This window comes from Vanacampus margaritifer, chromosome 7, assembly GCF_051991255.1.
Source record: "Vanacampus margaritifer isolate UIUO_Vmar chromosome 7, RoL_Vmar_1.0, whole genome shotgun sequence".
Taxonomy (NCBI): domain Eukaryota; kingdom Metazoa; phylum Chordata; class Actinopteri; order Syngnathiformes; family Syngnathidae; genus Vanacampus; species Vanacampus margaritifer.
Genome location: NC_135438.1, coordinates 25225739 through 25297827, shown reverse-complemented (window position 1 = coordinate 25297827; position 72089 = coordinate 25225739). Strand labels below are relative to the sequence as shown.

General features: G+C 40.7%; 3 protein-coding genes across 11 annotated transcripts in view; 2 read left to right on the top strand and 1 right to left on the bottom strand.

The window, feature by feature from the left end:
- Positions 1-14742, top strand: part of glra3 (glycine receptor, alpha 3) — a 118449-nt gene extending 103707 nt beyond the window's left edge. For 3 of the 4 annotated variants that reach the window (XM_077570637.1, XM_077570638.1, XM_077570639.1), the window contains exons 7-10: positions 6764-6978; positions 9612-9758; positions 11408-11536; positions 13760-14742. In XM_077570637.1, coding sequence (XP_077426763.1) covers positions 6764-6978; positions 9612-9758; positions 11408-11536; positions 13760-14080 — 812 coding nt within the window. In that variant the 3' untranslated portion in view covers positions 14081-14742. The remainder of the gene's footprint in view (positions 1-6763; positions 6979-9611; positions 9759-11407; positions 11537-13759) is intronic. The other variant, XM_077570640.1, reaches the window with a different exon arrangement.
- Positions 14743-34628: 19886 nt separating this feature from the next.
- Positions 34629-59773, top strand: hpgd (15-hydroxyprostaglandin dehydrogenase). 6 transcript variants are annotated; one of them, XM_077571647.1, is made up of 8 exons: positions 34629-34936; positions 36228-36351; positions 38883-38989; positions 47837-47933; positions 52370-52446; positions 52578-52741; positions 56075-56130; positions 56209-59773. In XM_077571647.1, the coding sequence occupies exons 1-8, from the start codon at positions 34844-34846 to the stop codon at positions 56247-56249; spliced, it is 759 nt and encodes a 252-aa protein (XP_077427773.1). In that variant the 5' UTR covers positions 34629-34843; the 3' UTR covers positions 56250-59773. The 6 variants fall into 6 exon arrangements, with proteins under 6 accessions (XP_077427773.1, XP_077427774.1, XP_077427772.1 ...); XM_077571646.1 differs by having other exon boundaries at positions 34632-34936; positions 56075-59773; XM_077571648.1 differs by lacking the exons at positions 52370-52446; positions 52578-52741; positions 56075-56130; positions 56209-59773 and adding an exon at positions 51636-52325.
- A 2308-nt stretch (positions 59774-62081) lies between these two features.
- The window catches only part of wdr17 (WD repeat domain 17), a 41671-nt gene continuing 31663 nt past the window's right edge, over positions 62082-72089 (bottom strand). Inside the window, exons 24-32 of the mRNA XM_077571645.1 lie at positions 71765-71904; positions 69589-69700; positions 69070-69211; positions 65722-65824; positions 65542-65643; positions 64080-64178; positions 63201-63268; positions 63029-63117; positions 62082-62857 (exon numbers count right to left, since the gene is read on the bottom strand). Of these exons, the coding sequence (XP_077427771.1) occupies positions 62738-62857; positions 63029-63117; positions 63201-63268; positions 64080-64178; positions 65542-65643; positions 65722-65824; positions 69070-69211; positions 69589-69700; positions 71765-71904 (975 nt within the window). The 3' untranslated portion in view covers positions 62082-62737. The remainder of the gene's footprint in view (positions 62858-63028; positions 63118-63200; positions 63269-64079; positions 64179-65541; positions 65644-65721; positions 65825-69069; positions 69212-69588; positions 69701-71764; positions 71905-72089) is intronic.

Here is a 72089-nt window from a genome sequence, read left to right as displayed (position 1 = left end):
AGGAGTGGCAGGCGGACTCGGGCACCAGGATATGGGAGATAATGGAACGGTCACGCCAGCTTCAAGAAAAGCTAACTGATTTAGAAAGCAGGTTGCGGAGGAATAATCTCTGTATTTACCGGGTCCCTGAGGACGCTGGAAAAGACTTTTACTCAGTGGCGACTACGTGGGGCGGCTGCTCAAAACCGCACTCGAATTACAGGAAAGCACGGAGCTTCATATCCAGTGCTGCCATTGAGCATTGACAAAAAAGTCTGGCCCAGAGGCAACTCCAAGATCTATTGCCGCTAACTTTCTGCAAATTGACACCTAAAAAAAATTCTTACAAAAGGTGTGGGGCAAGGAAAAAAAGCCAATAAAGATAGGAAATAAACAAGACTTCTTTGATCATGATTATGCGACCAAATTCCTTCCAAAACAAAGAATTAGGTGAATGTCAAAAAGGACTGAAGGGACAGTGGGAACAAATTGGCGGCAAGCTGGTGGTGGGAAACATCGAATAGAGGCAACACAGCAAATGAAGGGCAAACTACAACAACGATTTAAGAGAAAATAAGACTTTCCTTGCCCAGAATCATAGGTACACAGTAGACGGGTGGAATAATCACAACTCGAGTAAATTATTATTTATTTTTTTGATGAAAATAGAAGATAAGAAGAGTAAATAGAAGGGGCCATTCCATATTTCTTTATTCTGGATATGTAATGTTATGTTGTGAACTTAATTGCCTTAAGCAAATTCACTGGCTGGGGGAGAGAGAGGTTAATGGACCATTCACAAAAGCCCCGCCCCCTTCATTTGATGCTTTCGGGTCTGACATCCTTCTGGATATTCACAATGGAAATAAATGTGCCAGAGCATGTCAGTGAGTGTTTTTGCAGCATACAAGCGTGATATTGTCCCGATGGAGGCAAAAGTGTCTACAGTATGCATAATATTAAAATATGCAGAAAATCTATACTAAATCATACAGGTTTTAAGATAAATCCAAAACAACAACAGTGTGTCTCTCTCTCTGCATGGAAATTGTAATCCCTTAAAATACTTAAACTACTTATACTTATAAATATACCAGTAAACTCATTATGTGTGTTTTTCCCCCTGTCTGTAACAGAACGGTTGTTTTCTCTGAGGTCACACAATGCTATGTGAAAGATGAAAACAAAATGGGTTCAAAGTGTCTGTTATGATGCAATGTTCACTTTGTATAAATCGATGAAACATCACAGAGCTCCCCAGTATGAGACCCAGCGTAAACTACTTATTAGGACGCCAAGTTACCCAACTAACATTAATAATGATGAAGATAAACCGTATATATTTACGAGGCGTCACCTCATAAGGAACTCGCTGAAAATGTGGACGTGCTTGCTGAGTGAGGTAATGAATGGCCAATTACAATGATATTCTAATAATATACAATATAAGTATAACTTTTATGTCCAGTTTTGTGGATGAAAAGTGAGTTTGACAACAGAGCTAAAAGCTGTCTTTTTCGCTTGCTAGTTAACTTTAGCCAAGCTCATTATAGTCTAACCTTGGAGCAAACGTAGGAAATGCTTGTTTTGGAGACATTTAGCTGGGGGTGAGGCCATCCACATTGTGTAATCCACTGATTGCACTACGATTTACACAATCTATGGGCACATCGCTTCATTAATTTGCTTGTCGTAGGTCCACAGCTTGTTGGAACATTATTTGGTCTAGTTTTATTGAAGCTGACAAAAGTTTTGTTGATCGATTTTACAATAGAGGTCAAGGGAGCTTCGAGCCGAATGTCGGGGCTGTGTGGGTTTGGGAGCATGGTTTACGAAAGGACAATAAGCGAAGTGCAAATCAAGTTACGTTAAAGGGGCATGATATAAGTTTGAGTGTTGAAAAAAACTTATTTTTCACCCACGTTTTTAAAATTGTATATGTATATGGCCTACCCATAATGCACCACAGAGCCGAGAGACGCATTTCGTGCTTGATATGTCTACACTAATGGAGAGTCTAGTGTTAGGTCTGGGGAGAGGTCCTCAGGCCAGAGGACTTCCTCTTCATACAGTTTTAGGGGCACTGGGATAAGTAGGAATTTGCCCCAGAGTTTGAAATCACCCCCGTTTTGGATTTTTAACTTTTCAAGTGTGTGTTGGGGAGCACATGTGAGGAGGAAACAAAAGGTTAAAAATGGACAATAGTATCAAGATAATATTGCTAAATGTGAAAAGAGGGAAGGTTATGTGTAATTGAAAAAAAAAAACACATTGTAATGTTGCAAGAGACTCATTTATACCAAGAAGAACATGAAAAACTGAGGAAGTTTGGCTATCGGTACTTATTCTATAGCACATACAAAGGACGCCGCAAGAGAGGAGTAGTAACTTTGTTGGCAAACTCAACCCATTTTGAATTTGTAAAGGAATTCAAGATAAGGAGTCGCGTCAAAAAATGTTGAAAAACTCAAGGGGTATATGAATACTTTTTCAAGTTGCTGTACAGTATATGCACCTCCTGAAAAAGATTTTCTTTAAGCGTATATTTGATGCCGTTGTAGTGGAATCTGAAGGATTATCATGTGGGGGGGATATATAAATGTTGCCCTGTATTAGCTGGCAACCACTTCAAGGCGTATCCCGCCTATTGCTCAAAGCCGACTGGGATAGGTTCCAGCACCCCCGCCACCCTTGTGAGGAATAAGCGGTCACGAAAATGGATGGATAGATATAAATGTAGCTCTGACCCACAGAAATGACGCAAATAGAAATAGAAAATAGAGAACAACTGTCAAGATATATTAATATGTCATTGAAAGAGATGACTGATAGATGTGTGGAGATACATGCAACCATTAGAGCGGGAATATACACATTACTCAGCTGCTCACAGAGAACGTTCAAGGATAGATTGTTTCTTTATGAGTGTAAGAAGCGTTGAGGCCTGGAACATTGGAGCTTAATCCCCTGTATTTGTGTGTCATGGCCATGGTGGCCATGGCTCAGGAGGTAGAGCCGGTCGTCCAGTAACCGAAAAAATCTGCTCGATTCTCGCTCTCTCCAAGTCATGAGTCGTTGTGTCCTTGGGCAAGACACTTAACACACATTGCCTCCAGTGCCACTCACACTGGTAAATGAATGGTGTGAATGTTTGGTTGTGGTTGGAGGGGCGTAGGCGGACAGTGGCACCAGGCATCCATCAGCCTGCCCCAAGCCAGGTGTGGCTACTTACTTAGTTTATCACCACCGGAGTGTGAATTTGTGAATGCATGAATAATGTATCCATTGTAAAATTGGCCTGAAAAGCAGAAGACGGCACACAATATGGAATACATGTTTATTTAAAGTCTATTCGCCATAGATAGCTCAGCCATGCAAATGAATGCTGATTCGGACCCCTGGTAGCCCGCCCATAGAAATGAATGAGGGATTTGGACCCCTGGTAGCCTAGCCATTAAAATGAATGGGGGTTTCTGACCCCTGGTAGACTGATCATTAATAATGAACAGAGAAAGACGGAAATGAAAAAGAACATTTACTTACATATGTGACAGAAAACGACAATGGTGAAGTGGACCCAACAGTACTCTGGGATGCTATCGTTATTAGTGGTAAACTAATAGCGCATGCATCACAAATAATAATAAAAAAAAGAACAAATTAGAATCCTATAGAAAATACATTCAAACAATAAAGGAAATCAGAGGAAAAAATCATAATACAAAAGACAAATATTTAAGAGGAGATAAGGTTAAAAAACAAAATAAATAAGATAAATAATAAATAAATAACAAACTATAATGTGGGATGAGCTGAAATATCCAGCGAAATCAAGCATTCCACCCAAGAATAAGCAAAGTGCGCATCTCTGCAGTGCGGTGCATTATGGGTAGATCGGCTAGTAGCCGACTACCAACTTTTCATTGAATCTAACGGAGGAAGCTCTGATTTGGACCATTTCAACGATGTTTTCTATTTAATCAATTACCGAATGAACAATACTGAGCTCTCCAGGAAAATAAATAAATAAATAAATAAAAAGTTGTACAGTTACGCAAACACTTTCAGTACTCCAATCTCACGCATTCAAATGACGGCTATTTTGGTAGCAAATTTTTATTTTTTTTACCTGATGTTCACGCATGCGCACTTCGTTTATTTTGGCATTGAGATTTGATCCAAATCTCAGATCAGTGAGGCAGTCATGCTAACCTAAGCACTGAAGCTAAGCTATTCACTTAATAGAAAATGTGTTGGAGAGAGCATTGACACCAGAGCTAATGTTTGTAGCAAGTGATCTAGTACAAGGCTAGGCAAGGCTAGTTAGTTTCAATTACTGGATGAAAAAAAAAAACATTATTTGACAATGTTTAAAACACTGTAATGGTCAGTATTATAATTGTGACTTTTTCTCGGTACAAAGTCATTCAGTTCCCAAATTATTTAAAACTTTGAATAAAGCCAACTCGAGGCACAAAAATTTCTGCTGCTTTGAAGGTCCCAATGACAGTGGCCTCAATCATCAATAAATGTAAGATATTCAGAACCACTGGGATTCTTCCAAGAGCTGGTCACCACTTCTAAACTGAGTGGTCTGAGGAGACAAGGGTCTTGGTCAGGGATGGTTGAACTCTTAGGTGTGAATGCCAAATGGTATATTTGGAGAAAAACAGCCCTTGCTCATCACCTGGCCAGTACAATGAAGCATGTCAGTGGCAGCATCATGGCCCTGGGGATGTTTTTCAGTGTCACAAACTCAAGACTAGTCAGGATTGGGGGGGAAATAAATGCACCAATGTTCAGAGATTATATGAGATGAGAGACTACACACCTCAGACAGGTGTGACAGTTCATCTACATTCAAAATATCAAAATATTCAAGCCGGTTCTGAATGCCCCTGAGTGCCAGAGCGCAAACTTAAATCTCAATGAACATCTCTAAACAGATCTGAAAATGACCAATGGGTGCCAAATTGCCCAAAGAAACTGTAGGTATGTACATTTTGTGACATAAAAAAAAAACGAGGCTGCCAGGTTTTCAACGTCATCAAAATAAAGAAACAGCTCTTATTAAAGTCCGAAATTATATAAGATGTGTCGGTGATAGTCTTATTGGATCTCAGTGCAGCATTCAATACAGTTCATCATAATATACTATTGAACAGGCTAGATTCTAGCCGCTAGAAACTTGGGTGGGATTAAACTGAACAGTCCTAAAATAGCACAGGTCCTACTTTAAGCCCAGTCAGCTGTAGAGCGGATTTCAGAATTCTGCTACTAGTCTATAAATCACTGAATGGTTTAGGTCCTGAATACATTAAAGAAATGCTGATTGAATATAAACTCAGTAGGTCTGCAGACTCTGGTCAATTAATAGAGCCCAGAATTCAAAGCAAACATGGTGCATCTGCGTTAAGCTGTTATGCAGCATGTGTGGTTGTGGTGTGGTGCTGTTTTGGGGCTAATGGAAAAGCGGCAATAGATGGACGGTTGGAGGTGCAGGGCGGTCAATTGCCCACATCAAATGTGCGGCAGACTACATCATCTACAAGGGGAGAACTTGCAGTTTGCCCATATAAACGCAAACGTCTCATCTCTCTGAACCTAGCGAGTCAATTTCTGCTTCCTCAATGTCAAGTATGTGTGCGCTTCCACCACCCTAGTTTTAATCAATTTTGCACACAGAAAAGGTTTTTAAGGTTGAAATAATTTACAGAATTTTGGAATGAGACTAACATGAAAAAAGGTGAAGCCCGGTGAATACTTTTACTGCTGGTGAATACTCCAGATGCACTATTGGTTGGCAAAAAGGTTACTGTATTGAAAAATATTGCATATTTAAAAAAATATACATATATTAAATGAGATTTAATAGGATTCCTTGCAATCTACCTTACCATGACATCTGGGAGTTGGACTTGGGGGGTTGCTAATGGCAACTAGCAGCAGCCTAAGTCTGAAGAATGAGCAAAACCATAAGTACCTAACAATAGTGAATGGCAATTGTGAAACAGTGACAATGGTGACAAGCAAGGTAATATTGCAGTGCTATCCTTCCACTGAAGTTACATCTAAATACTAGCAGCAGTAAACTCCCCGCAGGTGTACCAAGGAAGTTTCTACCCATCAGCACTCCCTAGTGGAACTGTGTAAAAAGGAAAATGATGGCACAAGCAGGCATTAAAAAAGGAAGCCGACATTTCCAGATGCAGCGCATAAAAAAGTACTTGGTTGTGTTAAACTCATTGAAACCCAAAAACATATAAATATGTATTTTAATACTTTGTCCTTCACTCCCACTCCAATGTATGTTTTTTTGCTAGAGCATACAGAAGGCTTTGATACAGCTTCTGTCATGAAGAGGTCACTTAAAGCAATGATAGTTATTACAAAAAATGGCCAACAGGTGGCAGCAGAGTATATGAGATCAGCCAGGGCCATGTTGCAACAAGCTCTTTTTCCCCAGTGTTTTCAACAAGTTTGTGAATAATGATGAAACTTAGCTATATTCTAATGCTAATTGCTGCAAAACAGCAACAGACACAAGTATATTTTTTTCCTGATAAGAGAAGAGACTCTAATCTTTCTTTTGGTAGGTTCCATGTTTTTATACCAAAAGAACACAATATTTTGTGGGCTTTGCAAAATCAGTCAAAATCCAGTAAAACAGCCGAGGGCAAAGAGGGTTGCTTCAGTGAAAATGGCTGGGAGTGAATGAGTTAATTGTGTTCGTTAAACAAAAATGTTTATCAGAATGCTGTGTTGTGTATGTACTGTGTTGCAGGTAAATTTACTTGTATTGAAGTGCGGTTCCACTTGGAACGTCAGATGGGTTACTACCTGATCCAAATGTACATCCCGTCTCTGCTGATTGTTATTCTATCCTGGGTGTCCTTTTGGATTAACATGGATGCGGCCCCGGCCAGAGTGGCGCTTGGCATCACTACTGTCCTCACAATGACAACACAAAGCTCAGGCTCCAGAACTTCACTGCCAAAGGTCAGTTTTGAATTTTTGTTGTTGTTGTTTAGCTTGTGTTTGGTTGGCTTTCATTCAGGTGCTTCACACTCCTTTTAACATCCAAAAACAATATGACAGTGAGAGTGGTCCCTAACGTGAAGCATGCATGACATGCTAATATACTGGCAGTCCAAACACATGTACTGGAATCAATTATTAAAGACAATAATTTCATAATTTGGTGTGTTTTGTTTTTTTATTGTGTTTTTTCTATCAAGTACGAACTGTCAGTGACTCGAGTTACCATATTTGCAAAATGTTTTATCGTAAATAGGAATAGTTTGTTTTGTAATTGCAATTTGCAAGTCGGTACATCAAATTCTAGATATAAGACTACAATTCTTTTTAGAGCATTTTTCAATGTCGTTATCTACACACTATATAACACACTACCTTCATTTTCATCTTTCATTCACAATATGTGGGCACTGGCAATCTTGCACTCCTATTTGGAGATGCCTGTGTATCCATAGATAATAAATGATGTGGAGGGTGAGAGCGATGATTTTATCACTACTAGTGATTCACTAGTCTTCTGACTGCGCGGACTGAACACAACCACACGTGCCAGAGCATCGAACACAAACAACAATGGACACCTGCTTCAAGGAGCACATATGTGAGGAGATTTTCCAACATTACAAAAAACACAGAACCTGTTTGTTTGTTTTTTCTTTCGCGAGGTCACTAGATTATTATTATTATTAAGCGTTTTTACCAACGTCCTGAAATGTTTTACGAATGAAACCACGTGCAAACCCAAAACAACTGGCATAAACACAATACAGAAACTCTAGAAGACTGAAGAAGTGGGTTAACTTTAACCATAATGTCTAATGCAGTGTCTGTGTTGGAGGGACCATAAAAACATATGCACTCGCACCAATGCACACTCATTTGTGACCATTTTGCTGGCAGTCTAATGACAGTGGACCTTGGTCTCCCACTTGTATGTGTCGTTTTGTTTTGTTTTTTGTGCGACTTTCAGCCACATGCATTCTCCTGGTCAGATTGTGAAATGTGGTTTAACTTACTTATGTGACCTGTTAAAGACTGCGTTTTGCTGAGACTTGTGGATGCCATTGAAATATATCTGTACAGTTTAAAGATGTAAAAATGCCTTCCATAGCATATATTTTGTTGCCAAATAGACATGTGCACTGCAATGTCTAACACGCTGCACTTTGAAGCATATGTTTTGTTTTGATTCTGCATGATATAAAGTCAATAAAAGTAATTTAATCTGAATACTGTTGTTAGAGTTTGAGGCAAGGTTGAGGACCCAGGTGCAGGGAAGCAGAGACAAGGAGGCAGAGGTGAAATCCCCCCCCCCAAAAAAAAAGTAAAAAGGGCTTTCTTTTATTAAACAAAAACTAGGTGGTGAACTAGGTACTGATCACCAAATGATCCCAGAGCGCAAGCCCCTGCTGTTGCTCACTGCTCCATCAGTGGATGGGTTGAATGCGGAAGGATGGGCGTGACAACCAGGGGTACTTTAACCTTTAACTGGATGTAAGCAAAAACAACAAAGTCCAAAAAATCAAGAGTTGTGGCAAGACGTGGGGGAACAAGGCATGACATCAACAGCAACTCTGACAGCAACAAACAAACAAAAAGACCGACGAGGACTGAACAAAAGACAAGAAGCTAAATACACTAACACTAATTGACATGATGAGACACACCTGGGTAAGACACAAGTAGCTGAGAGTACTGATTGGTTGGCACATGTTGACACAGGTGGACCACATAAAGCTTGACGAGACAAGGGAAGGACACAGGGACAAAACACAGATCACATAAACGAACAACAAGAAAACTTCAAATTAAACAAAAACCCAACCGCACAAAACAAAAACATGACAACTGTGCTTATGACTGAACACATGTTAGAGGTATTTCTGTAGAAAAATAAAATAACAATAAAGAAAGGCAGTGAGCCTGCTGTTCAATAGATCAGCGGTGTCCTGCAACCTCCCTTACGCCACAGACCAGGTGAGTCACTTTAGCGTATTTGATGACCGACATGAATGATATTAATCAAAACAAATGATTCCGTAAATAACTTACTTTTACACGATTACGATGAATATAGTTGTTGCAGTTGCTGTTGTCGTTTCAAAGAATATAGTCAGATTTCAAGGATGTGTTGATTAAACACGCTGTGCATCTGTTGTGTGTGTGAGAACGAGCCCTTCAGTCTTCTTCTGGTATCTTGTATGCATGAGAAAAAATCAGACATGGAGCACTTTGTTACGTAAGCCTTATTAGCACGGCCATTTCTCTCACACGTATTGTACGCATACACCACATAAAAGTATGCGTGTGTGTTTAGGAGCAAGGAGGTTTATCGTGTTCCTAGTGCCAAACAGAGCTTTGCACTCCACTATGTTACGCATGTCTGAATATGGTATAATTTTATTAAAAAATCAGGTCACGTCCTCTGACACTAGAGGCATCAGTTGCACAACAAGTAGCTCCTAGCCTAAAATAATGTCTGAAATGGTTTGAGGAGAATTTGCTGGAAAACGACAATTACCACAGTAACGGTCACATGGGCTTTTGAGTGAATTAATTGCATATCAACAAGTTCCTTGATTCATGTCTCACAGGTCTCCTATGTGAAGGCCATAGACATCTGGATGGCAGTGTGCCTTCTGTTTGTCTTCTCTGCATTGTTGGAGTATGCTGCAGTTAATTTTGTTTCAAGACAGCATAAAGAGCTGCTACGATTCAGGCGACATCCCAAGAAGAGCAAGGTACCGAAAAAGCATACTCCTGTATTAGTTTCTTTTTCTGTAGACGGACAATAAAATAGTTAAATTAGGTTCTCTTTGCAATGTGTCATCTTAAAGACATCAGGATTTAGGCTACCTCCCAGTGGTAGCATGCTAGTATTATGTTTACATGCAGCAACAAGAAATGAGAAGGGAGTTTTCTGAATAAGCATGATTGAGTTTCCTCACCTCATCGCTATGTTAGTGCATGGCTCTGCATGGCAGCATCACTGTAGTTGTGTTGTTGTTGTTGTTTTTTGACAGGCCATCGAAACAATATGAGCCTAATGTTGGTGCATGATATGAATCTTTGAGAATCAACATTCAGTCAACTGCAGATAACATCTTCAATCTAATGGAAAAGTGGTGGAAAATTTTCATAAGATACTTTGCTTAGAAAGCAATTCCATATTATATTAAACCACTTCTTCCTGCTGGAAAAAAAACAAAGCTTGGAAAAAATACAAAAAATCTGACAGCAAAATGTTTGTGAGATACAGTAATTATATTTCTCAAGCAAGTTTCTTCTTCTGGCTTCTGTCTAGTATTTCTTTGTGAAAATATAGCTTAAAACTATGCAATACAAGAAAATTATGTAAACAACAAATCTACTGTGTTACATAGAATGTTAGTAGATATGCAGGGGAACTGGAAGAAACCTTTTTTTTTATATATATATAAAAAAGGAAGAACACATGCACAAGATCTTGTTTAGAGGAAATAAATTATACCCAGTAAAAATGAAGCACAGGGAGAACATGCAAACTCCACCCAGGAAGGCCGAAGCCCGGACTCGATCTCACGTCCTCTGCACTGGGAGGCGGACGTGCTAACCAGTCACCCACCGTGCCGCCCGAGCAAAATGTGGGGGAAATAATCTATTTCGTTCATTTGTGCTGTTACGGTTTAATAGATATTACACAGTTGAATTTAATAACTGACCAAAGCCATAAAGAAGACTTTTTACGGCATAAATGACGGCGGCTGCGGCCAAATTAGCAGCTGCTAAGTTGCTAATGTAGTTGAATTACATAATACTTGCATGAAACTGCTAACTTCGATGGCATTTTGACCACACATGAAGGGGAAATAAATAAGCATTTTACAAACTTGTAAAGCCTTTGTATGATCAGATTTGAAAGCACTCACCGGTGTAAGAGAGGGGGTAATTCCACATAGTAGCGTCGCCGAGTTGAAAAAAAAAAGCACTCTGACACTTCATCGGCAACCCAACCTGTCCACCTCGCACATGTATATCATGTCCTTTTCATCAAAGTGTCAATTCTCTTGGGGGGAAAGATGACAGATAAACGTTTTTTATTCCTCCTCGTCATTGTAGTCTATTAACGCTGCGCCACGGGGTGCGTGCTCAGAGAAATAGTCACTTGACATCTCAATCTTGATTGTCTATGTCCTAAAAATGTAGCAGGTTGTTTAGAATTAGACCTACAACAATAAAATGTAACTATAAAACGTATTGACTTGAAAAAATGTAACGATAATCTATTACTACATTGACTGAATGAATGAGTTCCCCAAACTTGGTGTTAGATGTTTTGTTTTGTTTTGTCCCCCCCTCCCCTTTTGGTTTCTCTCCGTTGATTATTGTTGTGCATGCTGTCAACTGGTAGAACAGTGGAGGTGCAGTTGATGCAGATGAGCTAGCTGAATCCCTCCACCGTGTTAACATTGACAACGGCCTCAAGGCATCAGACCCTTTCTATGGATCTATGACCAACATCGACAGCACCAACTACAGGGTAATGAGTGGCACAATACATGGAGTGTGTTGGCATGTACCTGAATGTGCATGAAGCATAATGCAACCGGTGTATTGTGTGCCTTCACCGGCATTCTACCAGTAAATATAGCTGGTTAAGAGGAGATGTGGACATAATCATAAGGAGGGTGTCAGTAACAGAAACATATAAAGACAGTAAAATAGTCTACAGTATATTAAAATTATTTAAATGCTGCGCCAAACGTTTTTTTTGTCATGTAATTCTATAAACAAGTGCTTGCTATTGTAAGCAAATATTACACATATAGTCAAATCCAAACACTTCGGCCTGATTTACTATAGTGTGTGCTAAATTGCATGTTCACAATAACATTCAATGTACTGATGGTGGGTGTGTTACACGTAAGCTAATGAGATCGCTATATTTTATTTAGATACCAAATAGCAGATGCTAAATTGCGTGTTCACTTATGCCAGCAAGTTTAGAGCACTGTTGTCAATAGGTGTAAAAACTGTGTAAGCATTTAAAATAGGGTTTTTCACTTTAAGGTAGCTCATATGGTTTTCACCATGGTAAATTTGGGCACAATATTAAGTGATGGAAATTGAAGTGTTAGTAGAAGAGGCAAAAAAAAAAAACACATCATATTGAGATACAGAAAAAATATCACTCCTGTAAATTTGGGGAAGCCAGCAACCGGATAAAAGGCATGTTTCATTTGATTTAACTTGTCCCGAGTGCATGGAAAATTAACGTATGTGCCCATCCTGCATAACAATGCATTTCAAGCTGAAAAAGCACACCGAAAGACGTCCAGCTGTCACCATAAAATGCTGAGTTGAAAGGAAGCTAGTCACAGGCGATACAGCATGACTCCTTCTTGTGACTGCCTCCAAAGCATCACTTAGATCAAACATAAGCTCAAAAACTGCATTGTCTCGATAATTTTGGCATGCAAAATTGTTTACACAAGCTTTAAAGTCTCATCTCATGCGCACCAGTTTGTACCTGCTTATCAGACATACTATATGCAAAATTGTTTACACAAGCTTTAAAGTCTCATCTCATGCGCACCAGTTTGTACCTGCTTATCAGACATACTATTTAAGAAGCAAAGTCAACAATCGCAATTCGTCTTCAAGACAAATTGCATTGTGCATACTAAATGAATCAATTTTCTTGTACGTTTCCCATAACCTGCTAAATTTGGCTGACGCAATCGTGTGTGTGTGTGTGTGTGTGTGTGTGTGTGTGTGTGTGTGTGTGTGCGTGTGTGTGTGTGTGTGTGTGTGTGTGTGTGTGTGTGTGCGTGTGTGTGTGTGTGTGTGTGTGTGTGTGTGTGTGTGTGTGCGTGTGTGTGTGTGTGTGTGTGTGTGTGTTTGCCTGGTTAGCAGATCAGCTTCCACATCTGTTCGTTATCAACATTCAAATTTATGCTTGATTTTGCTCATGCAAACACAGTAAATCAAGCCCATAGTGAGCAATAATCAACACAGACTACTGTTTAAGACGCAAGAAATCAGACAGTTGGTTCTTGCCATATTGTAAGCACCCACTCTATTATAATAAAGCTGGGATTCCCAAAATGTTTACACACGCTGCTTAATTCTTTAGAAATGTGTTTTGCCAGTTAAGCTGGCATCGTGATATTGAGCATGTTAGACACTCTACGGTCTACTTATACTGAAGAAGACAAGCATGTTCCCTCAACAAGAATGCAAGCACAGTATTTATTTATTTATTTATTGTATTTATTTATTTATTTTACACAGGCAGAGCACAATCTGTTTTGGGAAGCTGGCCGACTGTCAATTTGATTGGAATGAGGGGGGGAAATTGAATCATAGGAAATGTTGAAAATGTAATTATTATTTTGGAGGTCAAACTATTATCACAAAATTAACTGTATGTTTTAAGTAACATATTTAAGTTGTTTAGCTGTCATTCAAATGTAAAATGTTCTGTTATCAGGAGGGAGGAAATATGGAATAAGTTGTGGACCTGTGATGAAAATAGTGGAACAAATTAATGTACTATTTATTATTTATTTCCTAAAGCAAACTGTCTTTGAAATGAAAATGGAAGTTCATCTTTTTAGAAAAATGATTGTATAAACTTATTCAATTATTTTTTCAACAGTATATTAAGTTTGTGCAATATCTTGCTTGATTACTGGTTCATGCCGCACACACACACGAAGATCATCAAATGAGATCTCTGCTTCTCCCTTCTGTCCAACAGGAAGGGGAAGTACATGAGACCAGACTGACCTCTGCGGCTGCTGTAACCTCCACTCCCAGCAACACCAAGGACTCCAAGGCCACCACGAACAATACTGTCACTGCACCGAACACTCAAGGAGCCACGGCAAACACTGCTGTGAATCCGCTGGGAGCTGGTTCAGGAGGAGGGAAAAGCACTGAGGAAATGCGAAAGTTATTTATCGACCGAGCCAAAAAGATTGACACAGTGTCGAGGGCCGGTTTCCCCCTGGCCTTCCTTTTTTTCAATATATTCTACTGGGTTCTTTATAAGATACTTCGCCATGAAGATTTCCATTAGAGAAAGAAAGACACTGTGTACAGTATATCCAGTATGCACACATAAATCCAAATGCACTTGTACAGTAGCTCAAGTGAGGACATGCTTTCTTCCTTTATCTCCTGGTCACATTACCTTAACTCCCCTTTATTATGACCTGCAACCTGTGAACTCACATTGCTCCAAAGTTGCCGCAAACATGCATATACGGGAAGAAATAAGCGTAAACAGATGTCAAATAATCATGATTTGGTCGTGTTGAAGACAATTCAACATGACTCGGACGACACGGGGAAACTCAACTTAGAGAGACTGTTGGGATACTTATGGGTGACTGGGTTTGAGATCTGTGGTAGGATTTTCACTGCCGCTACTAATGCCCAATTCCAATTTAGTGCCTACATCATTTTTGGGGTATGTATTGTTACATCTCCAGTATGTTCAAATAACCATATCCATTATCACTGTGCTTGTATGAAGTAAACACCTAAAAAAAAATGCACATGCCAAAAGGCAGGCAAGCAAGCGACTGCATGGCAGTGAAAAGGTGGAAGCGTCAATAAACATACACTGTAATGTTAAATATTAAATAGCTTTTAGTTTGGCCCTCACAGGGATTTTTGCCTAAGGTGAAGTTCGAATGGCACATTATTAAACTGGCATCCATTGCTTTTCTCTCCGAATTTTCGGATTTTGCCTGCTGTTTGAGTATTTGCAATGACATCAGGCACACAATGGCATTATACTGCACATCTATATGGACTGCTTTTTATATAGCGCTTTTAACTACACCATATGGTGCCCAAAGCGTATTTACAATGCCTCACACTCACACAACAATGGTCGGCCGCTGCCACACAGGGCGTTGCCAGGTCTACTCGGAGCAAATCGGGATTCAGTGTCTTGCTCAAGGACACTTGGACACAACATGGTCACCAGGGGTGAGGATCGAACCCACAACCTCTCGGATGGGAGACGGCCACTCTACCACTGAGCCCTGCCACCCCTGACCTGTTTGCTTAAACTGCAGTCACATACAGTTCACAACTGATATAATTCAGGCCTGATTTGGTTCGAGTATGTCCTATTGTGATTTGGTTCTAGCTTATACTGCCATTAGACAAGACTGAATCACATTGGAGAAAAGCAATCAGAATTGTCCCACTTGAACCATTTTGTGTAAATATAGCCGGTGTCTTTCACAATGGTTTGAACACTGCCCACTTTTTTGCTAATTACAACTAAAAGGCATTTTGATAAAAGAAGTGTAAGACAAGAATAAGGATGGACATTTACTTTTATACAAATCATGGCACAGAATTTCAACTGACTGTGTTTGTTTATTTATTTATTTATTTATTGGGGAGGGGCAGTTTTGAAAGTCATGTTGTATAGCTTGAGTGTGTGAAGTTGCAGTTGTTGAATTCAATATGGAGGATCTTGAGTTCCTGAATCCATCCATGCTACAGTCAACAACAATGTTCATTCTTTGTACTGTATGTTATTTCTGTGGTATCCTACATTTTACACATCAGTTAAGATGAGAAATCTCCCAGTGAGTCAGGGCCACAAGATGTAGACCACGTATTAGAACTCACGTGCAGAGGCAGAGACCTCTTGCCTGCTTTTAATTTCTTCACTGTAGCAGTGATAATCTACGTCCAACTTGTCACAGTCACTAACACTGACATTTAGTGTCACATTTACTATAATAACTTAGATTGACCAAGGCTCACTCGACCCTGTGATTATTTACATATAGAAAATCAGAACGCAAATGGAATGCCATCCATCCATTTTCTTAACCGCTTTTTCCTCAAGGGTCACGGAAGTACTGGGGCCTATCCCAGCTGGCTTTGGGCAGTAGGCATGGTACATCCTGAACTGGTTACAAATGAAATGGATAGATAAAAACATTATCCATTCATACATATGCTATTGCACTTATCCTAATTACAGGCACTGGAGCCTGCAGTGTCGAAGTTCACCCTGGTCTGGCCGACTGTCAATTGCAGTGCACATACTACATAGAGCAGGAGTCACCCTCACCTCAAGGGCACCAATCAAGCATCTTTTGAATATTTCCCTCTTTTGACACACCAGATTCATAATCAGCTCATCAGCAAGCGCTGCAGAAGACTGATAATGATCCTGATCTTTGAATCAGGTGGTCATCTTTTACCAGGAACCAAATAGCCCCTAACTTTAAAATTTTAGGGATACTAAAGGAAAATTTAGGGGCGCACATGCTAAATTGACTTGCACATTAAATATTCACTTTTCCCTCCAAAGTGACTGTCCGCCCCATCCATCTATTTTCTTCCGCTTATCCGGGGTCAGGTCGCAAGGGCAGCAGCTTTAGCAGGAAAGCCCAGACTTCCCTCTCCTTAGCCACTTTGTCCAGCTCTTCCAGGGGATTCCCAAGGAGTTCTCTGCCCAGTCGGAAGACTTGGGGCGCACATGCTCCTCGCGTAAAAGCAGGCTTATCTCAATTTTCATGGTGGCACAAGACAGGGCAGACTAGCCTTGTTAGGGGCCGTATTGCACCTTTCTGGGCGTTCCAGCAGACACAGCTGATGTGCCCTCAGCGCTTCAGGTAATTCAGTAACAGAAAGTAGACTGCACTCTGCCTTAAGACACGTTCGTGAATTTGGTAGATCCGCTACACCTCCCTGTGTGTTCCAGTGCAATGAGCTGCCGGTATCCCAGCGTACCTTGCAATTTGTTGACCAATAGTATATTACATTCTAGACAACCCAAAAGGAGGTCTATTGTGTGGCGCAGAGAGTAAATTTGATCCAGGCGCAGGCAGACACATCGCCATGCTGCGGTCATGTGTGGTAGATGTCATAGTATTTCATTCATAAATGCCTAAAAACAGTGTGGGACAATCCCTCTGAATCACTGTAATAATAAGTGAACAAATTATCATTATCTTAAAACCAGAACAGACAGAGTCTGCATTACTGTAGACTGCACTGATCTGCCTGTCGAAGATACTTAAACTCCTCCACTTGTGGAAAGATCACTTCCCCAAACTGGAGCGGCACTTCATTCTTGTCCGACTCAGGACCTTTGGGTCAGATTTGGAGGTGCTGATTTTTACCCGACCACTTCACACTCGGCTGTGAGAGGTGGAGATGGACAGTACCACATCTGCAAAAAGCGTGATACTGAAGCCATCAAAACAGCACACCCTCAACACCTTGACTGAACCTAAAATTTAGATCATAAAGGTTATGAAAGAAATCAGTCACAAAGGGCAGCCTTAATGGACACCAACCCTTGCTGGAAATGAATCCGACTTCTACCGACAATGCAGACCAACCTCAGACGAACGGCCTGTAACAGGGTGTTCGGTTAAAAAAATAAACAAAAAAAATAAAACAACTCTCGCAGAATTCCTTGAGGTACATGGTCAAACACATTCTCCAAGTCCACAAAACACATGTAGACTGATTGGGAAACTCCCATGCACCCTCGAGGGCCCTGGTGAGGGTGTAGAGCTAATTCACGCATGGGACAAAACACTGAACTCCCCCTGAATCTGAGATTTGACTTCCCGATGGACCCTCCTCTTTAGCACTACTGAATAGACTCCACCGGGGGGGCTGAGGAGTGTGATCCCCCTGCAGTGGGAACACACCCACCATCAGAGCCAACCCCCGGGTGGTGATCAATTGACAACGCCATCTTCTCTTCTCCTGACTGTCCAAGACACTCGGCCGCAAATTCAATGAAACAACTACAAAGTTGATCATCGAACTGCTTGCCTAGGGTGTTCTGGTGCCCCTTATGTTTGAACATGGTGCTCATTATGGACAATCCGTGACAAGCACAGAAGTCTAAGAACAGAACACCGATTGGGTTCTGATTGATGATTGTTCTCCCAATCATGCCCCTCGAGGTCTCATTGTCATTGCCCACTTGAACATTGAAGTTCCTTTTCAGAACGATGGAGTGTCCAGTGGGAATGCTCTCCAGCACTCCTTCCAATGACTAAAAAGGGTGGATAAACTGAACTGTTGTTTGGTGCATGAGCACAAACAACAGTCAGGACCTGCTGCCTCACCGTAAGGTGGAGGGAGACTACCCTCTCGTCCACCGGGGTGGACCCCAATGTACAGGCGTCACTTGGGGGCAATAAGTATGCCCACATCTGCTCAGTGTCTTTCACCGTGGGCAACTCCAGAGGGGAAAATAATCCAATCCCTCTCGAAAGGACTGGTACCAGAGCCCAAGCTGTGTGAAGGCCTGTCCGACTATACATAGTCAGAACTTCTCTGCCTCACACAGGGTGGATATACTGAACTGTTGTTTTGTGCATGAGCACAAACAACAGTCAGGACCTGCCGCCCCACCGGAAGGTGGAGGGAAGCTACCCTCTCGTCCACAGGGGTGAACCCCAATTTACAAGTGTCAGCTGGGGGCAATCAGTTTGCCCACACCTGATCGGTGTCTCTCACCGTGGGGAACTCCAGAGGGGAAGAGAATCCAATCCCTCTCGAAAGGACTGGTATCAGAGTCCAAGCTGTGTGTGGAGGTGAGTCAGACTATATGTAGTTGGAACTTCTCTGCCTCACACACCAACGTGGGCTCCTTTCCTGCCGCAGAGGTGACATTCTGCGTCCCTAGAGCCAGTTTCTCTATCCAGGGATGGGACCCACAGGGTCCCCGCCTTTGGCCGCCGCTCAGCTCACAGGGCACCTGACCCCAGGAGATAAGCCTCAAAGGACAACACGACCAGGCAAGGGAATCATCACATGGGAAAGGATCATCAATCATCACAAGGAATCATCATCACCACAAGGGAAAACTTAATCTATTGTTTTTTATTCGTCACAAGGGGTCTCTGAGTCTTAGCCTTAGTCTGGTCCCCTACTTAGGACCTGTTAGCCATGGACATAAAGCCCCAGACAAGTTAGCTCCTAGAATCAATGGGACATACAAACCCCTCCACCATGATAACGTGACAACTCTCAGAGGGGCCTTTTTCACTGTTTTACTGATAAATACTTGCAGAAATGACAATGTTTTCAATTCACATTATACTGTGCAAGTTTCGACACAACAAAAACACTGACTAAGTTATAACGTTTAAATACAAAAAATGTGTAGTCAACATTAAGGGCAGTGCAAGTCAGTAAATTACGTCCTCTGCGCACATTGGTTCGAGACCGTCCTCCAATACGACCACATATGTTGTTTCGAAATGTACCAAATTACGACCAAGTGTTATGTTTTGTAGTTCAGCCACCCCTATCGGCCATGTAAATAGCAAAGTAAAGTGAACAATAAGTGTAGTTACTAGGACTCGAACCCGGGTTGTGTGATCGGAAGACGAGTGTCTATCCAAATGTGCTAACAGGTTCAGTAATTATTTAGATGTTGACTATGTGTTTTGTCAACCACAGTCAAGTCAAGACCAAGTCAACCATACTACACGCACTGAGCCTCTTACACTAACCCCAACCATTAGTGTCCCATGTAAAGACGTAACGGTGTACAACCTCACTGAAAGCCTAATACTAACCCATTAGTCCCGGTCATTACATTACGACCAGAAGATCGGGATGAAGTGCCTGTAATCCCACTTATGCTTCACTTTATTATTTTTTCGTTATTTACAATACGTACACTTGGTCGTATTTTGGTCCATGGTAAAACGACCAATATGATCGTATTGTTGGGGGACTTGTTGATTGGTTCAGTTGCCAGTCAACGACTGAGAGTGAACGGTTTTCTGTCTGTCTGTATATGTGCTCTGCGACTGGCAACCAGTCCAGGATTTGTCTCTGGTACAATTAAACACTGAAGCTTGTTGGGGAGAAAGTAGGCACCATTGTTTGGGTTTTCCTTTTTGGGTGGTGGCCCTGTCAGAAGCGGCACGGGCCCCATATATTCATTTAAGCATGAGTGGTTGTTTTGTAGTGTCTTTACTGTACATTCATGGCTGTGACTAACTTCAGTAAAATCATGGAATTTAAATTCTACACTATTAATGCTTCAAAGGATAAATCAATCAAAAATCATTAGAATATTTATTTTGCACTGACATTCCAATGCACCAGCATTATTATTTTTTCTTTACATCAGTCTCCAAACTTCAAATTCTTTTTGCCACCAAACGTTTGAAGACAGAGTTTGTAGGCTGGTCAGAAACAAATTAAAAATATCACTCACTATTAGCAAAGCTTCAATGTGACCGTGTGCCGTAAGTGAAGTGTTATGACAGTAACGACACTGTGGTGTAAAGTGTCTTGGTACGCATTGTTTTAAAACATCTACGATGAATAAAGTAATATTTACACACAGTTGTTGTCCGTGTATTGTTGGACATAATAATCTGGTGATGACGCGTTACTTTGCATCATTGCCCTTGCCATTGTTCCATTCTGTGGTCCCGCTGCCATGAGTGTGAAACTAGAGGCAACCAGACTAGCTGAAGCTAGCGACAAGAAGCTAACCCCCATTCATGCCCCTTTGAGGTTGAGTCTTTCATCCCCAGTGTGTGCCGATCATGTTTTCTTTTTGGGTCATCACAACAATCTTTCCGCCAGCGTTTTTACAATGAGTCTGCTCCGCAGTGTGGAGCAGAAGTGTGTCACCAAAACAAAACAATTTTTTTTTTGCAAATGTAGGGGCAGTATGGAGACCTGGAACCTGTGGTGCAGGGTGGATGCTATAACAAATGTGTATACACACATACACACACACCAACCAGGCATTCATTGCTATCATGAAACATGCCATTCTTATCATAAATCATTGGATTTTCTTTCCATCAACCAAGGCTCATGCGCCCACCAAGTTATGCAGCTTTACCATCTTTGCCTGCTCCACTTGTGGCCAAAGCTGCAGCCTCACAGTCCTCCGGAGTGAGATCTTCCTTAAACTTCCGCTTCTACGCCATCAGAAGCTCTGAACACTTCTCCGCCCTCCTAAAAGCATCCTAAAAATGTCTCATGAGCCGCGTTTCCACTGCAGGAACTTCGGGGTAAATTTACGGGGCCAGCCCCGTATGTGCGCATCTCCACTGCAGGAGCCTTCCCAACTGGGCCACGTTTACAGGAACTTACGGGGACGAGCGGAGGTTCTACTCGAGGGTAGGTACTCCGCCTGTCGTGCTGATTGACTAAAAATTATTTAGTATAAAAAATTATCTTACCTTCATGCGCGACGATGTATTCTCGGCTTAAGTCTCCAAAAGAATTCTCGTAATAATCATCTCGCTACACTGAGAGGAGTGCGATAAACAATTTCTAGCGAGGGGTGGAAGCAATACTAATACTTTTCACCGTCTAAACAGTGCCACAAACTTAAGTATAAAGTGTGTGAAGCTGCGCGCCACAGAAGCCTCAGTTGTAAAACCATCGACAAGTTAGGGTTTGTCATGTTTTTTTCTTTTGTAATGATCTGTCAAGAGGGTAAAGTTTGGTGGAGGACCCAGTCGCAGGGATGCAGGGCACTTGAGGCTGCGGCAGACGTGGTTCGGGGACTTGAGGCTGCGGCAGACGTGGTTCGGGGACTTGAGGCTGCGGCAGACGTGGTTCGGGGACTTGAGGCTGCGGCAGACGTGGTTCGGGGACTTGAGGCTTGCTACCCAGAGCACCACCAGCCGAAGCCAGGAGCCGCAGGGCTTCGTCCAACAGGGCTATTAATAGGGCTAATAGAGGCAAGTATTTGTTCCTGGCATGACAGAGCTCCCGCTGGGTCCTTCTGTGATCGGTTCATTCTCTCAAGAGGGTAAAGTTTGGTGGAGGACCCAGTCGCAGGGCATGGAGGCGAAGGTGATGTACAAAAAAGTAGTGATGGGTCAAATGACACGGAAGCGCCGGCGCGTGTATAGCGCACAGAGGGGAAACCCCGTGTCGGCGCGCGTATCCCTTTAAGAAAAATCACGTGACCGATACAGTTCCTGTATCGCTTGGCTGCAAAGCGCCAAATTGTGTTTATAAACAAGCAAATGTGTCAAGTCGTTTGCGGGTTTTGTTGTATGGAGAGAATACTTTGGTTTGAGCTTTGCGTTGTGGTTTGTGTTTCGTTGGTTTTTGATATGGCATCATCTACTGAGAACATGGATCAACCGAGAAAGCGAAAGTTTTCTCCCGTATGGGATCATTTTGATCTTATTACGGAGAATAAGGTGAGTGACTTTACTGTTCCTGTTCCTACTTTTGATCCGTTTTCATTCAAATGATCTGTATTCCAAAATTTGTCTGAAGGACATTTAAATTATTTTTACATCAAGTAACGTTTATTTGTATTTTAGGTGAAATGTAGGATCTGCTCCCAGGAGCTGTCTTACATTAACAGGAGCACGTCTTCAATGCTGAGGCATTATCGTGCACGGCATGAGAAGGACGAAACGGAAACACCAGTCAATTCTCCTGTGATGAACTCTGGTGCTTCCAGAAAGCAAGCGGTGGATCAGGCTATAGTGAGCATGATCATTAAAGACTGTCAGCCGCTCAGCATTGTGGAAGACGAGGGGTTCCGAGACCTGCTCCAGCTGCTTGAGCCATCATATGTTCTGCCAACCAGAAAGGTATGTGAAAGGAAAGAATAAATTGATGTTATACATGTTCGCTAAGTGATTCAACATATTTTATGTACTTTCATTCATTCATCTACTCTACTTGTGTTTTCAATATTAGGCTATCAAGAACATGGTTAGCCACAAATATGAGGCGCAAAAGGAGAAGGTCAAAGAAGAACTGCAGAGTGCCGTTGCAGTGAGTTTGACAGCTGATATGTGGACATCCATTAACATGGAGGCATACCTGGCTGTAACTTGTCACTACATTGACACTGAGAACCATGCACTGCGTACTTCAGTTTTGGGAGTCTAGCACTTTCCTCAGCACCATACTGCTGAAAATATGGCCCAGGTGAAAAAAAAACTAATGGCGGAGTGGGCTATAGCGGAAAAAGTTAGATGTCTGGTCACTGATGCTGCTGCAAATATGATTGCATGTGCCAGAAAGCTGCAAATGAAGCATTCTATTTGCATTGCACATTCACTTAACCTAACAGTGAGAAAGTCATGTGACCAAATAGAAACACTCTCAGATATCCGCAATAAAACAAGGCAAATTGTAACATTCTTCAGAACGAGCACCACAGCTAAAGAAAAGCTAGCTCAAGTTCAGCAACAGATGGGAAGACCAGTGCTGAAATTAATAAATGAGGTACCAACTAGATGGAACAGCACATATCACATGTTGGAACGACTTACAGAGTAAAAGGAGCCAGTGGTGGTAGCTCTGGCCTCTGTAAGAAATGATACTGCTCCATTGAGTGCAGAGGACTTCAATATCATAGAGGGAACAATCCGTGTGCTTGCTCCCTTCAATCATGCGACAGTGGAGCTGTCAGAAGAAAAAAGAGTCTCCGGATCAAAGGTCATTCCGATGCTGAAAATGCTGCACTGCTCACTGCAGCGGAATGCCTTAAATGTGACCACAGACACAGTGATTCGACTTGTGGAGAACCTAAATAGAAGAGTTGTGGATCATTTGTGCAACCTTGAGTCTCTCAGTGTAATGACACTTGCAACACTGCTGGACCCCAGGTACAAGACAGTTGGCTTTCTGAGTTCATCAAGAGCCAATGAAGCAGTGAAACGCTTAAAAGCAGAGTGTGCTGCGGAAATGAGGAGCCCTGAGCCCAGCCAAACCCCCCCAGAAGAAGCACAGCCTGGACCTTCTACACAACATGTACCACCTGCACCCAGGTCAGGCATGTCATAGAATTGTTAATTCTGTTTATTTGTGTTGTCATGTTTTTGCAAGTCATATCATATGATTTGGAATTAATTACTAACGCAGATGTATTGTATTTTTGTTCTTAGATGACCTGTGGCAGCAGCTGGATGCTGAGGTTTTGGAAAACCGAGCAAATACAAACGTCACCACTGATGCCATCATTGAAGTGCAGCGTTATCTTTCAGAGAACAACACACAACGAACACAGGATCCGTTGCAGTACTGGCAAACTCAAAGACTGAATTACCCGAATCTTTACAAACTTGCAATGAAATGTTTATGTACTCCGTCATCGTCTGTACCGTGTGAAAGGGTTTTCTCCAAAGCAGGAGAAATTGTCTCAAAGAGACGAAATCGCCTCGGGCCAAACATGCTAAAGAAGCTGATGTTGTAAAAATGTGTAAATTAACCACGTCTGTCTCCACAGTCTTTATTGAAGTTGCCTGCAATGCTTTTTTAAATCCAGCAGATGTCGCTATTAAGTGATACACTACCACTGTCAACACAGTGTCAACACAGTTTAGGGATAGTGCCACACACCCCATGAGGCCTCATCTGCCCATCACTACAAAAAAGGACTTTAATTACTACAAAACAAAAGCGAACTCCAAATGGCAAGAGAAAATAAAACGTGGGGAGGACAACAAGGCAAAAACTGGTAGCATGACGGAGGGAAATGACAATGAACCGACACAGACAGAGGGGAGACAGGAGACTAAACACACACACGCTAATGACACAACAAGACACACCTGGGGCAAGACACAAGTGGCTGAGGGCACTGATTGGTTGACACGAGAACGGGCAGGATTACACTTAACAAGACCAAGGGAGACACACAAGGAAAAACAGAACCCAAACATGACATGATCCTTATTTGCATCTGTAGATTTGTCAGAAAGGGGAATAAATTCTGTAGTTTTATTTCAGTAAACCATTTATATTGCACTTTTCTCGTGAATGGATCTCAGAAAAGGATTGGCTGATTATAGTTTATAGGCTATTTTTATTTAACTGTACACCTTGCAGAGATTTAGTTTAAAAATGGTTATGCAGCATTTATATTTACATTTTATTATTTGAACAACTGAGCATTTTCATGAACCAGGTGAATAAACCTGTTTATTATTTATTCATTTGATTTAGCCACTATTCACTGAAATATCTATAAATATAGTTTCAATTAAACTACTTGTGACTTGTCATATTTTGGCTTTGACTGAAAATTTTCTTGCGGGGGAAAATAAATAAATATATCGGAATATATATCGTATATCCATATTAAGCCAAAATATATCGGGATATGAGTTTTGGTCCATATCGCCCAGCCTTACGTCACGTCATTGCTGCACGTAATAAATGAGTCGTCTGTGTGACTAAATTACTAATCTCACCACAAATGTCAACGTTATGCTTCATGTTTTAAGTGGGATTAAGTCAAATATAAAGTCACAACTGTTACTCGAAACAACTTTGCCGATTCACGTACGCCTCCCTTGCGGACCTCGCGGATGCGTCAAGCATAAATCTTAAAGCTTGAATGCCCCTGCCCACGCGGAGCGCATATTGGACTTTTTATGACATAGAGGTCGCATATATGCGACCTGGCCGTTCAGACTATGATCGCATTACAAAAATTCGGATACGTATCCGATCTAGGACCACATATGAAACTGACCCTGGTCAGATATGAAAAAATCGGAATTGAGCCGTTCAGGCTGACATGAAAAGTCAGATACAGGTCACATTTGGGCAAAAAAAATCCGATCTGGGTCGCATTTGCCTGCAGTTTGAACGTACCTTTTGAGAGAAATGTCTTGTGAGTTTTGCTGGTGCGGTCCTTCACGCTTGATGACAATTTGACCGCCAGATTTGTGTGTGACATGTAAAATGTTGGTGAAATCCCAAAGTGTCGTCACAAATGATTCTGTTGTCAGTGACTGCTCAATCAATAGTGGCAAAGTTGCATATGACACATTCCTTGCTTATATAGAAAGCAGCACCATGGTGTCATAGTGACGGAAGAGTCAGAGCATGCTTGTTACATTTGCGTGCACATAAATTACACTCCTGTGAATACACAACATTTTTGGAACCTTGTATTTCCTTTAACTTTCACTCAGCTATTTACTTTATCTTCTCCATCACTTTCTGTGTTAAAACACATACAAATCACATGTAACTTAGTGTACTGTACATTCTTTGTTTTCTTCTCAACCAAACTGTCATCATCGCTGACAGACTGATGTGAAATTCCGTCCACTCAACTTTATTTATTATATAGCGATATTCAATACCACAAGTACTCAACTCTCGAGTAGTCATCTATACAGTAGTACCACTTGTTCTTTTGATGCATACAGATATATCCCAATATAATATTTTCTTTAAGATTGCATGAAATCAATGGCAATTTTCTATTTTTTTAATATCTAGTTCCTGATTGTAAAACGGCCACAAGGCATCAGCCACCGTCACGAGTACCGATACCTTGAAATAAGGCCAGGTACCGGCCCAACACAGATACCTGGTATCGGTATTCATTTATACCTATTAAAACAAGCATCACTGCAAACAAAGTGCTGTACAGGGAGTACAAATCAGTGATAGTTAAACATAGTAAAAACAATACATGCATATCATAAAAACAGTAAACACAATAAAACACTAAAATAATGCTGAGTCTCATGCTCATGCATCATCTCTTAGCCAAAGAATAAAAATGGGTTTGAAGATGAGTTCTAAGAATGGTCAGAAAGGGGGCTTGTCTAACGTTTAGTGGGAGGTGATTCCAAAGGGAGGATTAAAAATGCAATGGAAAAAGCTTGATTCCCTCTGAGCAACCGCTTAGTCCTCGGTACCTCCAGTAGAGTCTGGTCCGCTGACCGGAGGCAACAGGCAGGTGCGTAGGAGTCGAGGAGTTCAGAGACGTAAGGTGGGGCAAGATCATTTAAAGATTTCAAAACCAATAAAGGAATTTTTAAATAAATAAATTATACACAGAGGCAGGAATTGTAGTGATGTGCTCCCTTCTACAAGCATCAGTTAAGTGGGGAGCAGCAGTTACACATGAGGGAGGACTGGCTGACTCCAAAATAAAGTGCATTATAGTGATCCAGTCAAGATGTAATGAAGGCATGGATTCCTGTTTGTCAAATAGCAATTATTTACTGTAAAATCCCATGAATAACACACACCCGTGTATAATGTGAAAAAAAAACTGACTGTTTTTGTACTGTACTTGAATACGGTTGCGCTGATTTGCTGGTATATCTTTTAGTATCAGAGTAAATAATATAAATGAATAAAAATTCAAGACATGCCAATAAAATGTAAATGCTTTTAAATCCCGGTTAAAAACGTTGCTCTTCCTATAGCAATGTTAAGGTCTTTCAAAGTAAAATCATCGTTTGCCAAAATCTTGTTCTTGCACTGAACATTCTTATAGTAACTTTAATAAGCAATTTTTTTTATTCATCTACTTTGCTTTTTAACAGCTTGTTTCTGTTTTTAAATTTGTACTTTTACTTACAGTATTTGAAGCATATTGAATTGAGTTGGGGCAGCACGGTGGCTGACTGGTTAGCACGTCCGCCCCCCAGTGCAAAGGACGTGCGATCGAGTCCGGGCTTCGGGCTTCCTGGGTGGAGTTTGCATGTTCTCCCTGTGCTTGCATGAGTTTTCTCCGGGTAATCCGGGTTTCCTCCCACATTCCAAAGGCTTGCATGGCAGGTTAATTGAACACTCGAAATTCTCCATAGGTGTGATTGTGAGTGTGGATGGTTGTTCGTCTCTGTGTGCCCTGTGATTGGCTGGCAACCAGTTCAGGGTGTACCCCGCCTACTGTCCGAAGCTAGCTGGGATAGGCTCCAGCGACCCTTGTGAGAAGTTCAAACTTAGGAGTTTGACTGTTATTTTAATTGACAGCTTTTATTTATGTGCAGCTCTAAAGACAAACATAAAAATTGAAATTGAAAATTGAAACAGAGACAAAACCACATCACTTTAGTCTTACCCAGGTGAACCCATACAGGTCAGTCATGCTGAGAGGAAGAGAAATCTCAGGGGACCTCAGAAAGTGGGTAGTGGCAGCACATCTGTCTGGGGAAAGCTATAAAGTCATCAAAAAAAAAAAGTTGCGCTTCATCATTCCACTGTGACGCAGATCATCTGCAACTAGAGAACACTGAAAATTACTACAATCCAGCCTAGAAGTGGACGACTTTCTAAAAATGTCAGCAAGAACCACAAGAAAAATGATAATTCAGGTAAAAAGCTAACTAGAACATCACATCAAGGGCTTTGTAGACCTCTTTTGCTGCATCTGGGAGACATGCGCATGCTTCAACAATCAGAAGAAAAGTCAATCAAGGCTTTCATGGAAGCCTTGCTAGATAGAAGCCTCTGCTCACAAAAAAGATCAAAGCTGCCTATCTCAACTTTGCCAGCGAGACCACACTGAAGCTTTTTGGAACTGTAACACAGTCTTAAATCCATTACTAGATCGTTCCAATATTACAACATGTATAAGGCGATTATTCCAATATTACAACATGTATAAGGCGATTACAATCTACTAAAGTAATAGGGGAATATATGGATGATTTTGGCCTCATCGACAGCTGGAGAATTAAAAACCCAACTAAGAAGGAATTTACCTTCTTTTCCGCTGTGCATCGGTCTTTTTCAAGAATTGATTATTTTCTTACAAATAATTCTATTTCTGATAAAAAATTTACAAAAATACATCCTATTATTATTAGCGACCATGCACCAGTCTCCCTTACCCTACAAGTTGATTATACCTTTAAACCACCCCCGACATGGTGTTTTAACATCTCACTGCTAAATGACGCAAAGTTTGACAAAATTATAAGAAAAGAGTGGGCAGACTTTTTGAAAATAAATGACTCTCCAGACTTATCTCCATCTCTTCTCTGGGAAGCTGGGAAAGTGTTAGAGGTAAAATTATATCATATTCATCATTCAAAAAGAAACAGGATAAAAAATTAGACAACTGACAGATGAGTATGCAATAAACCCAAATAACCAAATATGGACTGACAAAATACAAAAATACAGTTAGACGATATTTTATATAAAAAGACAGAGTTTTTAATACAACAGTTGAGATACAACAACTTTGAATATAATAACAAATCAGGTAAATTTTTTGCAAACCAACTTTTAAACGCAATCGGGAAAAATCTCTTGTAGCGGCTATTAAAGGGACAACTGGTGAATGCACAAAATCACCAGAAGAAATAATCAAATTTTTTATAACTATTATCGCAACCTATACTCAGAAACTAAAACGCCTAACCCTGAGCATATTGAGGCATTCCTCAGTAGCTTAAATATACCTCAGTTAACTACTGAATATTAAGATATGTTAGATGCGTGACTTACTATAAACGAGTTGTACAGTGCTCTAGATAGTATGCCTAATGGCAGAGCACCTGGCCCGGATGGTTATCCGGCTATATTTTTTAAGCACTTTTGGTTAATGCTTGCTCCATTATTCTTAAGAGTAGTAACAGAAATTAAAACTAATGGTTACATACACCCACACATAAATACAGCAGCAATTAAACTTTTATTAAAGCCAGAAAAAGACCCCACCCTTCCATCAGGTTACCGTCCGATTTCACTAATTAACTGATATTAAAATTATTGCTAAGGCTTCCGCACCTAGACTAGAAACAGTAATCTCGACAATCATTCATAGCGACCAAACAGGCTTTATTAAAGGTCGTCACTCTACTAATAATGTTAGGAGGCTCTTTAACCTTATTAGCATGTCACAGCGGCATGATAAAAAGGCAGTTATTATATCGTTGGATGCAGAAAAAGCTTTCAACAAAGTTAACTGGTTCTTCCTCTTTGCTGTTTTAAATAAATTTTGTTTTGGGAAGTCATTTATTCACTGGGTTTCAGTATTATATGATTCTCCTAAAGCTACAGTTACTACTAATGAGATTATATCTCAGAGTTTTACTCTACAGAGAGGCACGAGACGATGATGATGATGTGCATCAATGTGCTCTTTAGCACTGGTCGATGCTTTTCGTCTTTGAAAAAAATGCTCAAGCGTGAGCTGCTTGCAACCGGTCGCCATTTTCGCTTCCCATCCCCAGCCATTGTCCCCTCTAGCTCCGCCTCACGTCTTCTACTGACGCCTACCCAATCTTGTCAAAAGAGAGTCATCGCTGCCTTCTAGGGGCCAAAAATAGTCATTAGGCTAACTCGATCTGCTTGAATCTTTCACCACAGCTGGCCAAGGCTTTCCTCCACCCGTTTCCCCAAAAAAAAATAAAAAATTGGAGAACGTCTTTTAACGTCCTTGGCGGCCCTCCGTAGGTTTTTACTAAACGTCATTTAACGTTTTTGGCAGTAAAAGAGTTAATAACTAAACTCTCACATTTATCAAATTATTCTACAGTATTAACTGGACAAAATCAACACTACTACCTATTACAGAAAATTCATGGAACCCTGCATGCCAGGACCCACACTACTCATTTCCTAAAGGCAATTTAAAATACTTGGGCATAAAAATCTTACCTAAATTAACAGATTTAATTAATTTAAACTGTGCTCCACTTCTGGATAGCATTTATAGTGATTTGGAGCGCTGGAATAATCGTCCTATTTCTCTAATAGGACGAATAGCCACCATTAAAAGGAAAGTTTTACCCAAAATAAATAATTTTTTCTCAATGATTCCATTTAAACCTACGTCTAACTGGTTCCAGTTGTTGGACTCGGCCGTTACAAAATTTTACTGGAATAAAAAAAAAGCAAAGATTAGTCTATCTACTCTTCAGAAAAGTAAATCCAAAGGAGGTCTAGAGGCACCAAATTTTATGCACTACTATATAGCTAACCAGCTGCAATATGTCATTCTATGGGCACAACTCAACAGAGATACTAACTGTTGGCTGGAACTAGAACAGAAGGATTGTAATAACCTCAGACTTTTAGATTTACTCTTTATTACATCGATTAAGCGACACAATTGTTTTAAAAACCCAATGATTTCCGCCACCCTGACTGCCTGGTGGAAGGCACTAGAAATGACAAAAGCCCAAGTGGAGCTCTGCGGGCTTTCTCCTCTATGACATAACCCCGACTTTCAACTTAACAACCAATCGTTTTATTTGGGTGTGTGGGAGCAGAAAGGAATTACACATCTCCACCATCTTTTTTTCAGATAATATGTTTATATCATATACATCCTTGCTCCAAAAATACAAAATAAAAAACTGCATTTTTTTACATTATCTGCAAGTTAAAAGTATGATAAAGAAACAAATTCCAACACTTTGGGGTATGCACCAACCTCCTGTTTTAGCTAAAGATATTTCCAAGCTCTCTCCGACAACAACAAAAAACTTCTCAAAAATATACAGTATAAGTTACTTTCGTATACTGATCAAATGTATTTACCCATCTCGAAATGGGAGACAGACTTATCTATAGCTCCGGAATCTGACTTTTGGATTCAAGTTTGTGATAACGTATTTAAAATGACAAAACACACAAATTTACAACTCATCCAATATAAAATTATTCATAGAACATACATTACTCAATATATGAGGAAGAAAATGGGATTGTCAGACTCTGACATTTGTCTCCAGTGTTTACAACACTAAAGCTTATGCACGTGTGTTGTTCGTTGACTTTAGCTCAGCGTTCACAATGCAGCCGCACCTGCTTTTGGGTAAACTGAAGGAGATGAATGTGAACCCGTACATCTCGAGGTGGTATCACTCCTTCCTGACACAGCGCACACAGCAAGTCAGGGTCAACAGCTCCCTCTCGGAACCCAGATTGATAAGCACAGGCGCCCCACAGGGCTGCGTCAGCTCCCCGGTCCTCTTCACATTGTAAACAAATGATTGTGTGACATCACACCCTGAGAACTTTATCATTAAGTTCTCTGATGACACAGCTATCGTCAGCTTGCTGCAGGCCGGCGGTAGCCCACTGGACTATTTCTCAGAAATAGAGAAATTTGTCCAGTGGTGTGACCGGAATCATCTTGTGCTCAATGTGGGGAAGACAGAGGAGGTGATATTTGATCCAAAAACTGTTGGTGACCACAGGCCAGTCGTCATTAAAGGCAATCACATCAGCCAGGTGGGTTCATACAGGTATCTGGGGGTCCACATTGACAACACACTCAGCTGGAGGGTACACGTTGGAAGTCTCTGCTCCAAACTCCAACAGCGTCTCTATTTCCTACGCAGACTGAGGGTCTATGGAGTGGAGCAGAGGATCATGCTGTTGTTCTACCAGGCTGCATTGGAAAGTATCATCAGATACGGCATTGCGGCCTGGTACGGCAACCTGACTGTGCAGTCAAGGTCACAGATTGCCGGTCTGGTGCGGACTGCCATGAAGATCATGGGGGTCGGGAATCATCCTTCCCCACAGATGCTTTATGAGCAGTCCGTCACCAGACTGGCACAGAAAATTGTTACTGACCCGACTCACATTGTGCATCATGAGTTCCAGCTACTGCCTTCCGGCAGGAGATTCAGGGCCCCCAGAACCAGGCTGAACCGCTACAAGAACTCATTCCTGCCGACATCCATCAAATTACTTAATAACCGACATTAACTAAGTGGTGCAATATATATATATAGGAGTGTGTGTGTATTATTTATTTTAATTATCTCTCTCTATTCCGTTGTTTTTCTCACTGTAAACTACTGCTGCACTTCTTATTTAATTTTGATTTTATCTCTTTCTATTCTGTTGTTTTTTCCTTACTGTAAACTGCAGCTGGACGGAGTCCAGGAAAAAGTTCCCCACGGGAAAATAAAAGTATATCGTATCGTATCGTAACACTACAGACACTTATTTTCATGCTTTATGACTGCACTCCGGTTATGTATTTCTGGACTAAAATGTTAGAAAAACTTTCCGCTATCTTGGACTGTAGGATACCTTTATCTCCAAACTTGTGTTTGCTAGGTGACCTAACAACAACTGACTTACCACGTAAACAATTTCAATCTACAGCCCTTACTATCGCGAAAAAAACAATTCTTGTTCACTGGAAAAATAAACAAACTCTGAATATCGACCAATAATCTGACCTCATAAATCACATTTTAATGGAAAAAATATCTGCCTTGAATAAAAACCAAATCTCAAAATTTATAGAAACATGATCTACGTATATAGAATCTTTTAATCTAAATCTGGTTACTTAATTCTGCCTGTTAACGAGAGCCACCACATCGCGATAACTTACATTCTATCTATCTATCTATCTATCTATCTATCTATCTATCTATCTATCAAACTGTGAGGTGTGGTTGCTTTCAGTGACAGTTCGAAAACAGCATATGGCCTTCAATCAATCAATAGCCTACATGCTTTTTAATTACACAAGGATTTTTGTTTTTTGTAGGCTGCCCGGGTCCCTATCACCCACAAATAGCAGGGGCACATTGTATAGAATATATATTGTGGTGATATTTATTTTTATTTTGTCTTCATGAGCATAGTCAATATTGGAGTAATCCAGCTACAATACTTTAATATTATGGTGCTTGGATTACGTTACTAACTACATTTTTAAGCAGGTAACTTTTAACTGAAACGGATTACATTTTAAAAGTAACCCTCCCAACCCTGTATATACATACGTAAATAAATAAATATATATATATATATATATATATATATATATATATATATATATATATACACACACACACACACATTTTACAGGGTATACACGGGTATACGGTGCATACTTCTTTTTTAGCCAGGGGCTAGGAAATGCATTATGTCAATGAGATGTTCTCCCTAAGCTACAAAGACAACAGTGTGTGTGTGTGTGTGTGTGTGTGTATGTGTGTGTTGTTAGTTTTTATTATTGTATTTAAAAAATAAAAGTTTTTTTTTCCCAAATAAAAAAGTGGGTCACTTTTTCACGTAAAAAAAAGCTCTCTTTGACTTCCATTTATCCTTCAAATCTGCAACTGAGTTAAGTTGACGGTCTGGAGTTTTAGCTCACATGAAGTTGATTTTAATGTAGGAAACTTAAAACACTTAAAATAAAATTATATTGAGGTCGAACCTGACAGTTTTTTCACAATTTTTGTTCATTGTTCTAAATATTGTTTTATAACATATTATTTATATATGTGTCTCATGATAAATACATTCATTCAGGCTGCTTGTATTACCAGTAATAACTACAAACTGCTTCTAATCAAGTCATGATAGATTTATTATTGTGAGGCTGTAGAAATTATGGATTTTTCCTACATGTCACCGTTTCTAAAACGGGCCGTTTTACTGGACTACTTAAAAAAAATAAAAAGTTACATTTTAGAGTATATCCACTTCTCCAGGGACGTTTACCAAACACTACCGTGAAACCCTGCACATGCTCCTCCTTTGTCTATTAACCTGTGTGAGTTCAACACCGTCAACGAACAATCCGCTTTCTCACCCATCTCACTCGAAACCACACTCAAACAAGAGATACTTCATTGGACATTCTGGAATCTGCAAGAAGTCATGCAACTATGGGAAATACAGACAGCTGATAATAGATCCAAATGGTTTGCTCAATTGTAGACAATGAAGTGAGAAGCATGAAAGAGTGCTGAGAAAGGGGTGGGGCCTAGGAAATAGGAGGTAATAGGGCAGGTACAACTGTTTGGATACATCTGGGTAATTATTATCCAACAGTTTACTTAGACTTGACTATATGACGTGCTCTCTCTCTCTCTCTCTCTCTCTCTCTCTCTCTCTCTCACACACATACATGCAGAAGGAGAGAGGAAGCCAATGAAGAGGGGGGAGGGAAAGCACAACCCAAGCAAAAGAGTAGAAACAGACAGAATAGTGAGCAAGCCCCCGAGTGCGTTTAAAGAGAGAGAAGGCGTCAGATAGGTGTGTAAATCCTCAGGTGGGTGGAGAGAAAAACAAAAGCGATTGAAAGTGAGTGACAGTTTGACCGAGAGAAGCCAAAGTGTATAGGATCATGTCTTTAAATGGGAAGGTGGCTCTGGTGACCGGGGGAGCTCAAGGCATTGGGAGAGCCGTAGTCCAGTCCCTCCTACAGAGCTCGGCGAAGGTCAGTCCTGATCACTCTTACTGCTTCTTTTCACCACTTTGACAGTTGCTCACGCTATTGCTCACATCATCGCCATTAATTAGACAAGTTTTCATTAACAGACTCTTCTTGCACAACTGACATGACTTTTAGCTTTTCTGCACAGCCTGTTTTGACCGACTGCTTTGGCTTCACCTACGTGCTAACCTGCATCACAACGAAATATCATTAGAAGTCGTTGACTGTTGGGATTAAACGTTTGGGGGATCTGTTGCATGAAACACTGACAATATTATCTGTGAATGATTGGGAGTCCTCTGTGATTTAATTTTACTAGTGATAGACCGATGTGTTTTTTTCAGGGCCGATAAAATTATCAGTAGTCAAGGAGGCCGATGACCGATATTTGAAACCGATATTCATTTGCAGGAAAAAAAAGAAAACGTTGGTATAAAAATGTTAAATGATAAAAAATTCCAGCACTTTACTGCTAAAATGCCTTTAAGCACAAGTTTATCAAACAGCTTTTGTGATTTGCAACATGTTAAAGGGGTTTTAGAGCTTAGAAAATAGACAACTTTGTTTTAAAATTCTGACCAAAAAAAGTGCATAGTGCCCCCAGGCTCAGCAGTATATCTTAAAAAGTTACCTAAATGAAAAGAGCACATGCACTCACTCACTGTTTAATGCCCAAATAGCTGCTGATTCGAGAACGAACAGTTAGCTCGCGGGCTAACCGTTAGCCTGCACGCTAATTCTCAAAAAGCTGCTAATTCGTGGGCTAACCATACCCTGCACAATTCCCAAACGGCCGCTAATTTATGAGCCAACGGTTAGGTCGTGGGCTAACCGTTAGCCCGCACACTAAATCCCGACGCATTTTAAACTCGCGGGGGCAGCTTTACTTATATAGCTTATTTAATACTCAAGGTAGTAAGTATAACTTACATCTTTAACTGCACACTGGCTCGGTGAGACCGTCTTCTGCATTTGATTTTCTCTTCTGCATGTGAGCGTCAAGAGAAGAGCTGAGCTTTCGCTGCTTATCGGCTGTTAGCACTGCACGAGCAACCAATGAGATGATGCTGTGGGCGGGCTGATGCTGCAGGGAGTCAACAGCCACTGAAGCACCCTTCGGAGCAAAAATAACAGTTTTATTTTAATTTATCGTCCGTCAAAACAAAACAAAAAAAGCCGATGCAGATATTCACAAAATGCTGAATATCGGCCGGGTCTATTCCTAAATTTTACAATAAAGAAAACATCAGCACAATCCTTTTGAAGTTTTACTGAAAAGTTTTGTGTCCTTTAGGTGGCTGTGGTTGACCTGAACAAAACCCGCGGTGAAGAGTGCAAGAAACAGCTGGATGCGGAATTTGGAGATGACAGAAACACATTTATTCAGTGTGATGTTTCCATTGGAGACTCACTGAGAGGTAACTGTCACTCAGCATGTGAGGAGTGACATACTGTAATAGGAAACGTTTAACACACTTGCTGGTACTATAAAATAGGAAACTCTCACATTTGTTCTTTTGGTTGTAGCACAATACAAATTCATAAAACGTTTCAGTTGGTCAGGTTTAACTAGTAAGTGACTTTAAAAAAATTGCCTAAAACTTGTAGTCTACGTTCAGGTAGACTTTGCAAACATTTTCCAGGAGTAGTTACTTGCTTGTGCATGCTGACTGTTACATTGAGAGTGTGGGAAAAGCTGCCACAGACAAGCTGTGACAATCTGGTCACTTTTGGATCCCAATGACAAGCAGCAATCAGAGTTCAGTTCAAATGAAGCTTGTCTGGTCTTGTACATAGTCACATGACTGCTTGTTTCGCTGCATTTCTGCTGTTGGTTCCACAGAACGGCACGTTGTGCACGGTATATGGGGAAATGAGGCTCTGAGTGAGTGAGATGACAAGCAAAAGGAAAGAGGTTTCGATGTGTGACAGACTGTAAAACCCTGCAGGCTCACAACTGTGGAATGCTGTTTGTTACTTCAAAATGTGTGATAGTGTCACCGCTGTCGATTAGTACGTGTCTACCTGAGTGCTGAAGAGATAACTTTTCTCAAGTCAGGTGTGTTTGTTTCTAATTGTGTGGTGGCCAAGTGTGGAATGCAGCTGCTATTGACACATGCAGGTTTTACCACCTGGAGTTTGTCAGTAGTTGATGAAACCTGATCTGTCTGTGGAGATAAACAACAAGCTGGTGGCTCATGGTGGGAGAGATTTACCGTCTTACACTGTTGTCGACCTCTGACTTTATAAATAGCTTGCTCATTGTTCTCAATGGTAAGTTCAACATCCAATGTTGAGTTAGATAATAAAACATTTACAACCAAATGCTGAACAGTTTGTTGAAGTCCAACAGTACGTGAGTTATATAACACTCACTGACATATATGTGCTCAGCGTAAATGAGTAGACCCCCTTCAAAAATGTAAAGATTTTATTCAATATTTCAATGAAAAATAAAAACAATTTCCAAAATTTGGACATAATGTTTTCAGTAGAATATGCGCTTAACTTTCAACATTAAAGTAAGGTTGATAATAGAATGCATTGATTACAAAATCCTTATTTTAATCAAATTAACTAATGCCAAAAACGACAAAAACGACTGCATCAAGTATTTTCTATGACCTCCATGACATTTATGGATAGCAATATGTCTGCTAGTCCTGGAGTTAACACGTTTTCAGTCTTGTCAGTCTTGTATGTATGTACAGTATGAATGTACAGTATATATATATATATATATATATATACACACATATACACACATACATACATCTTCTCTTATCAACCAATCACAGCTCAGCTTCAGAAAGCAGGTGAGCTGTGATTGGTCATTGCCTGATTGGTCTTTGCCTGAGTCCTGAGCAACATTGATGTCATCTTCAGTCGACAGTAAATGGCTAAATGGCCGCCCCCTGAGATGGAGACTAACGGCTGGGTTTTGCTTGATAACTCATATTTAACTAACACAATATTAACCAGAATACCATATTTAGACTAGTGGGGCTGCATAGAACATATTGTCAAAAAAAAAAAAAATTTGTGGGGGTTAACTTCACCTTTAAAATGTTGCACCGAATTGTTCTATGAAGACAGTACAAGGATGACAGAATTGGAGTGATGTGGCTGAACCTATGAGATCTCGACTCAAGCCCAACGGTGGCAAGTTTTGTTTAGACAGCTGAAGAGAAAATGACTCTCCTGACCATCAAGTTGTTACAGTACACAGTAAATTCTGTAATGTACATGTGCCTCTATTTAGAGTAGATTTGACTATTTAGATTGGGACCAAATAAACTCGCAGTAAAACTAAGTTTTAGAGTGAACTAAGATTTATACTAGGAAGAGAGTAAAATAAAATAAAAATGAAAAAAACGTATTCAAGGTTTGAGGTACGAACAAACGACCACACTACCACCTGAGATATGCCCCTCCTACAGTTAGCTTTTCTCCAAGAGACCAAAGACATAGTTTTTTTGGTCTCTTGGAGAAGAGTCCATGCAATCATGGAATCAGCTGCAGCTGACATGAGCAATAACTCAGGAGCTGTGTGGCTCAGGGAGTAGATTGGCTGTCTCCCAAGCTGAAGGTCGTTAGCTCGTTCCTACTTTGAGTCGCTTTTATTTTTAATTTTTTCCAATTCTTTATTTTACTCTTTTCCAAGTGTAAATATTACTCTAAAACTGAGTCTATTTGGTCCCACTCGAGATAAAGTCAAATTTACTCTTCAGAATTTACTGTGGATATATTATCTTGGTTATTTTTTGTTTGTTGGAATAGAATCATGGAAGTACTATTTCTCTTTTTTTACTATTTATTTTGCTCTTGAGCTTGTTTTAGAAACTCTGTACATTAAAGGATTGTTGTCATAAAAATGGATGTTAAATTTTGTTCCTTGTGAAACAAATACTTGAAATCCTTCACTATTGCCATGATATCTGTCGTTTAGATGCCTTCCAGAGTACAGTAGACCAGTTTGGTCGTCTAGACATTGTCATCAACAATGCTGGAATCAACAATGAAAAGAACTGGGAGAAGACCATACAAGTGAACCTGGTGAGATAATAATCCGAAAAGTAATCACAATCTTTCACTTTTTCCACATTTTATGTTACAGTCAGACATCAGTCAAGTCAGACATCCCAAAATGGAATACATTTATTTATGTATCTCTTTGAATTCTACATACAACACCCAGTGTTTCCCACACCATGTTAATACTTGAGCGAGCCACCCAAGTAAACTGGCCACCACACTAGTAGATTTCAAGAAAATTTAATAAAAATATATCCCCCAAAAAAACATGTCGCGACTAGATAGACCGCATGTAACATTAGTTCGTCGTTACTCACTTGTGGATCATTAGGTTAGAGGAGATACAAGTAGCAGGACTGGGACCCACCCGTGTCCACCCACCCAAGTATTTGATTTCAAATCTGTAGGAAACACTGACACCCCATGATGACAATGTGATTTTGATTTATTTTGTGTGTGTGTGTGTGTGTGTGTGTGTGTGTGTGTGTGTGTGTGTGTGTGTGTGTGTGCGTGCGTGCGTGCGTGCGTGCGTGCGTGCGTGCGTGCGTGCGTGTGCGTGTGTGTGTGCATGTGTGTGTGTGTGTGTGTGAGAGGGGGGTTCAAATGTATGAAAAATAAAAAACTGAGACATCACCTGTACATAGGTATTCACAGCCTTTGCTCAGTACTTTGTTGATGTGACTTTTTGAACATTTTGCCAAAAGCTTAGCACACCTATCGTTGGACAGTCTCTGTATCAGTGGCATTTTCAGATCTCTCCAGAGGTGTTTGATCAGATTCAAGTTTGGGCTCTGGCTGGGCCACTCAAGAGCATTCACATAGTGTTCCTGAAGACACTCACTCATTGTCTTGGCTGTGTGTTTAAGGTCCTGTTGGAAGGAAAACTTTAGCCCCAACTGTGGTCCTGAGCACTCTGGAGTAGGTTTTCATCCAGGTTGTCTCTGTACATCGCTACATTTATCATCTTTCTCTCAATCCTGGCTGATGTAGTGATGATGGAGGCCACTGTGCTCGTTGTAGCCTTCAAAGCAGCAGAATTTTTTCTGGATCCTTCCCCAGATTTGTGCCTCGAGACAATCTTGTCTCGGAGCTCTTCAGATAATCGTTTTGACTGGATGCCTGGTTGAGACAGTCAACACTAAAAAAGCACTCAGATATTAACTGGCCTGTTAGCTCAATAAGATAGACGTTCGTTTTCCGACCAGACGTTTTGGTGCATGGTCAAATGACCAATATGATATATTTATTAAACAGAACCATAATGGATTGCATTTACACAATGGCTAAGTTGGAATAACTTACAAAAATACAAATTGCTACCTCAATTTATACAGTTGGTATAGTACTATTTTTTACAGTACATAATAAAATGGAGTAGTAACACACAATGCAAATTAGATTGGTTCAACTTCATTAAGATTCTCGCGTGTAAAACAAATTAAATTGTTTGTACTAAAGTAATCTTGTGGTATTTACACAATGGCAGCTGAGTTGAAATAACTTAAAAGATGCATGCAAATTGTACCTCAGTTTTTCAAGTTTAGTCAACATTTCAGTTTTTAGAGTGTACTCCAATTAAACTGTAGGACCATCTCAATGATGATATGAGTAGAATTTTGAGGGGGGGAAATGAATTGATTCTATTTTGGAATGTTACTGTAACATAACGTGGTAAAAGTGAAGCACTGTGAATACTTTGCGGATGCACAGTAGGTGTGGAGTTTACATTTGCTTCGTAATTCTACTAGCTTCAATGTACTCCATAGAACCCTCGATAAGAAGAGTATTTTTGTATTCTTCCAATTCCATTTGTGTTGATTTACTCTGAACCAAACAACGAACTGCAGTATGTCTCACGCCACACTTTAGGAAACTGGGATTACATCAAGACAAGGATGCTAAAAAGTATTTTTGTACCATTCATTTACAGTATTTGTAAAGTATAACTTTCGACAAAGATCACAATCCTCAGACTCTTTATGAGAGAGGGGTCCGTTGGGAAGTCGATTCTCAGATCCAAGAGGAGCAGTGTGGTTTATGTCCTGGCCACAGAACAAAGTGGATCTAGAACAATGGACCAGCGCTACACTCACAGCCGGTTCCTCTACAGTTCACGCAATCAGTCCATATGCGCCTTGTGGATTTGTAGAAGGCATTTGACTGTGTCCACTGAGGGATCAAGTGCTAGGGTGCCCCGGGACACCCTAATACGGTTCACTCCCTGTACGACTGCTGTCGTACATTTCCGGCAGTAAGGCAGATTCATTTCCAGTGAGGGTTGTTCTTAGTCATGGACTTTGTTCATAACTTCCATTGACAAAATGTCTCCAGTTTTATGGCCTTATTATTACAACTCTGCTTTTTGCAGATGATGTAGTTCTGTTGGCTTCATCAAGTCGTGACCTTCAACTCTCACTGGAGCCATTCACAGCTGAGTGTGAAGCAGTTGGGATGAGAATCAGCACCTCCAAATTTGAGAACATGGTCCTCAGTCAGAAAAGGATGGTGTGCCCCTCCGGGTCCGGGATGAGATCCTGTCCCAGGTGGAGGAGTGCAAATATATTGGGGTTTTGTTCACGAGTGAGGGGAGGATGGAGAGAGAAGAGATTGACAGGAAATTGGCGCAGCATCTGCAATGATGCAGACTCTGTGTCTGTAGTCATGGTGAAAGAAGAGCTGAGCTGAAAGGTAAAGCTCTCAATTTACGGGTCGATCTACATTGCTTCCCTCAATTATTGTCACAAGCTGTGGGTTTGTGACCCAAAGAACAAGGTTCCCAATACAAGCGGTTGAAAGGAGTTTCCTTCACGGGGTGTGTCCAGGCTCTCCCTTAGAAATCGGGGGAGAAGCTTGGTCATCCAGAAGCGGCTAAGAGTAGAGCCACATTGAGAGGAACCAGATGAGGTCTGCCGGTTGGCCTAGAAAAGCCTTGGGTCCCCACCCCCCAAAAAAGCTGGATGTTGTGGCTGGGACAGGCAAGTCTGGGTTTCATCATGACCTAACCTAAGCAAAAAAATTATGGATGGATGGATGGATGGATGGCAGTAGACATGCAAGTCTGGAAACTATCAAACTCGTCTTAGTTGAGAATGCTTTTTTTGGTTCATACTGGCCTTCATAGAATGGACATGAGTCTCTGACTTATTGCTTTCACCTTTTGGTGGTAGCTTGTCTAAGTACATCAATGGCTGTTAAATGGAAAGTTACTGGTTCTAAAATCCTCCTTAGTCCCTGGTGTGAAAATGTAAGGCCCTGATGTTGTATCTGTAGTATCAATGAGCAATTTCCTTCTTTCTGAGGTACGCTACACAATCCTTATTGTGTTAATAAGTGAATGTTCCCTGATCTCTGGTTACCCTCTGAGCCAACTACTGTAGCTGCCGCCAACATTTTTAGGAATGTTACATTAAAGCTACTGAATGCAGATAATTTCATTTTGAATCGCTATTGTCACCTGTTGATGAAAAATTAAACTGCAACCACCCTTCTTCATATACACAAAGCACCCATGACGTCACATCCGCAGACAGAGGGCGAGAAATTGTAACCCGATTCCAGTCTGAAAACTATTGGCCAGAGGCTTGCAAAAGTACCCACTGTGACCAGCTAAGGTGTTAATCTGCTCATTGGAAGATGTTTCTGTCATTAATTGGTCAAATAAATAGGCTACTGTAAAGATATTTTTGGGCAAATTGTAACAGAGAGCAACTTCAACTTCAGCAAAATGGTGACCACCTTCAGCTCTTCAGCCTGCCCAAATCCAATCTTCAACCCAGTCTGGGTTAACCAACCCAACCTTGGGTAAAAAATTAAGTCATCGTCACAACTGAGTGCAAGGAGACCGGGCGACGTTAATACTGCCGCGGCGGTCCTTTTTCAGGATTCTCTCAACTGTCATTGTTAAGTCATCATGACGACTTTAAATCTCATCTCTTTCTCACTAGATGACCCTAATATGCCGTCTGTCATGAGAAAGTGTACATAGGAGAGAGTGGGCGAGGAGACACATCAGGGAGACAGGAATTGTGAACAAAAGGAGAAACTTTATTGGAACAAGTGGGGACAGGTCGCCGTGACGGGACTTGGCGAGAGGATGCTGGTCGCCGTGACGGGGCTGGGCGAGAGGATGCTGGACGTCGTGATGGGACTAGGCGAGAGGAGGCTAGTCGCCGTGACGGGACTAGGCGAGAGGAGGCTGGTCGCCGTGACCGGGTCTGACTTGGCAGAACTTGGGAAGCTTGGCTGGATGTGGAGAACTCAGCGGGAATGTAGAGAACTTAGCAGGAACGTGGAGAACTTGTGACATTTCGACACCTGACGTAGACAATGATCCCACCGACTGGACAAACAACAGACTAAATACACCAACACTAACGAGACACACCTGGGGAACACAATACGAAGAGGGCACCGATTGATCAAATACACTGGGAAGGGAACAGGCACACACGTGGACGTAATCAGACATAACGAGACCGGGGAAAAACAAGACAAATACACCAAAATAAACAAAACCCTAACCCATACAATACCAAAACGTGACAGTATCCCCCCACCAAGGGACGTCCCTAAACAAAAACTAGCCAAAACGGGGAGGGCGGGGACGAACCAGTGTTGGAAGTCATTAACGGGCTGAAGACGGCCTGACAAAGAACCAACAGAGCCGAATCAGGGGGTGGCCACGAGGAATGCCGCGCCAAGGGCTGGAGCCGCCTTTGAGCGCGGTACTTGCGCCGCCTGGCGCTGGATGTGAGGGTCGCCGCAGTGCTCACGCCGCCTCATGGGGATCCGAGGAGGGCCGCAGTGCTTGCGTCGCCTGAGGAGGATCTGAGGGCGGCCGCAGTGCTCGCGCGGCATGGGCTAGAATCCTGGCTTTTAGACGAAGAGACTGAGGCTGCCGTGGAGCCGGGACGGGGACTTGAGGCTGCCGTGGAGCCGGGACGGGGACTTGAGGCTGCCGTGGAGCCAGGACGGTCCATATGCCTCCAGCTAAGTCTTTGGTAGGTGGGATCATTCTGTCATGAGAAGGTGTGCGTAGGAGAGAAAGAAATTGTGAACAAAAGGAGAAACTTTATTGGAACAAATGGGGACAAGAGGACGATGATTGGTGAAGATGTGACTGGACTGGGCGAGAGGACGATGGCGGGTGAAGACGTGACGGGACTGGGCGAGAGGACGAGGATGGGTGAAGACGTGACGGGACTGGGCGAGAGGACGAGGACAGGTGAAGACGTGACGGGACTGGGCGAGAGGACGAGGACTGGTGAAGACGTGACGGGACTGGGCGAGAGGACGAGGACTGGTGAAGACGTGACGCGACTGGGCGAGACGAGGACTGGTGAAGACGTGACGGGACTGGGCTAGACAAGGACTGTTGAAGACGTGACGGGACTGGGCTAGACGAGGACTGGTCGCCGTGACGGCACTGGGCTAGACGAGGACTGGTCTCCGTGATGGGACTGGGTGAGACGAGGATTGGTCGCCGTGACAGGACTGGGCAAGACGAGGACTGGTTGCCGTGTCGGGACTGGGCGAGACGAGGACTGGTCGCCGTGACGGGACTGGGCGAGAGGAGGCTGGTCGCCGTGACGGGACTGAGCAAGAGGAAGCTGGTCGCCGTGATGGGACTAGGCGAGAGGATGCTGGTCGCATTGACGGGACTAGGCGAGAGGAGGCTGGTCGCCGTGACAGGACTGGCTTGACCGGGGCTAACTTGGGAAGCTTGGCTGAAGCTGGAGAACTTAGCAGGAACATGGAGAGCTTAACTGTGACGAGGACGACTAGACTGTGAAGAGAACGACTAAACTGTGAAGAGGACGACTAGACTGAAACAAAGACGACTTAACTGTGACGAGACTTAGCTTAACACGACGGCAAACACAGACTCCCACACAGGACTTCGACACCTGACGTAGACAATTATCCCACCGACTGGACAAATATACCAACACTAATGAGACACACCTGGGGAACAAAATAGGGAGAGGGCACCGATTGGTCAAACACACTGGGAAGGGAACAGGCACACAGGTGAACGTAATCAGACATAACGAGACAGGGGAAACACTCGGAAACACAAGACACCAATCACAGAAAGACACAACAAACACACAAAAATAAACAAAACCCTAACCCATACAATACCAAAACGTGACAGTATCCCCCCACCAAGGGACGTCCCTAAACAAAAACTAGCCAAAACGGGGAGGGCGGGGACGAGCCAGTGTTGGAAGTCATTAACGGGCTGAAGACGGCCTGACAAAGAACCAACAGAGCCGAATCAGGGGGTGGCCACGAGGAATGCCGCGCCAAGGGCTGGAGCCGCCTTTGAGCGCGGTACTTGCGCCGCCTGGCGCTGGATGTGAGGGTCGCCGCAGTGCTCACGCCGCCTCATGGGGATCCGAGGAGGGCCGCAGTGCTTGCGCCGCCTGAGGAGGATCTGAGGGCGGCCGCAGTGCTCGCGCGGCATGGGCTAGAATCCTGGCTTTTAGACGAAGAGACTCAGGCTGCCGTGGAGCCGGGACGGGGACTTGAGGCTGCCGTGGAGCCGGGATGGTCCATATGCCTCCAGCTAAGTCTTTGGTAGGTGGGATCATTCTGTCATGAGAAGGTGTGCGTAGGAGAGAAAGAAATTGTGAACAAAAGGAGAAACTTTATTGGATCAAATGGGGACAAGAGGACGATGATTGGTGAAGATGTGACTGGACTGGGCGAGAGGACGATGACGGGTGAAGACGTGACGGGACTGGGCGAGAGGACGAGGATGGGTGAAGACATGACGGGACTGGGCGAGAGGACGAGGACAGGTGAAGACGTGACGGGACTGGGCGAGAGGACGAGGACTGGTGAAGACGTGACGGGACTGGGCCAGAGGACGAGGACTGGTGAAGACGTGACGCGACTGGACGAGACGAGGACTGGTGAAGACGTGACGGGACTGGGCTAGACAAGGACTGTTGAAGACGTGACGGGACTGGGCTAGACGAGGACTGGTCGCCGTGACGGCACTGGGCTAGACGAGGACTGGTCTCCATGATGGGACTGGGTGAGACGAGGATTGGTCGCCGTGACGGGACTGGGCGAGACGAGGACTGGTCGCCGTGACGGGACTGGGCGAGACGAGGACTGGTCGCCGTGACGGGACTGGGTGAGAGGAGGCTGGTCGCCGTGACGGGACTGAGCAAGAGGAAGCTGGTCGCTGTGACGGGACTAGGCGAGAGGATGCTGGTCGCCGTGACGGGACTAGGCGAGAGGAGGCTGGTCGCCGTGACAGGACTGGCTTGACCGGGGCTAACTTGGGAAGCTTGGCTGAAGCTGGAGAACTTAGCAGGAACATGGAGAGCTTAACTGTGACGAGGACGACTAGACTGTGAAGAGAACGACTAAACTGTGAAGAGGACGACTAGACTGAAACAAAGACGACTTAACTGTGACGAGACTTAGCTTAACACGACGGCAAACACAGACTCCCACACAGGACTTCGACACCTGACGTAGACAATTATCCCACCGACTGGACAAATATACCAACACTAATGAGACACACCTGGGGAACAAAATAGGGAGAGGGCACCGATTGGTCAAACACACTGGGAAGGGAACAGGCACACAGGTGAACATAATCAGACATAACGAGACAGGGGAAACACTCGGAAACACAAGACACCAATCACAGAAAGACACAACAAACACACAAAAATAAACAAAACCCTAACCCATACAAAACCAAAACGTGACACCGTCGTAAAAGTAACCCAATCTGCTCAAACCCTAATGCTACCCAGCCAATAGGTTCGGACAACAACACAGCGTTTTTGTGTGTGCGTGCGTGCGTGCGTGCGTGCGTGCGTGCGTGTGTGTGTTTGTGTGTGTGTAGTGTTTGGAGCACCAGAGGATTGTGACTTTTAAAATATGATTGTAATGAATTGTTAAATGAATGTGTAGAAATAAGATTGCCTCGTGATTCTTATATTACTGTTTGGAGTTACAGTATTTCCTTTGTGGGGTTTGACTGACTTCCTGTTCCTACCAATTCTTTCTCCGTAGACATAATGCTGTCAACTCTTAGTTTGTCCTTCAGCATAGGGAGCAGGACTGTTATTTATTTATTCTGAGGGGGCAGCCTAATGTAATATTTTTTTTGTTCTACAAATATGCCTTGGGTCTTTCATTCTTAAGCATGCATTCGTTTGTAATGTAATTTCACATTTTGTTGATGTTGTTTTCCGTCCAAAAGTAAGTAGATCATAGTAATGCAAACCCAGAGGTGCTATTCTGATCAGAGAGCAAGGACAGCAGAGGTCAAGGAAAGTCAAAGTCTTAAAAGTGAAGGTGTGGTGCGAAACGGCAGCCGACTCTGACACGAAGATGACAAAATGCAAGAACCAGAGAACTTGAAGAGGAACAACGCAAATTATTTCACACTTAAAACAACTGCCATTGTTTTAAATGCTCAAGATGGTGGTAGATGCAATGTGTGAGAATTCACACACAAATACAGTACATTGAGAGAGTTGCTCTGGCAAACTACTGCATGACTGTACGGTAAATGTATTTTTCTCTCGCTGAGCCCTGCGAGCAAACATGTTTATCTTTACCATCTTTGCATGTTGAGCTTATTAAGAGGAGGAAATTCCTCATCAACAAACCAGTGCATGTTCTCCTCAGGAACTGAAGTATCTGGTTTTCTTGGTATGTGTTGAGAAGGAAGAATCTCTATAGAAAAGTTGCTCTTTAATTTGTTAGCTTGTTTGAAAGAAATGCTACTTTAAACAATTTTTCCAATTCAGGATTAGACTTCCTGTTTGTGAGTTGCACTTCCCTCTTGTGAAGAATGTCACCATGATGAGGTTTTTCTTTTCTTTCCAGACTTCTGTTATAAATGGGACGTACCTGGCTCTGGAACATATGAGCAAAGAGCATGGCAAGGAAGGAGGCACAATAATCAATGTGTCTTCGATGGCAGGTAATAATTACATATTGGAATGGGGATACTGTAACATGTAGACAAATAGTCACCTACACTGCCACCTATTTGTGCCTTTGAGAGCAAATAAAATGTTCTACAGGTTGAATTCATACTCAAACATTGACACACTCAATGTGCAGACGTGCACATCTTACTAGACGGATAAACATCTTGCTTGTTGCTGTTGTTCTAAAATGACACACAAAGCCTCATTATACATTTTGAGTCTTTTTACCAACAGAACTTTGACCTGACTAGAATGAAACAGAAGTGGACTAAACAAAAAGAGAAAATAACTATATGGAGTACAAAGAGTTGACTTGACAGTCTTTGACAAGTGGAATTGGCCCACTTTTCCCTCATGACCTCATTTGGCTAATTTTCCTAAGTCAACTCCTTCCGGCCATTCAAATTGATTCCACGATGCAACCTAAACAGGCTATTTTTTGTTTTGTTTTTATTTATTTTTTTATTAAATGTTCTTGAAATCTACTTGGGTGATGGCCAGTTTACTTGGGTGGCTCGCCCAAGTATTAACATGGTGGGGGGAAAACTGGTGTAATAAGACTCCAGGAAAAGTAAAAAATTGTCCTCTAAATTATTACTTGCATAAGAGTACCGGTAAATAGGTATTCAGTGAAAAGACTAACCAACTGACTGAGTAACTTTGGATGCTTTTTTTTTCATCAGAGCTATAGATAACGAAAAAATACTTGCATGCAAATTTAGCCATTGTCCAACAATGTAACTGTGACCAAATCAATAAATAAGATCTTTATCATATAAATAAAATAATGAAAAACAACAATAGAATTAGTTTTTTTGCATTTGTCACAGGAGATTAATCAAAGAAGTAGCATTTAGCACTGAAAAAAGTGTTTCATTGGACTAAAATAACAATTTAAAAAAAGCAGTAATTTGTTTTAGCTAAATGTTTTAGTTTTTCTCGTTATATTCATGATTTGATTGAAAGCCTCATTTTCAATTTAATATAAATCAAATACATGTATTTTTCCCAAGCCAAATAAAAAAGTTGCATTCAAGTAACTTTTTATTTCGGAATAAACTAATTAAAGCCATTTTTTTAACTTTACCCCAAATCTAATTTCTGATTCAGTATGAACAAAATTTGTGGGATTCAACCTAATTTGGTTGCCAGACAATGATGTAGATGCCATGGACTTCCGACTTCCGGGTTTTACACATCAGCGCCAACCGAGGGGCACAAAGGCGGAAGCACAAGTACCGGGACGCGGCCCACACGTCGCAAACCGGAAACGGAAACAAAGTTGATTGGTGAAAACCCGGAAGTCTGAAGTTTGTTTTTATATATTTTTTTATTAAATGTTTTTGAAATCTACTTGGGTGGTGGCCAGTTTACTACATATAGTCCATTGTAGGGCACGCATTGGTGAACACACTTATACATCAAGGGACAATTGAGTGTTCAGCTACCCAACCATGCATGTTTTGGAGATGTGGGAGAAAACTGGAGTACCTGGAGAATGCCCGTAGACCAGTACGGGACCCGTAGAACATGGAAGCGCCACGCGGGAAGGCTGGACACTAGATTTGAACCCTGGACTGCTGAATTGTAAGGCGGGCATACTTACCAGTGGGCTACCAAGCCGACTAACGTTGTGTTAAAAGCAAAAACATATTTGCAATCAAATAACAAAATGCCAGTAAATACAGGGAAACTGTTATTAACTATTATTGTATTTATTTTATTTTTGTTAGTTGAAAAAACTTGAAATAAACTTTTTATAGGGACAGTTTTCTATTTCTAATGGCAGTTTGTTATTTGACTGCAAACATGTTTTTGTTTTATTTCAATTAGCTTAGCAGTGCTAAGCACAGCCTCACAATTCAGTAGTCCAGGGTTCAAATACAGCCTCCAGCCTTCCTGTGTGGAGCTTCCATGTTCTCCTTGTGCCTACATATGTTAATTGAACACTAAATTGTCCCTGATGTGGTTGTGCATGTTTGTTCACCTATGTGTGCCCTACATTGTCTGGCAACCAACTCAGGTTGTACCATGCAAATTCTGTTCATACTGAATCAGAAATTCGATTTGGGGTAAAGTAAGAAAATTGACTTTAATTAGTTTATTCTAGGGATGCACGATAATGCTATTTTCAACCGATACAGATAAACCAATAATTTAGAAAGTGCCGATGTTGATAACCGATAAGTAAGCCGATAATTGTTTGCAAAATTAACTTGAATACAAATATACTTCCGAGTCCTACTATAAGGCTAACATGTAAAAATACATTGAAACATTGTGCAAAGCACCATAAAGCTGAATGTTATTGATATCTCTGCTTCAAAGACAACCAGTAACTCATTTTGAGTTTGCCAAAACAAAACAGTCACGTTTTAAAAATGCAACAAAAAACTGCGAGGGTAACATTTTGGGGAGACCATGATGCATCTTCTGTCAACACAAGGCACATTATGATGTCACAAATATGCGACACTCACACTACCATAGGAGAGGGGAGGGGTTGAGGAATTGGGCACAACTTGAGCCACAACCACAACAGATGGACCAACGCGGCAAGTCTATTATTATCGGCGGACTTCTGTATTATCGGGTCTATCTGTGTGATGTCAAATTGGTTGATAATTGCCGATAATTATCGGCAGATTTCTTTATTACCTGTTTGACGTCAAATTGGTTGATAATTGACGATATTTATTGGCCATCGATATTATCGTGCATCCCTAGTTTATTCAAAAGTAAAAAGTTACTTGGATGTAACGTTTTTATTTGGCTTGGGAAAAATAAAGGTATTTTATTTATATTAGATTGAAAATGATGCTTTCAACCAAAATCGAGAAAAAATAAAAACAAATTTAGCTGTAACAAATTACAGCTTCTTTTTTTTTAGTTTAGTCCAACGAAACACTATATTCATTGGTACTCCTTCAGCTGGTTGGGGTGGATTCTTTATTGACAGAAAAAAAATATATAAATGAAGCTACAGGGATTTTAGAAAATAGTCACATGCATAGTGATATGCATAGTGCCTAACAGAAAACTTATTTGCTTTTTTCACCAAAATAACAAAATGAAGAAGCTTCCTGTTGCCCAAGTTTATCAATAAGGTGTGGGCTTGTTAGGTGCTAGGTTTTGTGGTACCTAAATTACACTACTAAATTCATGCAACCACCCAAATGTGTGTGGGCACGTGTCTGTGCGAGAGAGACCCTATAGCATGGATATGCATTTGGCAGCCTGTGGGCAGAACACACTCTGAGTGACCGTTTTGATACATTTTCAAAAATAGTTTGTTTTGTTTTGAAAAGAAAGAAAAAATACATTTTTTTGTCAAAATATTTCTCTTTAAAAAAAAATGCTGATAAACATTCAATGCATAGTTTCCCTGAAAAACATCCGGTAAATGTGTGGGGAAATCTAGCAAAAAAACTGAAAAAAACTAAATATTTAAAAGTATATTTGGGATGGGGAAAAAATAAGCAAATATGCAAAGTTGCCAGTGCCAAACTGTAACTTTGCATCCATGTAGTTTTAAGGAGACTTTTTAGATTTTTCTATGTTCATTCATTAAAAAAAAAAAAAAAAAAAACTGTATTAATTCAATTTAAATATGCAAAAAAAAATCTATCACTTTATCATGATTTTTTTTTTAAATAATTGTAGGTCTAGTAATCACTAATTATATTTCATAGGTAATGCCGCACCTTACAGGAAGCTGACATGTTTCACCACCAACATTCTGCTACGGATACCCCGAGGAGAAGAATTTAGCAAACGTAGTAATTGGTGGTACACTGTAAAAAATCTTCCATTCATTATGTTTAACTGAAGTGTGTAATATGTTTTCACATATTAATACATCTTGCCAATTGTTATGTTCAAAGGTGAATAACTGAGGTGAGTTGTTACAAGCAAAAGGTCAAATTTGAATATTTGAACTTGACTTTATGTGGTAAGTTTAAAAGTAGAAGCCCGATCTTATAACCACAAAACCATGTTAATGTGCCACCCCTAAAGTGCCTGATAGTTACATTTGTGATACAGTATATAGAATATTAAATGGACTTTAGTGGAGTAAAGCAATACTTCTAAATTATGGACAATGAATGACTTTGCTGCTTCCTTTAATTAAATATAAAATTGGTATATGCAAAGAACTTAACGTATCACAGCATTTATAGCTCTAGAGGGGGCCTTGGTGACCCGCGTCTAGGCCAGGGAAAACCCAATGGCCCAATAGTTTTCTTTATCAATGAGGTTCTCAATGCTTTGTCTGGTCCTTCGCCTAGGCATAAAGGCACAATAAGGCCCTCAATAAGCTAGGGAAACGACAACACCATGATAAGGTGGAGAGGTCTTGAGAGGTTATTAAATATATGATTAACATTAACACAGATGTTGTCTTTTATGCTTCTTTCTGCTGCAGCCTTCCTGCACTCTCCTCACCAACCAGTCTACACAGCCACAAAACATGGAGTCATTGGTTTCTCCAGGGCCATGGCCGTAAGCAGAATGCACGAGCATGCACCACACAGACACACACACACACACCCTTAGTAGCCTTTGGTCATGTAAAACCAAACCTATACTCGAGTTTTTTTCTCGGTTGGGACATAACTGTCAATATTTTACAGGATGCATCTTCTCAGAGTGACTACGGCGTGCGAATCAATGTGCTGTGTCCTGCCTTTGTTGACACCCCTCTACTCCACTCAGTAGAGCAGGAGGAAAACATGGGGAAATTTGTCAAATTCAAGGATGATTTCAAGCGCAGCATGAACAAGTTCGGAGTTTTACAGTGAGTCTGCCCTCTCTGACACCTGCAAACATAAGTAATCCATTCTGTTGTCATACAATTGCCAACTGTAATGTTACGACAGTGACCAACTCAGGTTGAATAAAGTTGAGAACAGTGTTAGGACCGTTACTTTAAAAAAGTAATTAGTTATAGTTACTCTTTACTTGCTTAAAAAAGTAACTAAGTTAGTAATTTAATTACTTCATTATAGAAATAACTCGTTACCAGGTTAAGTAACTATTTTCACTACTTAAAAAAAGTTTTATATCAAACAATTTGGATATTTTTTTAATTGTATATATGATTATTATTATTATTGTTATTATTATTATATTTTTATGCAAGGAATTCAAGTTACATCCAGGCTTTATAGGGTGTTTTCATTTATTTTTGTGAGTATTTATGTCACACAAATGCCTCACTCCATAATATGACACATCATTCAATAACAATAATAATAATATATATATAATAATATTAATAATTCATTAAATTTGGAGTGGTGATGTATGTTCTACCACGGCCAGTTACTACAGCAATCAGAATAATAATACAAATAAAATAAATACTGGATAGAGGGTGATTTGTGGGACATATGTCATCTATAGTTAATTTGTAGACAGTCCTAGCCAGTCCCTCCAGGATTTCCCGGGCATTTTTTATGATTGTTGCTGTCTAAAATAATCAATAATAGATAAAAGAAATTGCCAATGCTATTAAAATATACAGTGTTTAATGCTATCATGGCCCAAATCATAGCCATAACTACTACTATACTTACTCCTCAGAATTATCAGCTTCCACTTGATCTCTCTGAAAAACATGTACTTTTGTACACTTTCAAATATGAGAGTATGGGGATTAATGATTGATTTACGTCAGAAAACTGCCCAACTCTAAGCTTAACATGCATCATTCACATACAAATGTCACTCCATCGCCTCCATGAGTGTGAGCATATTTCTTTCAACACTTTTCACGTTTAGAACTCGTGAAATAAGAGAAATACAATTGTTGGCGCTATTAATTACACTAGGCGAGCGTGTCGCTATGACTTACCGGTATCTTTATCACTGTTATGGTGCTTGTGGAGTCGCAATATGGCTCTTAAAGGGTGGAACATGATTGTCGACTGTTATTTTTGATTAATGTCACTCTTGTCAAAGTTGTCAAACCAGTTCCAGGCGAGGACATGGACTCTTTGCTAAAATGCTAAAATATGCTAAGCCTTAAGGTCCAGAAGGAAGAAGGACGACACGTCCGTCACGTCGTGACACGCTTCCTGCGGCACCTCCAAAATAAAAGTCACTATACATTTCAGCTGTCAAGACACTTTTATTGTGACGAGGTCCGACAACAACAGTGCCTCTAACTGTGCGCAAATTACATTTGCAGAGCCAGTCACCGCACAATGTCTTGTAAGCTTACTTCGAGCCTTAAATCTAACAAATAGTCAAATCATAAATCATACAATAACGATAACGGCGTTTCAAATATGGGGACAATAATTAGTTAGATTAGAGTTATCTAACGGCGTATTCCCAACACTGGTTGTAAACACTTATTTTGAGTTGGAAACATTCTTATAGGATTTAATGAAGAAAGAAAAAATATATATACTGTATATATTAACTGCACCATCAAGGATTTAAAGGAACATTGTAACATTTTTAGATACTTAAATACAATTACATATCCCATTAGACGTTTCTAACCAAGTAAGTAAAGTATAGCCTATTAGAACAATACAGGAGTCTTACTGCATTTATGTAATTTTTCTCTTTTCTGACGGTCTTCTGTTGATGTTTACCCGAATTGAGGTCTTGCAAGATAGCCTAACTCATATTGTGATGTCTTGCTTGACAGAAAATTGTTTTGCAAAAAATGTATGGATCGATGGGGAGAAAGTTTTAATGTTGTGTCTGCATTTATCATGACGTCATTTATCAATATTCAATTCTGCTTTTTAATGGTTGAAGCTGCGTTTGTCGATCAGTGGGCATGCACATTTATTTTGGAGACAAGTGTCAAGTAGCTTTGAAGAGATTACACACAAGTTCCGAACATTCAAGTAAATATGGAAACAAAATATGATCGTAATTTAATTCCCTCAAGTTTGTTTTGCCTCGACACCTCGAATATGTTATTCTGATGCTCAACCGACTTGTGGTAAATAAACACATAATAGAAAATCTGATAAAGGCCCATTTCCCAGTTTTCAATGTTCAATTTGAGATGACATGTTTCTGTTCAATGTAGAAAAACAACACTGCCTCCGAGTGGATGGGGGAGGGGAGGGCCTTTCCACATGTCAATGTTTGGAACGTGTGTGTGTGTGTGCGTGCGTGCGTGCGTGCGTGATGTGTGTGTGTGTGTGTGTGTGAGTGTGTGTGTGTGTGTAAATATCTGCTGATCCACAAACTCACCAACAATTCACAAACAGAATTGAATGTTTAACAATGGTAAGTCATGATAAATGCCCACAAACTTAAAATAAAAACTGTGACTAATTTTGAGAAAAATCTCTGCGAATAGGAATCTGATCCATATGAATTGACTCCACTCTGAATGTATTGTTTGAATGCAAACAGTACTTACTGTACAGTGCCAATATAATACCAACATCAACAGGCTTATATTTAGAATCACACAGGTAACTATCACAATTAAGCAACTTTGATATATTAATATGCACTGCAAAAAGGCTGTGACCATTAGAGTGATGGAAAAGCGCTATATAAATGAAGAACCATTTAAAGAATGCAGGGTGCCCAGATTTAAAGGCCACAAAATGTCATTAAATGCAAGAATCACACATTTGGGAAGGGTGGAAAAAAAGGCTACAGGTTGGTAACCCATATCTAGTTCTGAAAGATCAAGTAAAACCTGTTTAGATAAAAGTATGGAAGAAAGCAAGCACCAAACCAAGGTCTTTTAAGACCCTATTCTGTTTACATTCCTATTTCAGTCAAACTGTTTTTGTTGCCGAGTAGGGAAAATGTTTTGGCTTTGAGGAAATTCATGTGTATGAGTAAAGTTAATCAGCCGACAAGTCACTCGTACCACTAAATTGCTCATATTCGAGATGCAGTGGACCAATAGTGTCGGAGGTAATTGTGAACAAGTCGGAAAGTCAAACACAGTACGAAGATCAAACTACTGAGACTGATATAACAGTTGCGACATTTGTGGTTTAATGTAAGATGCTGTTAGAGCTTTTTAATAGTAATTCCAGATATGTACTAGTGAATGAAATGGAAATGAAAATGGAAATGATTATTTTTATAACATCATGTACCCCCCATCTCATTTCTCCCTTTGACCAATCTCCAGGCCATCAATGATCGCAGAAGGCATGATGAGATTGATCACAGACAGCAGCCTAAACGGTGCCGTGATGAAGATTACATGCTCCAAAGGAATCCACTTCCACACTTACGAACCAATGTCTGCTTGATCACCTAAAGGACTGCCCCTTGTTGGAGAGAATTGTGCTACACGGCTATAACCTGAGAGACTGAAACAGAACAGTCTGATACGTCGGGACAACAGGCAGTGGCTGTGTGGGAGTCCGATCACAAAAGAATCCACAAATGTTTGGATTCTACCACAAAGTGGCTTGAACATTACAAAATTGTATAATTAAAATCATATCTATAATATGATAATATAGTTAATACAATAGCAACTTTGCTACACAACATAATAATCATGCAACATTCAGCAAATCAATACTGCAACAACAAAAAATTACGCTCTTATGTATATATATATATATATTTATATTCAAATAATGAATATATTGACCTTTTGCACGTGACGTCACCGCCCTAATGGGAACGGCCCCCTCCAGGACGCTAGACGGCAAAAGAACCACTTGCCCGTATTGTAAGCATCTCGTACAGTGTATAGTCCTTCATCTAATCAATTATCTCATAAAATGGTCATATCTACCCTCACACGTAATCAGCGGGAGATCGACAGGCGGATCGGGGCAGCGTCTGCAGTGATGCAGACTCTGTATCGTCCGTTGTGGTAAAGAGGAGTGAGCCGAAAGGCAAAGCTATCGATTTACTGGTTGATCTACGTTCCTACCCTCACCTATGGTCACGAGCTATGGGTCGTGACCGAAAGAACAAGATCCCGGGTACAAGCGGCCAAAATGAGTTTCCTCCGCAGGGTATCCGGCCTCTCCCTTAGCGATTAGGGTGAGAAGCTCGGTCATCCGGGAGGGACTCAGTGTCAAGCCGCTACTCCTCCGCGTTGAGAGGAACCAGTTGAGGTGGCTCGGCATCTGGTTCGGATGCCTCCTGGACGCCTCCCTGGAGAGGTGTTCCGGGCATGTCCCACCAGCGGGAGGCCCCGGGGACGACCCAGGACACGCTGGAGAGTCTATGTCTCTCAGCTGGCCTGGGAACGCCTTGGGATCCCGTCGGAGGAGCTGGCTGAAGTGGCTGGGGAGAAGGAAGTCTGGGTTTCCCTGCTAAAGCTCCTGCCCCCGCGGCCCGACCCCGGATAAGCGGTAGATGATGAATGGATGGATGGTCATATCTTGCTGTGCGGTCGGTTGTACAGATAGACAAGGGAGTAAACCAAATATTGCTTTTTTATCGCATACCCACTAATGAAGACAAAAGACATTGATGGATAGCAGCAATCAACAGAAAGGACTGGCAGCCCACAAAGTATTCACGGAATTGTAGCGATCATTTTTTATGAGGTAAGAAGATAAATGTTCATATATTTTACTAGTAAACGTACACTTTAATAACAGAGGTGTCGAATTACGTGTTTCAAATCACATTAAGGAGCCAGATAGTTAGCGTCCACTCCAACTGCACGTACACACAGCTTAGTTTTAAAATGCACCTTCTTCAAAACTATTAAGTGCATTTCACTGTTTAATAATAGGGGATTTCGTCTTTGTGCTTGGAGTTTTTCACTCTGGAGCTGGCCGGAATCACATTCATGAAATGACTGCATAACTTGCCACTTTTTTTTTCCCATGCTGGTCAACATAACATCATCAAAGCGTTTCAATATAGAACGGAATGTGTGAAAATAAGTCAGTTAGCATGATCAACAAGTTTTACCTTTGCATTACAAGGTATATTGTCCCCCGGTGCGAGCGAAGTATCTCGTCCCAGAGACCACCAGCGGCAAGCATTTAAATCAGCTCCGGTGTAAGGAGAGCCGGTTAGACACGGGCATTGACTACATAATGATGAATGAATGAATTTCGGCAAAGTCAGCGATTTGAGTAACTTGGTAAAAACCGCAGACGACAGAAGGTAAGGGGCTGTTTTCAAACTAGCGATTTCCAAGTTAAGTAAAAATCTATGAGTTCCGACTAAATGTGCCACTTCGACTGACAGGCGAACTTCCGTTGACGTAGTAACCATAACTTTTCATTTGTAAAATAACAGTCGCTAAGTCACTAAGTCGCTCCGAGTCACGTCCACTTCCATTCAACAATCATTTCCTTCCGCCATCCGTCATAAGGCAGTCACGTGATCACGTGACGTCGGTGCAAATGGTTAATAACAGAGGTACCCCTCAGTTAAAGGGATACTTGACCCATTGAGCCATTTTCAACAGTAAGAAGCTATTTTGTCCAGAATTAATTTGATAACTTCATTATTTTTCATGTACAATTAATACCTTTAAAAAAAAAATGTTTTATCCACTTGCAGTCAACTGAAGATGACATCACCTGTGCTGAGGAAGTAGGTAATGACCAATCACTGCTCAGTTTGTTGACCAAACCCAGAAAACAGGTGAGCCGTGGCTGGTCATTACCTACTTCCTCAGCACAGGTGTTGTCATCTTCAGTCAACAGCAAGTGGACAAAATCTTTTTAAAGGCTTTAATTGAACATTAAAAATAATGAAGTTATCAAATTAATTCAGACAAAATATTAACTTTTTACTGCTGAAAATTGCAAATTTAGTCAAAAGTAATGAATAAAAATTGAATGTAAATGAACCAATGAAAATCAGACATTGCTTTTAAATTCTGGTTCAACAGAATTCTTTTAAAGAAACAAACTCATGAAACAGAACTGACAAAAATGATGGTACCCTTAACTTAATTTTTTGTTACATTATTGTGGGAATTCTGAAAAGCATTTGCTTGGAGATGGTCTTATAGCCTTTACCTTTAATATGCTTGTCTATAATTAATCTCATGTGACAACTCTCTCCTTCTCTTCCTTTCGTCCATGTTTAGTGTAGGACACACCATGTCACGAAATAGCACTGTGACAACTTGTCACCCTTTAAGGCCAACAGACACCTGAGACACCTGTTGAAGGCACACCTTGGTTGAACATGTCCCTGTGGCCAAAATATTTTCACTTTTATAGGCGTACCATAATTTTTTTGTCAAGGCCTGTCTCATGATTTTTTTTTATTCAATTCTGTTGAACCACAATTGAAATACAATGTTTGATTTTCATTCATTTTCATTATTATTACAATTTTTTTATTTTATTTTTTATTATTACTTGTCATCTTCAAGGTATTTCTGTGACCACTGTAGGTTTTTCTTTCATTAAGAAAGGGTAAAATAAGTATGCTGTAGTGTTTTAGAGCATTAAAGTTAATCGTGTAGCTTCTGTAATCAAGCAGTGTTATTATTAACTCATTCACTGCCAGCCCATTTAAAATGGATCTTTTACGTGTATCAATGGCACGGAATGAATTAAGACTTGTAACCATTATTACTTAATTGGTAAGTAATTTTTGCACAAAAATTTAAAACTTTGTTGGGTTGTTTGCATTTATTTTACTAAGAATGTTTTATCTTTCCAATTGCCACACGTTGAGTAGTGACGAACAATCAATTTAAAATATGTGTGTTTGTTTTTGTTTACCTAATCATCACATGTGTGTATGAAATGGAAACAGCTGCCAGAGTTGTGTTTAGATTTCAACAGAAAAAATCTAAAACTGTTGGATTAAAGTGCTGGAGTAACTGGAATGAGCAACAACTGGAATGAGCAGCAAACTATAAAATCAATCTATGACAGTTTATCATCTATGTGTTTAATACTTGTACTTGTATATTTTTTTCTATACCATTCTTGCAACAGATAGGGGATTTTGGCAAAAAAAAAAGAAGATATATAAGTAGAAAAATAAACAAGTAATTATAAAAACCTGTTATGCTAACCACAATTTTATATTGAAGGCAAAATGGATCACTAGTTTCTATTTTTTTATTGGTGTTATGTACATAGTAAAGCAGACAGAACTGGGGCTTCAGTCAACACAGAGAGACTTCCAAATAAAAGTCAGTTTTTGCCAAAACATTTTAGGCGTCCACAAGAAAGCTGTAGCTGAAGTGGAATTTCATCTTCAGTATTACAGTTACATTGAAATCAACAAACAAATACTTCAATATTGAGTGTATACTAAGAATTCCATACTGTTGGTCAGAAGAACATTGCTATTTAGTTATATTGAATGCAAATGAACAAAACTAAAGAGATATTGGACTGACTTAATCCAATAGTCAACCAATCATGGTGTGGTCTCGACAATCCCAACCTTGCAACAACAAAAGGTCTGTCGTTACCAGATCTGACTGCACTGTCAAAAGGTCCCTACAGCTGAAGCCAGAGGGCCCGCCATCTTACGTTGCCACTTTTACTGACAACTTCTGTTATTTTTTTGCTTAAAACAGTGTTATCAGTGCGTGTTTTACACTAGGATCCCTGCATGGAGTCACGAGAGCCTTGCAAAGAGTGAACTTCACTGTTTGCATTGACCATTCAGAGTATATTAGTTCAATATTGTGAATTGTGATTCACAGAAGTTAGGTTTACATTTTGCATAGAGTTTATGGTTTATAGAGAGAATAACCAAGATGGCACAGACACGAGTGGTTGCCTCGGTGATGCACTCTCTGGTATTGTCTTTGATTTTGTCATTTTCACTTGTTCCTGGCAACCCTGAACTACATTTACATACACATACACATTTACATACACATTTACATGAGAGAAGACAAGCTACGCATGAAGAACTCTACTCTCTATCCTTTTACGCCAACTTTCATAAATCCACAAAGTTTTGGGGAGACAGTAACCACAGGAGCAGCAGTCTTCAATGGAGCATAGATGCAACGCAGACGATCAGCTTTTTTTTTTTTTAGGCAAGACAATATGGATTTTGAACTCTGTTCCCATCGATTCATCTTGCGCAACTATGCACCGTGTTGTAAAGTTCAGATGGGAACTTTCACCGGTTATTTTATATTGAATGCTCGCTATACTTATAATAACAACCAGGAGACTGCATATTCTCAGTTGAACTATTTACTGGATACCAGAAAGATTGAGTACACAGCTGTGGAGCCGTATCTGCTGAATGCGGAAGAAGGTCTAACCTATTCAAAATAGTCTACTCTTATACTGTCTTGGCCGCCCACCCACATGGCGGACGACTCAGCCTAGCCCATGTGAAGATGTGTGACCTGATGGTCTTAACTGGTTTCAACTGGATAAGTGTGCCGGAGATAGATAGAAAGGCGCCACCCATGACAGGTCACAGCGACACAACAGCCTTGCTCAAGTCATCTATCTAATCATTAAGAGCCATAATATAACAATGCCCAACAAAATAGATGACCTTCTCCTCCTGACACGGTCCAACTTTCAACTGTCCACTTTGCACTTATTGGCGCTCTTTGCTTCACTAAAACTTGGCTCAGAGAATGTATCTACCAACAGCGTTGGGTTCGTCTGATCACTGTTTAAGCCACTTCATTCCAACATACAAGCACAAGCTCAACTGTGCTGATTGGTTCAGCTAACAAAATTTGGAGCTGAACACACTCAAGACTGCAAAGATGGTCGTGGACTTCAGGAAACATCCTCTGCTATGTTTAATTTTACTCCGTATCTGCCCACTGCCAGAGTTTCCTCATGGAATTACATATGAATATTATATATTTCATTTCTGTGTGTTTACTACTCTTCAACACATACGTCCCGCTTTTATAACGTCACGTCCGCTCTTCCCTGATTGGATCTTTTCACTGTCTCGACTGTGTCCAGATGAGTCTGGTTTCCAGGCTAAATAGCTCACACTATCAGAGACAAATTATTTGTGTTTTTACATATCTGGCCAATAAAGATGATTCTAATTCTGAATCATATTAGATTTTTTTTTTTTTATTGAATCAATGGCATTATCCAAGTTCTTCAAGTTTGAAGATTGTATATTTCATTAATGGACAGTATGTTGCGCACAGGCTGAAGATTACAAATGTCTTTTCATACTACTATGAGTAGCCTATATTTTTATTCATACAATTATGCAAAGAAAACAACACAGACCATACAATGCTAGCTTTATTTTCCCATCTGTTAGTTTCACAGTGATGAAATAAACAAACTCAGACGCATAGTCAGAGGCATACCGTATGTATGCGTATGTACGAACAAGAAGATTATGACCCGCCATTAAGTGTCTCCGCCAACAGAACTGTTCTTTTACAAAGGATGGTTTTGACAAAGTGACAAAATGTACATACAAAGTAGTAACTTTACAATAACAACAACAACATTGTCCTTGTTAATCCACTAATGCATTTTTTAAAGGACTTTATTCTAGCATAATTGGCTCAGTGATAGAAAAGTCCACCTGCTTGTATCCATCAATGGGGGCGGCCATTTTGTCCTATACTGCCACTTGCTGTCCACAGTAAATGACATCACAGTGTCTAAGGGTTTAGGTAATGACCATCCCAGCTTACCTGGTTTCTGGGTTTGGTCATGTGACGTTCGCAAGCTGAGCCCTGAGCAGCTGTGATGTCATTTTCAGCCAACAGCAAGTGGCAAAATGGCCAAATGCATACAACATTTTTTACTTGACTTCCCTTTTAACACTTTTGTCTTTCGCACACACTCTTTTGTGTACGTGTGTGTGTGCGTGCATGTGTGCATGGATATGGGGGTGTTGTGGTGGTGGTGGTGGTGGGGATAGGGGGTTAGAAGGGGTTAATGCGCACTCCTGTACCTAATGGGGAGAAAGGGTTGACTTTGGCCCACATCAACGCGTCATTCAGGGAAATAGCTGACTTGCCATCTTCAAGTAAAAATACTGGACCCTGCATGTAAAAACAAACAAAAATGTTAAATAAATAAAAAAAACTAACTCAGTTGCACACCGGTACAAAGAAGGGGCTATCATGGCATTTTGATTATGCAAATGTAACCAATAGATTGGCCACTGAGTGTCTAATGGTTAAATATACAAACCAATAAAGAAGCACACATACCTGTATTCTGTGACCAGTAAAACAGGAAAGCTGAACATCAGAGTGACTTGGCAGATTAGAGCCTGTCACATAATCAGCACCGCATGAGACTAGTGGAGGAATGAGAGAAGGTGTTCTAAATGCCATTGTTAGGTTTTAGTGAACTTTTTTTTATGCTAGTGACTGTTCCTACCTGAGTTCACAGGCAGGATTCTTTTCTCAAGGCAGCGGAAATCTTCTCTTTGACTCTCGGATGAAGGGCTATTAAAAAGGCAGGCAGACACAACTACATATATTTCTCAAAGAATATTATTAGCTGTATTTTTGCACACACAAAAAAAAAGTGTTGGCAAAAGTCAATGTTTAAAACTAGAGCAGCGGAAAGCAACCCTGGTCCTCGAGAGTCGCAATCCTGCGTGTTTTAGATGTCTCCCTCCTCCAACACTGGTGATTCAAGTGATCAGCTCATCAGCTAGCTCTGGAGAAGCCTGATAACGATCCTCACCTGTGTTGGAGGAGGGAGAGATCTAAAACAAGCAGGAATGAAGCTCTCCAAGGACCAGTGTTGCCTACCTACCCCTGCACTAGATGTTTACTGATGTTTACATTATTAATAGTACTAGTATTTAATTTTAAACCAAAATATGTTCATTGAACATGCTTCCATGGAAGGCATCCATTGCAACGGGAGATGTCTATTTATGTATCACGGATGGATTAGTGCAATAGTGATTTTGAACATGCAAAGCTCGACTTCAAACTGAATGGAGAATTTGCTCTTATTCATTTGGCCGCTTCTCTGAGTCAACGGGGGAGGTCGCCACCAGCGGGCTGGGGGAGAGGTGAGGCTCTGGGCTTTTTACCCCAAGCTTCAATATTTCATCCAGTCATACATATGAAATCTGAAACATTTATTGTGCCCACTACCAATGCAATTGATTTAGATTTGCCTCTGAAGAAAATGTCCCATATCTGATGCCTTACTTCACTCAATTGCTCTTATACCTTAGGATTTGTGATGGATGATGTGATGTGTGTGTGTGGAAAGGGGGGGGGGGGGGGGTTAACCTACTTGCCAGTACTCTGACTGCATGCCCGCCAGGCATCCAGCTCCATTGACAGCTGCTCAATCTTCAGAGGAACACTCACTTCTCTCCGCTTCAACAACTGACTGTCACAGAAAGGAAAATGTGATAGTACACACCGGTACATGTCTGTATTATTAATTATTTTATCAGTACTGTATTAATATGTTAAAATTTGTGCTGTCAAAGTTAAAGTGTTAACTCATTGATCCATCACAAAAACATAGCACATTAAACATGTATTAATGCAGATTAATCACACCATTAATTTTGACCGCAGATAATCCTTCATCTTGACAGTGGATGGTTACATTAAATGTAGCACAGGTTGTGTTTGAGCCATAAACATAGCTACATGCATTAACATAGAGCCGTTAAGAAATATTTGCGTATGACAGCCAGAATATTTGTCCTAGTCAAAATATCGGGGTCCTTTTTTTATTTATTTCAAATTATGAAAATAATTAACTGATAACAAAAAGAGGAGGATGAGAGTGTGCAACAGATCAAAAACTGTTAAAGAAGTCCTCAAAACATTAAATGTCGAAAGAATTCGGTGGGCAAATTTTTTTGGATAAAAAGCATAGTGATTAATCAAGATTAATCAAAATTCTAAAATGTGATTAATCTGATTTTTAAAAAATAATCGTTTGACAACTCTAGTTAAAATGTTTTTGTTTTTTTTAACTCTTGTTTATTCTGTGATGACAGAGTACTTTACACGTCAAGTGTAGTGTCCAGTTTTATTTGTACAAACCGTACAATAAAATAGATGGGTAAATTTTTTCATACTAGTTACACGCGCTATTGTTTGTATAATCTTGAGCATTAGTCAGCAGGACTGGAAAGGCTGCGTTCAGCTACAGGCAATGTGTATTTTGCAAAGTGAACGCTGAGCAGTTGATGATGTCCACCATGCCTTAAAAGTAACAACCGTACGTGAAGGGCCATTGTTTACATCCGTTCACCATGCAGAGATCATTTTAGATGTATAATTGTTACAATTAATTGTACATATGTACTCATTTTTCAACTGATTATATTTGTAAGAAGGTAGTGAAGCTGTTCAAGTGTAAAAATAATGGAGAAATAATGTGGTACTTGAGTGCTCAGTGTTTGGTGCCCATGTAAGAAAGAAGCTTAAAATCCAGCAAAATGTCAACTTGAACTCCAAATTTCTTTGCTTCTATGCACAGGTGACAAATCCAGGTCCAGAAAGTAGAAACCCTGCCACAGTTTGGCTTTAGCTCCAGGTGCTAGCTAGATAGCTCCCGAGCTAGCTCCCGGGGTGCTTTTTTTTTTACCTGCTAAGAAGCTAGCTAGCTAGCTAGCTAGCTAGCACGTGGGCTAAAGCCAAACTGGGTTTTTACTTTCTGGACCTGGATTTGCCATCTCTACTTCTATGTAAAACAGTACACATTTGTAAGTGGCAGATTAATTTATGTGTACCTGGTGTATTCATAGAGTGCAGGTACAATGCTGAAGTACCGTCTCTTTATGGCAAGCAGACCGCCGATGTAACCACACAGGATCAACAGCTCACTGCGGGCTCTAGACACACACTTGATGATCAATTCTGACAGAACATGTGAAGCAAGTGTAATTGAAATAATACAATGATTGCTTTACCGAGCACAGTTGGCCAAGAGGAGGCGGTCAGTTCTGATGTAACTCAACAGGTCAAGGATTGGATGAATACTGTCCACTGTCCAGTCAGATCCAGTAAGCTGTTCTGATGGAGAAAAAAATTAAAGCCAGTTTGTGATCTAATACTGTATACTGCATGTGCACAAACAGAAAGAAAAAGTAAAAACACAAATTTGCTTTGACGTAACTAACTATTCCAACTATAATGTACAGTCAGCAATTGGGTGGAAGAACACATTTGAGCCATGTACTGTAAGATAATTATGTGAGTCTACATTGGCCCAGGTCAAGTACACTTAGGAAAATAAATCATCTATTAAAATACGTTGTGGAATTGAAATGCATTTTTAGCCAACCCCCATGTCAAATCACTTGAAACACAACTTAGTAGAAAATTGTCAGTGTATTTCATGCAAAAGCAATCAATTAGTAGTCAGGAAAAATGGTTGAAACGGGCAACAAAGCATTGACAGAATGCATGTTAGACCGTGGGCTGCGGGGCAAAAATAGCTTGTTTCATGAAAATGTGCAAAAATGTGCCCAAGAACCTTCTAAAGAACATACTTTTTTTCAGACGTGCAAATGTTGCATCTTAGCAAGTACGGTCCGCTAAAGAATCAGTTGCATGGCTCCAGACTGCCTCTAAGTATTGGCATTTTGCCCTTAAATTTTAAGACAGAATTTCCATCTAATTGTGCATGTGTGACCAGTACATTTGCAGATTTTTTCTTTTTTTAATTCTTGAATAATTTTTGATGGTCCTAACAAATGTTCTACTTAACAATTTTAATTTTATTGTTACTCAAAAAAGAAAAAAACATAGAATAAGGGGCCCATAAGGTATTATAAAACTAATTATTGTTAAATATTTGCACAATTAACACATTGCAGTACATACGAATATGACCCTAACAGGGTGGAACTCTCTCTCAGTCCATGTCTGAACTAACCATCCATAATTAAAGTAGCACTAAGGAACTTTTCAACCTTAATAAAATATTTTCATAACTCTTCTGTTGAAACATCGACTAGTTGAATGGTACCTTTGCCATGGTCTGAGGGGGTCAGTATCATTTTTACTGGCACTAAGCAACTTTGAGGAGGATGGTAGGAACACTGCCACGCAAAAAACTACAAATGTGCTGACTGCTTTATGGCATACGTCACTTCCCCCTTTCCCCATTCGTTACGAAGATGGAAGTCAATTTGAATGTCGACACACAATTACTGCTTTCCTGGGAGAAGCTGCAAAACAATTGAAAAGTTTTGTCTGAGGAGACAAAAAAGGAAAAGGGAAATTACCTGGATAAAAGGACAGTCAAGGATCAACATAGGCCAAGATTTCACTCGCAGGCGTGAGCTAAAAAAAAACTCATGGGAAATATGGTCTTCCTTCAGGCATAACATTACTGCTTTTGTCCATACGGTGCCGCCATAATCAACGTTAACTGAAAGTTCCTTAGTGTTGCTTTAAAGTAATTTAAATGCTTAAGCCCAAGTGAAAAAATAAATAAATAAACATATCTTAGTAGTGACACGACTGTCAAGTACCTCTATGTTTTTGTACCAGCATGACATGTTGCTTTTCTGTGAATCATGCTTAGCAAGTACGGTGAAAACCAGCATCCCTGAGAATGAGCATCGAAGATAACCATGTTGTCACCATATCTATTGACATCTACACTCTGCAGTGTGTGCTTGTACTAAATCTATATATAATTTAAAAAAACGAGCCCACGTTTTGTTGTTGAATGTCACGAGAGTGGATTTCTTTCCAGGCAAATTACACATGTAACAATGTTTCTCACACGTTTGTCACTCAATAATTTTGTCTGTCGAAGAGTCTGCTATCTTACATGTTTTGTAGTTTTTTAAAATGTTATTTCTATTGTGCTACGCAATCGCCGATAGTACAGTGCTTCTCATTGGTCACGACAGATATTGCCATCTTAACGGCATCTCTGATTGGCTAAGCAGGGAAGTGACTTCATAAAACAAAAAACAATATTGTAAAATAATGTGCACATTTCCAGCATGTGAAAAGCCACAGTAGTAAAGTTATACTTTTCCCCTATACTATTTTCATAAAGGTTTGACTTCTACCCAAACAACGGGATAAAGCCACAACCGGGGCCCACGGGCAATGAATAAAAATATAAACACAACACTTTATTTGTTCCCATTTTCATGAGCTCTCAAAGATATAAAACAATTTCTACATACACAAAATGCCATTTCCCTCAATGATTGTTCACAAATCTGTCTAAATCTGTAATTGTGAGCATTTCTCTTTTATCGAGATTATCATCCCACCATCACATTTACAGGTTTGGCATATAAAGATGCTGATTAGACAGCATAATTATTGCACAGGTCTCCATATACCAATCCGACGTCAGCCAAATGTGACAACACCTTTCGCCTGTGGCGTCGGCATGACCGAAAAATGATGGAAGTACACACCGCAACAGACAGACACCAACGGCAAGTACCATCTGCATGTACCTTCCATGTATTCCCATGCAAAGCAAACCTTCAGGCTCTTTACAGATTATTGTGTAATATAAAAGTAAATCCTTCCTGGTATATCCAGTTGTGTGGCTTTCATCACTCGATTATCAGACTCTTTAACAGTAATGCAATAAACAATGCCGGTGCCCTCCCTAGTGTTCTGCCCTACCACGCAGCTGGGAATGGGGTGGTGCCCTTGCGACGCCATTGTCTCCCCCCCTACACCAGAAAAAAACAATGCTGTTCCTCTTGAACCATAGTGATTAATTCAACTTCTGTTCTTATAATTAAGTCCAAATGTGAAGGGTGATAATGTGCAAAATGAGCAAAACTATAAACGCTTTGAATTGCTTCCTGTTTTGTCATTTCCAGTTCTTGCCCCATGCGCTGATTCACTAACAGCCAATCAGAGTGATCAAATGTCACGATGGTCCAACGCCAGTTAGAGCTGTTGAATCTCTTGAAAACATCCCCCCAGACGCTCCCCATCAGGATCCCCCTACCCGCCGCAATAATGAAAAACTGCACATTTCAAAGTGGCCTTTTTATTGTGGCAAGCCAAAGGCGCACCTGTGCAATAATCATGCTGTCTAATCAGCATTTTGGTATGCCACACCTGTGAGGTGGAATGGATTATCTCAACAGAGGAAATGCTCCAAATAACAGATTTAGGCAGATATTTGAGGGAAATGGCCTTTTGTGTATGTAGAATTTTTTTTTTTACAACTCTTGAAAAATGGGAGCCACATAAAAAGTTTATTGCATTTAGAATTTTGTTCAGTGTCAATGTCAGAATTAGGAAGTTACACCGAAGAATACCTTTGACATGATCGATTGCTATCTTAAGGGCATTCTCAGGTTCAGAGGTCAGAAGGTGAAATTTAACAGCTGAAAACAGATCTCCTTCACACATAGATTCCTCTGCCAAGGCCCGACACTCCTCTAATGAGGGGAGACAACACTGGAATGACAAAAACACATGGCCATAATCATATAAGTAGTTTCATCAGTGCACATGCAACAAAAATACAAATTCAAGTTAATTGTTATGGGTTTCGGATAGTCTGCAATTGTCACCAGTGTCTAAAGTATTGTCAAATTCTCTTCTGTCATTGTCAATCTCTTCTTATAATGGCAAAACAAGTCTTCAAGGCCTTCGCAATCTTCTTGTTCTTCAGCTGAGGTTTTGCTTAAGTAACTGTGATCCAATTTTGGCTCATTAATTTCAGGAGGAGAAAATGCAATCATTTGCATAGCGGTAATCGTTTCATTCACTTTGTGAAAATGGGAACAAAACAGTGTGTGTTCTTGAGATTATTGTAAATTAGGCCCACTTACCCTTTCATGTAATTGGTTGATTTCTGCAGTACTTCCAGGGTAAAATGCACAGACCTTAGCCAATAAAATATGGTTGTCAGGAATCATTCCAAGTAGGTCAACTGAGAGATCCCTAAATGTAAACACAGTAAAGATCAATCATCCCATTACTATTATTTATTTTTGTAAATCACAAGTGTCAAACTCAAGGCCCACAGGTCAGACACAGGCATCCATGTCATTTTATGTGGTCTGTGAAATGCAAGAGGAATCGACCATTATGTCTTAGCTGCATGTTTAAGGTTGTCTTGCTGGAAGGTGAACGTCTGTCCCGATCTCAAGACTCCTGATATCCCTGCATTTACTGTAACTTAACTCCATTCAGCATCTCATTAACTCGACCCAGCTTCCCTGTCCATGCTGAAGAAAAGCATCCCCACAGCATGAGTATGTCACACCCATGTTTCACAATGGGGATGGTGTGTTCAAGGTGATGTGCAAAGTTTGTGTTCTGCCTGTACATACTAGGGCTAACAAATTATTCCAAATGTTTGTTGTGTCCCCGAAATGGCATTAGGCAAACAAATTAATTTCCAACGGTTTTCTTTGTGCTACTCTTCCATAAAGAGCAGATTTGTGGGGTCTATGACAAATAGCTGAACCGTGGACAGTTTCTCCTACCTGCAGCTTCTCCAGCGTTACAGTGAACCTGTTAGATGCTTGATGTGGACAAGTAGCCTACACAGCAACCTAGTGGTGGCATGCAGTCACTATCATGAGGGGCATGCATTATGGTCATGAATGTAGTTTATGGTCAATGCACGCTTTAATCGCATTTATTTTAACTCTTTCATCGCCAAGAATGTTTATTGACGTATACTAAAATTGTTAATGAATGCCGTCAATAACGTCAATTGACGTCAAGGGGGTTCTCATTGGGCAGTGCAATGTCTTGTGCAGCGCTAGTTTGTGAATGGGGTAGGAAAGTCCAAAAACGCCCACTAACTATGGCCAGCAGATGACAGCATTGTATCTCTTTTCAATGGGCTCCTGAGTATCAAATTACATGAAAACATGGCGGATCTCAGGAAATAAAACATTTTCAAGAATGACGTGAATGATCAAAGCATTTGTCACATTAAATCTAAATCACAGAGAGTTGCTAAACAAAAAATATTAGCGTCAAAGTCACTGTTGTGCAGAAAATGTATCTTTTCACAAAAAGCTTGTTTTCTCCTTTTTTTTTTTTCCATTTTTGCTTGATGTCACTCAAATGACCTATTTTCAAATAGTGATTACTAAAGAATGTAATAAGGTAGGAACATACCTTTTATTCTAATGAAAGAATGGAATCCAATCTTTCATATGGTATCCATATGGTATGTTTACGTAGTCATAGCACACAATATTCTGTTTGCCTTGAAAGATGAGTGAAAATACTCGAAATCAGCTGGCACTATCGGGGTTGTTTTTTGGATGACATTTGGCAGTAAAAGAGTTAAGACAATCAGGCCTCTTAAGCTCTCACCCACTGGCCACATAAAATGACTTGGTGGGTCACATTTGGCCCGTAGGCCTTCAGTTTGATACATGAGGCCAAGAACTGAAGTATTTTTTTTAATCATGTTTGCCGGTAGTTAAGCCCGTATCTCACTGAGTGGTGCAGGCTTGCGAAGTTGTGCACACATAGCGAGTGTTATTTTTTCGGCAGTCTTCCTTCCGTGTTGTAAAACGTTTACCGGCAGCACATGCTACGTCAGTGAGATACGGACTTTACCTGTTGAGGAAATTACTTGTACAGCTGATACAAGTACTCTTAGTTTTTTTTTTTTTTTTTTTATAGTAAAATAGTTAACAAAAAAAAGATGCAATGCATTGCATTTATTATTATTTTATATTATTTGGAGAGTATATTGCATAAATGTAACAACAAACTGAATACTTGCGGTATTTGTGAGTTCACAAACTGCCGAGAATACATCTTTACCGAGCCCGCTGATTTTCATCGATACAAACCACTGCTGGAATGTTTGTCACATTTGCAGGTCTAGATAAATAACTGTCACAGTTGATAATGTCACTATGGATTTTTTGCATTTGGGTAAAATGGTCTTCATATATATGTCATATATAAGGAAAATATAGATATTTTTAAATCCTGCAAGCCTTACAGGATTACAGAGTAAGGGGTACTCACCATGTCCGTGGGGTCATGTACTTCCTGGCAAGGAGTTCAAGACAGTAGGCCGTACTCTGTGTGGCTGTCTCGCCAAGGACTATACCCACACACGCAGCCAACTCCAGCTCATTACCTCTGATCAGACTAGACATGGCTAACTAAAAACACAAAGAGATTTAAAACATACAACATAAAACTAATTGTTATTTGCCTGTGATATTTAGTTGGACAATCTAAAAAAATAAAAATACCCTGGCAGATTATTTATGTTTTTATAAAGGGTTATCTCATTTATGACATACTTTCGGTCATTTGGCAAATAGGATTATGCTAAACAAAACAA

Excerpts from the sequence above, each read along its gene's own strand:
- hpgd (XM_077571646.1), top strand. The coding sequence starts at position 34,844 with ATGTCTTTAAATGGGAAGGTGGCTCTGGTGACCGGGGGAGCTCAAGGC. Across the intron at positions 36,352-38,882 it reads CATTGGAGACTCACTGAGAG|ATGCCTTCCAGAGTACAGTA; the intron begins GTAACTGTCACT and ends TCTGTCGTTTAG. Across the intron at positions 38,990-47,836 it reads AGACCATACAAGTGAACCTG|ACTTCTGTTATAAATGGGAC; the intron begins GTGAGATAATAA and ends TTTTCTTTCCAG.